This window comes from Balaenoptera acutorostrata, chromosome 1 (assembly GCF_949987535.1).
Source record: "Balaenoptera acutorostrata chromosome 1, mBalAcu1.1, whole genome shotgun sequence".
NCBI lineage: Eukaryota > Metazoa > Chordata > Mammalia > Artiodactyla > Balaenopteridae > Balaenoptera > Balaenoptera acutorostrata.
The window spans coordinates 155,454,802-155,526,890 of record NC_080064.1 but is presented as its reverse complement, the minus strand read 5'-3'; positions in this window follow the sequence as shown (position 1 = coordinate 155,526,890).

Below are 72,089 nucleotides of genomic sequence, written 5' to 3'. Positions count from 1 at the left end.
TTTTTCTTTTTTTTTAATTCAAAGTATTTTCTTTCTCATGCTGAGTCCTCTGGGTTGTGCTTTATTTCTTCTAGGAGCAAAGTTTCCCAGAAAGATTATCCTTCCATATTCTTTAAAATTTCCAGGTAGAGCTCCATCTACGTAGATGTATTAATACAAAGAGCAATGAGTGGGCTTGTATGGGATTTACAAATGCATCCAGAACACTTAGAAACTTTATTCAGGAAAACAAGTGGAGCCTACTGACCAGAGTAGCAAAAGGAGGGATGCATGGGTCCTGGGGTTCAGAAGCCACCAGAGTTAAGAAGCCTCTGCCTAATAATGTTTAATTTTCTTCCATGGCTAAGCTTTGGTGTGTGAAGGGACTTAAGTAAGGATTAAATAACAGGACACGTAGAGTAGTCCTCAGGAAAATTAATGAAAAATGTGGGATATTCTGTTACCATAGTCAGTGAAATGTGGGGGACATTTAAAAGTCTCCTGAATCACCTACAGCAGCGATTCTCAAATCTCTTGCTCTCAGGACCTCTTTGTTAATCTCAAACAACAAAAACAAAAAATTGAGTGGGAAAAATCACATTATTTTACATCTTTGCAAATCTCTTTAATCTCTGACTTAATAAAAGATAGCTATATTTTCACATATTCTTCTGCAGTCAGTCTTGTTGTGATATGTTATTCTGGTTGAAGTATATGAAAAAAATTGGCCTCATTCATATATGTAGTTGGAAGAGGGAGCAGTATTTTAATAACTTTTTCATATAATTGTGGATATTTATCTTTGACATTACACTGAAACTCAACAAGTGATTCTTACAGATTTGTTGCAGTATGGAATATGAAGCCATATCAATGAACTGCTACATCAAAATACATTGGTCTCTTTTGCACTTTGAATAGATTTTTTTTACCGATGCATGATTTTGTAACAACATGCATTAGTCATTTAGAAAATATTGGTTCCTTGAATAATGCAGATCTTCCAAATGTTGACATATTTCATTATCTAATATCAAAAATAACTCATTCATTAATATCACTACAAATCTCATCAAAAAAGTCTTTAAATATTGGGAAGCCATCAAGTATACAGTGACAGATACAAGTTTTCCAGAATTCTAATTTTTTGTTTGAAAGCACAAATATTATTGGCAAAAATTACTGTCAGTTTTCTCAGAAGTGACAGGCTTACTTCTTTCATTTTCACAGAAATGTCTGTCGGATATCCAAGTCTCAATGACCATTGATTGTTGGTCAGTAGTTCATTCTAGTATAAATGATGCTTCATGAAAAGAGTGATAAATTCAGTTTAAAACTCAAATTGCTTTGCCTTGAGACACCATCGTATTTTGGTATGCATTTACATGCTTTATATATGTACTTTCCATTTGTCACACTTACCATTAAAAAATGTGCACTCCAGGGTTGAGATTTAGTACTTTTAGTAATTTTAAATAACTAGTATTTTTACTGTGTCATCAAGAACATTCTTAAGTTAAACTGGTTTCCTCCTTTCCTCCCTTCCTCCTTTTTCTCTTCTGGTTTTTCTTCCTTCGTTATTTCCTTCCTCCCTCCCTCTTCCCTATCCTCCCTCCATCCCTTTCTCTCTTTCTCTGTAAGTGTGAAGTGGGGAAGAATACAATAATTGCTAGTCCAGTTTGGTGACATTGCCTTGATTTAGACTAAAGCACCAATAGCTGGCCCACCATAGCTTCTGTACCATCACTGGAAATGTCAAGACAGTGAAAAATAATGCTTTATTATTATTATGAAAATAGTTTCAACCTTACAGACCCTCTAAAAGAGTCCAGAGACTCCAGAGATTTCCTCAGACCACATTTTTTTTTTTCGTTTTTTAAAACATAAAATTTAACATTTTAACAATTTTTAAGTATACAGTTCAGTGGTATTAAATATATTCATAATGTTGTGCAACAGTCACCACCATCCATCTCCATAACTCTTTACATCTTGTAAAACTGAAACTCAGTACCCACTAAGTAATAACTCTCCATTCCTCCCTATGCTAAGCGCCTGGCACTCACCATTCCACTTTCTTTCTCTATGATTTTGACCATGCTAAATACCTAATATAAGTGGATTCATACAATATTTGGCTTTTTGTGACTGATTTCACTTAGCATAATATCCTCAAGGTTTATCCATGTTGTAGCATGTATTAGAAGTTTCTTCCTTTTTAAGGCAAAATAATATTCCATTATATGTATATACCACATTTACTTATCCAATCTGAAGTCAAATCCGGCCCTCTGTATCCCAACACTGAATTAAATCTCAGAGACAGAGTTTTAGGTGAAGTAGGAAAGAATAGTTTTATTGCTTTGCCTGGCAAAGGGGGCCACAGAGGGCTAACGCCCACAACATTGTGTGTCCCAACTCGGAGAGGGTAGTGAGAAATTTTATAGTAATGGTTCAAAGAGGGCATGATCAGCTCGTGGACATTCTTCTGATTAGTTGGTGGTGAGGTACGTGGGAGTCAGCATCTGGTTCCAACCCATCTGGGGTCTACGTGCTTGTGAGCAGCACACCATCATTAACGGTTAACTTCTCCCATCTGGAGGGTGTTTCAGTATCTGCAAAACAGCTCAAAGATATTGTTGTGTGTATCCCTTGATGGGGAACAGGACCTTGCCCCAAGGCTGCACTATTGTTTCTCTTGACTGTTTGTTTCTCCCTTGTCTCACAACCCCTTCCTTCCCTAATTAACAACTGCTTGCATCTGCCTGTTAGAGCTCAGGGAAGGTCATAGAGGCTGAATGAAGCCTATTTCCTGTAATCAAAGAAATGGGGGACACAGAAAGGCTTTGTGCCCAGGAGCCCCACAGGGGCCTGCTCGGTATCAAATCCATTTATCCATTGATTGATACTTGGGTTGTTTCCACATTTTAGCTATTGTGAATAATGCTGCTATAAACATAGGTGTGCAAATATCTCTTCAAGACCCTGCTTTCAATTCTTCTGGGTATATACCCAGAAATGAAATTGCTGGGTCATATGGTAATTCTATTTCTTTTTTCAAGCCTTGTATTTTCTTTTCTTTTTTTATAATTAATTAATTAATTAATTAGGTTTTGGCCACGTTATAATCACTTATTAACATTTTTATTTTAATTAACTATCCCTAACATGGATAGTGTATCATAATAGTGCTTTCACTCTGGTATGAATTAGCTCATTAGAGATCACTACCCTATCACTTGTAATAGTAAGTCCACTTGAGTTCTCCTTCCCATCCTGCCATTATTCAGCTATGAGAAAATGGGTGGCCATTTTCCTTCTCTGAACCTCAGTTTTGCAAAATGAAAACTCGGACAAGAATAATGACTTTCAAACATTTTTAAAGCGACAGAACACCTTAAAAATGAGTCCTCCTTATATTAAACTGATAAAAGTGCAGGAGCTGTGATTGACATAGGACTGTAGCACCCAGCCCTTCCTATCAGGCAGTTGTTGAGAGATGTTTGCGAAATCTGAAGGGTCTTAAGAGTACAGTTTAAAAAACTAAAGGAGAGACACAAGCCCAATTCCCTTCTGGACCAAAGATTTCATAGGTCTGTAATGTCGAGCACACTCCACAAAAGCACTGAAAGATCTAGAATAAGGGTAGAATTTTTGGTATATCAAGATATTGGGATGTAGAAACAGATAGATGGAATGGTTGGATGGAAGGAAATGGGAAGTTTTGAGAAACCAAAGGGGAAAAGGCAATCTATTATAAGCATAAGGGAGCAAGAAGAAGCAACTGAAGGGGAGAAGACTGAAACAGGAGGGAAGCGAGCAGGTCACAACACTTAAAGAATGACTGAGCCATTTGGATAGGCATAAACTGGTTAGAACCAACTAGGTCCAAGATGGCAGAAGATTTGACTTCCAGTAGACCTTGAGCCTCATTATATGCTCATTGTAATACATTAGCTAAATGACACACCCACAGGCGCCATGACAATTCCAAGGCTAACAATAAAAGGCCAAAAAATGGCTGGTGGCCCAATTCCTAGAAATCTCCACCCCTTCTCCAAAATATTTGGAATAATCCTCCCACTCATTAGCCAATAAAATTACCCAGCCCATAAAAACTAACCACCTCATATTTTGAGGCCTCTTGCCTTCTGAGATGGTCCACACTCTGTGGAGTATCTTTCTCCCATGGCTGCTGCCCTCACTCTCTGAGACAACCCCGTGCCCTGGGGCTGCTCTAGCCTTTTGAGACTGACCACATTCTGTCCATGGAATGTGTATCTCTCTAAACAAATCCACTTCTTACCTATCCCTTTGTCTCTCACTGAATTCTTTCTGTGATGTGACATAAAGAACCTGAACTTCAGCAAGTCCTGAGGCCAGGTGTGCGATCTCAATTAAAAGACGGTGGGTTCAAGTCCCAATCTGAGTTGTGCGGTTTCAAGATGCCCAAAGGAAGAAGAGAGGCAGCTTGTGGAAGAGAATGTCTACTTCATGGTTTTGCCTGGGGCTGTGTGACCTGGGAGAGATACCCTTGATAAGGCAGTTAGAGGATGTATGGAGTCACTGTGCTTTTCACGTAGGGAGAAATTCTTTTTCAGTACAAAGATAAATTCCTGGGAACCCCAAACCTAACTAACACTAATTGAACTTTAACCCTTAGCCAAGAAGTCTGATATTGGATTAATCATACTTCTAATCACCACCTGATCAAACCCTGCCTCCCTTCAATCATTTAATTCTTGTCCCCAGACAGCCTGCTCTATCCTTAGCTTCTTTTTTGTTATTTTGTTTGTTTGTTTTGCTTTTGTTTTTTGGAACTTTTATTTTATTTACCTTTATTTTTTATTAAATCTTATCTTAAGCAATTTCTGAATTAGCAAATTTTATTTTATTTTATTTATTATTATTTTTTAATAGATCTTTATTGGAGTATAATTGCTTCACAATACCATGTTAGTTTCTGTTGCACAACAAAGCAAATCAGCCATATGCATACACATGTACCCATATCTCCTCCCTCTTGAGCCTCCCTCCCATCCTCCCTATCCCACCCCTCTAGGTCATCGCAAAGCACCGAGCTGATCTCCCTGTGCTATGCTGCTACTTCCCACCAGCCAACTATTTTACATTCCGCAGTGTCGATGCTACTCTCACTTCAGCCCAGCTTCGCCCTCCCACCCCATTTCATCAAGTCCATTCTCTATGTTTACCCCTTTATTCCTGCCCTACAGCTAGGTTCATCAGTACCATTCTTTTCTTTTAGATTCCATATATATGCGTTAGCATACGGTATTTGTTTTTCTCTTTCTGACTTGGCTTTTGTTCTTAACCCCACTTTCCTATGCCCTCAGCACATAGTCCGAGTGCAAACACAAATTTCTGGGGTTTTTTCTTCTTTCTACATCATGTAATCTACAAAGGAGAGGGGTGTATACGGATTTTTTTTTTTTTTTTAAAGAAGCTTTGCTCAGCTTTGAAGGCACTAGCAAGAACTGTTGTAACATGTATGGAATAATTAAAGCTGCTGTGATCTTTTACGTTTCAAAAGCCTTTTAAATTCATGTCATCTTTGGTCAACTGCTTTACAGTTCTAACAAGCAACTTTCACAAAGCACTATTAAGGGCCGTAAACTTCATTTTCGTCTATTTCTCCTTCAAAAATTGTTTTTTGTTGCACTGTGGTGAGGAGGGATGAAGACAATGTATCTTTAAATAATAAAGAAACCATTTTAATATTATCATAAAATCAGCCCCTCTGCTCAACGCTACAAACTTTAACAGCCCAGCAGCCAGAGAAGCAAGTAGCGCAAACAATACAAGAAGAGTCATTATTGTAACTAAATTAGACCGTTTGTTTTCTTTCCCTCAAATCAAATTGTGTAGGAGCTGCTTTATTGCAAAACAGACATTAAAATTCCAGCAAGACCTCAGAGAGAAAGCAATTTCTATTTTATCAGTGCTGTAAAGCTGTCTTTATGTTCTGAAGCAGGAAATATTGCAAGGATATTTATAGCTTCGGCTCCAAAGCCAGTTTGAATAGAAATGTTACCGCGGTCGCTGGAGCTGTCATACTGCTCGCTGGAGCAGGGAATTTTAGTGAATTTGTGAATTACTATTTCAGTCTTGACAAGTCTCTCAGTGAGGCTGGTGTGTGTCTGGAGCTGTTTGGCGGTTTGGGAGATAATGATTAAAGACTTGGATTTGCTTTGAGAGGAGATTTAAATGATATTCTACAGCTAATCAGTTTCGCTCGTCAAGTCCTTCCAGAACAAAGACAAGGTTTTCAAACTTTGCCATTCTTAGCATTGGGTGGCCCAGCAGTGAGTGTCCCCAGCCCCCTCCCCCCACTTCCTCCCTTTTCTACCTCCTCTCCATTTGTCCTTGACCTGCCCATCAAGGCATCACTGCTCCTCATCTGTCTGAACTGTTTACCAAGATTTGACAGTTATTTACCATCCTGCTTCTTCCCTAGGGTCCGTTGAAATGATTCATCATGGTATCTTGCATTTATCTTAAACCTTCCTGTGAAATGTACCAGGATTCCATGAACATGATCCTCACCATCAAAGTGGAAAGAGCTTTAATTGTTTTACATGGGGACGCACTGAAGTCTAGACATGGGGAGGCATCTGACTAAGGTCACACAGTGCCTCAGGAGAACAGATGGGCCGAGCCTTCAGTTCTCTCATTTTAGCTCAAGTATTTCACCACAGCCATTTCTGCATCACACCAGTAAAAACAGAAGTTTCATGTCTGAGGACTAAATAGACCACCCTTTAAGCAAATGCATCTGAAAGTGGGGCAATGAATAGAGACTTTTAATAGCTCCAGGGCCACCTCAGGCTAGGAGGCAAGACAAAGTTCTGCCGTGCTGGAGCATATTATTGCTCTGAAAGCCAACGGCAATGGGACGGGGACTTATGACTTACATGGGTCTTGGGAATGAAACATACCGTGGAAGTGTGCAGTGTTCTTTTTAATAAAGCTGTGCAAAAAGTAATCATATGGGCTATGCTTTCGGTCTGTGGGTCAAGGGTTTGATTTACACCACATTGCTCATCACCTGACCACTGAGATCAATAGCAAAGTTAATTTCTGATTAAGCAGTCCCTTCAGTGAATTTCTTCTGGAACCACTTCCCAGAGAATCCCTTTGCTGTAGGGAACAAAGACTGTACTTTCTGCTCAGAGCCTGCTGTTCTGGTGAGAGATGAAGATGCTTTTCTAACCTCCCTAAATTGAGATGGAAATAGCAGACTTGCCTTGGGGACTGTCCCAGCTTCGAAGGCTTGGCCGTTATTGTTTCTCGATGCACCCACATCCTTGACTTGCCATTGACTCAGAGAACATAAGGGCTGAAAAATGACTCTAGAGACCCTCTAAAACAATCCATCATTTAAGACCAATTAGAACACAAGTCTTTTTACTCAGACCTTGTGATCTTTCGTCTACACTTGCAGTGTCCAAAGTTGTAGACAGTAGCCAGATGTGCTTATTCAGCAAGTGACTGTGGCTAGTCCAAATTGAGATGTGTTGTGAGTGTGTAGAATATATACCAGATTTCAAGGACCTGGTAGGAAAAAAGAATGTAAAATATTTTATTGCATTGATTCTTAAATTTTTATATTTAGTACATGTTGAAATGATAATATATATTGGATAAAACACGTTAACATTCATTTCACCTACTTCTTTTTTGAATGTGGCTACTAGAAAAATTTAAAGTACATATGTGGATCACATTATATTTCTATTGGATGGTGCTGTACATCTTTCCATCTTGAGTATGGGTTAAAACTATATGAGTGCCTAGAATTTCAAAACCTCCCATGAGGATTCAACTTAGTTCTGGTTAGGCTTCTCTTTTCCTATCAGCTGCTTGTTCCCATGTGCTTAAAAATCCAAGGAATAATGTCCTGCCCTGTAGCCTAGTGCTATGTAGAGTGTTTCTCTTTCTGTTAAATTTCAGAGGGTTGGGGGTGGTTTGAAATGTATCCCCTTTGATCACCACTTCAAATTCCCAGTAGGATATCCCAAACTAGAAAGAGTTTAGATCGTAGAATCGTTACTTTTCTCATATCCAAGTCTAGATTTTTCTAATTTCTCCACTCCTGATTGTTGGCATAAGCTTAATAAAGGATATATTCAAACATAGATTCTATAGGCACTCAGTTTTACGAGATCTCTACCATCAGCTGAAGCCTGCTTTCTATTTCCTTTTATTTCCCTTCAGATAGCACTCTTGTAATGGTTAAGCTGCTATCCAGAGATAGCCTGCATATAATTTAGATTTCCCTCTTTCTTTTATAACTAAAAAATTATTTTCCCGTTTATAATTTAGATACACTTGTTATTGGAGTAATACTAGATGGAGATATAATCCTTCCCCTTTCAAAATTAGCTATTTTGGCCTTAATGACACCAGACATTGGCAAGGATATTGACCTGAGCAGTATCTCTGGCTCTATGAAATTAGAAATACTTTTATTCAGACAGACTCCCATGTCATGGGCCCTTGGAAGTGATTCACAAACTTGTCTACACATTAGAATCACCTGATGATCTTTCAAAACGTCCAGAGTCCAGACTGAACCCAGACAAATCACATCAGCCTCTAGTGGGCAGAACACAGGCATCAGAAGCTTCTCAGATGATCCCAATGTGCAGACAAGTTTGGAAAGCACAGGTTCATCAGACAGCTGGGTGAGAACTCAAACACCAAACACCTGTCAGAATACAAACCCATTTAAATTGGATTAAGGTTATCTCCCCAGAGGGTCACTATGCCTACTTTCTTAATAAACCCACACCACTTATTTTTTTGTTGTAACAATGGATAGAGTCTGAACTGGGAAGAAAATAAAGCAGATTATGAATATGAATTAAGAGCACAACTTCTACTCACTGCTTGCTAAGAGATGTTCAGTCTTAGGGTATTGGGAGAGATATACATTGAGAAGAAGTCTAAAAAGAAGATGAGATATGAAAGTCATTATTTTTATATTCAAGTTTCAAATTTCATTCCTTTGAGTTGGGCTTACCGCCATGGCACTTATGAACATCACGAGTTGAGTTAAATTTCTTAAGATTCTGTTGGCCACACTTGTCTTTGTTCTTACTGAAGTGCTTTGAGGCCTCAGCTGGGATCCCAGAGACAGTAATAATGCTGGAGTCAGGAGCAGCTGAGGAGAACAATTTCCTATAGATTTCCTCCAGAAAGGACTTCTGTGCACAGGGTTGTAAGGGATAATTGGACAACGAGCTCAAGAATATCATAGCAGGGCAGGTACCAGAACCACTTGTCAAGGTCAATAAACCTGGTGGGGCTCTTGATTCCAACTTGTTTTAGCTGCCATTGAAATTGTCTGGATCCTGTAAAATGCAAAACAGAAACTGGATGACAATTAGAAATTATCTATAATACATATTTTAGATAGATGTGTTAGACCTCCCAGCATACTCTAAGACAGTTCCTATTGGTATATATGTATTTTCTTAGGACATGGACCCCAGTTAGTTAAATACATAAGGGAAGAGATTAATCCAGAAGAGGAAGCTCTTACTTTCTAATGTGACACTAAACTATCAGTCTCTGCTTTACTGTAAAAACCTGTCCTTATACAGAGAGCTTGAATCTTTTAAGGAGAATGCATTAAGTGCCAATCAAATATATGTATATTTAATATAAATTACATAATATATTTGTATTATATGTTATATACAATATTATTTATAATGTATACCATATTATATAATATGTACTATTGTATTATATAATACATATGTATTATATATTTATGTTATATATTATATACAATATAATACAACATATTATATATTATATACAATGTAATCATATATATATATGATTGACACTAGTGTAGAAAACCTACACTCTACTCTTCCTGTGTTTCTCCTTTACTCTCACACAGTTACCATACTCACAACACCTCTGACACCAGTTGTGTGGGGTTTTTTCCCGCACCAAGCAATTCTGCAACATCAGTGTGGTCCACAATTTAACTCAATTCTGATACCATCTACCTGTAGATAGCATCAGATCTCACAGGTTAGGGGCTCAGTCCCACAAAACTGCCCCCCACTTCAGATGCCATTAGCAAATCCAGGTTGTTATCTGTGCTTCAGACCTATCAGTGATAAATCAGAGGTTCCCATGGCACTGCCTCCTCAGGTTCAATTAATGTGCTAAAGTAGCTCACAGAATTTGGGAAGAGTTTACTTACTGTTTACCAGTTTATTATAAAAGAATATGATTAAAGATTCAGGTGAACATCCAGATGGAAGAAATGCATAGGGGAAGGTGTGTTGGAAGGGGTGCAAAGTTTCCATGCTTTCCTGGGCAGCACCACTCTCCTAGTATGTACACCAACCTAGATGCTCTCCAAAACCCATACTTTGGGGATTTTATGGAGACATAATCACGTAGGCATGATAGATCATTAACTCCTTTTTCATCCCCTCTACTCTCTCTGAAGAATGTAGGGTGGAGCTGAAAATTCCAAGTTTCTAATTATGGTGTGGTTTTTTTGGTGACCAGCCCCCATGCAGGAACCTACCAAGAGTTCCCTTATCAGAACAAAAGACACTACTATCACTCAGGAAACTCCAAGGAATTTTGAAACTCTGTGTCAGGAACTGGGGTCAAAGACCAAATATTAGAATAAAAGATGCTTCTAGTGCTATCAGATATCACGTAGGGAATTATAAAGGTTTTAGGAGTTCTGTACCAGGAACTAGGGGCAGAGACCAATATATATATATTTTCCATTATCTCATAGCAGTTAATGCCAATCAAATTTTAAGGAGGATGCATTAAGTGCCAATCAAATATATATATTTGATATGATATATAGAATGTATATAATATTAGGTGCCAATCAAATATACAGTATATCATTATATATTATAAATAATTTATATATAACTTGTACATAATATTATATATAATTTGATCTTCATAATTACCTAATAAAGTATATTTTATCTTTCCTGTTTTACAAATAAGCATTGAGGCTCCAAAGGGTCAAGAAAATTGGTCAAGATTCTGTGATTAGCAAGTAGTGTGATCACAGCATGAAGCCAAGTCTCTCTGATTCCAGTACCCATGCTCTTTTTACTGGGTTGTGCTACCTACCAAAAATAGAGAGTGCCTTTATGGGGGAGGGTTGTATGGATGGAGACAAGACACAATAACAGGGCAGTAATGGAGCTTTCCATGAAAAGATACACAATGTTATTTTTTTTAATTTTCAATTTTTGGTTTGCAGTTGTGCATCATCACAAAAGAAATAGAATCAGGATTTCTGTTCTCTATTTACACAGCTTTTTACAAGTACTTTCATGGTTCATGATCTATCAGGTTTCTGAGAGTTAATGTATTTTCTCCTGAGGCATAGGAGCATCATATTGGGACAGTGGGGGAATATTTTTGAAAAATGAAAATGTTAGGTTGTAGGTTGGTGCACATACTCCTTAGCACTTCACTGAAACTGCTTAGGCTGCTGCCTATCTATCAGGGGTTGTATCATGCCCCATGCCCCTTCCAGATGGGCTAAATTCTTAAGGCTCCCTCCCTCCCATTCACTCAATCAATATATATGTTTTAATTTCTCCTATATGCCAGGCATTTCTCCTTTGTGCCATCCCCTTTGCTTGGGGGTGCAGTGACCAACAAAATAGCAAAAATCCTTGCTTTCTCTATTCTTGGTGCTCACATTTAATAAGGGGAGAGGATACAATTTAAAAGGCACGTAAGTTAAATATAGACTATGCCAGGTGGTGATAAGTGCTGTGGAGAAAAATAAAGAAGGGGTATAGAGAGTTGCAGGTGTGAAGACAGTGTGCAATTTAGATAGCTAAGGATGACCTAAAAAAGATGAAGGAGTGAATGGTCAGACATATGGGAAAGTATGTTCCAGGCAGAGGGAATAGCCCAAGTAAAGTCCTTAAGGTGGAAGTTTAGGCTTAGTGATGCCAGATCACGTAGAGCCTCGTATACCATTATAAGGACTCTATACCTTTTATTCTGAGTGAATAGGTTGTGATCTGAAGAGTGACATGATTTGATTTACTTTTTATGAGGTTACTTTGGCTGTTATATGAAGAATATGCTGCAGGTGGGCAAATTCAGACTAGGAAAATCTCTTGCAATAATCCAAAAGAGTTGACAGTGAATTGGGCTAAGAAGATAGCTGTGGGAGTGGCAAGATGTAGTCAGCCATTTTCTGAAGACATAGCCAACAGGATTTGCTGACAGATTGGACATGGACTATGTGAGAGAGAGCATTAAAAATGATTCTGTGGTTTGAGACCTGAGCAATGGGAAGGGTAGTGTTGCTATTAACTAAGATGGAAGACACAGCAAGTGCAACCAAGTTTGGGAAATATCAGGAGTGCAGTATTGAAAAGTTGAAATTTGAGATGCATTTTTTTTTTTTTTTATGTTGGAGAGCTATAGAGAGTTCAGGAAAGAGTCTGGCTAGAGATTTAAAATTTGGAGTTGTCATGATGGCACTGATAGCCATGATACTAGATAAGTATATCAAGAAAATGAATGTAAATAGGAAAGAGAAAAGGTACAAAGACTGAACTATGAACACTCCAATGTTCAGAAGTCAGTGGAATGAGAAGGAACTGACAGAGGAAACTAAGAAAGAGTTGTTGATGCAAGTCAAAGTAAAACAAGAGGGAGTACTGTCTGGAAGCCAAGTGATACTAGATGTTGCTGACAAGTCAAGTAAGATACCTACTGAAAATGGACTATGCTTGTTATGTTAATAACACTGAAGTGAGTCAGGAGACCTGGATTCAAACACTGTCTTCACCATATATTAGTTTGTGACCTTGGGAAAGTCACACCTTCAGGAAACTCAATTTCCCCAACTATGAAACACGATTATTATAAAGGTGAAGTAAGAATGTGGAAACTACGTAGAAGAATTAGAAACTAGCACATAGCAGTTACACAATAAATATCAGTTGACTCTGAATTGAATCTTACATATTTATAGTTCAATTTGATTATTTCATTAACTGACTGATTTCTCATGCTTCTAACCTGGTCTACACAATCGTATAATCACTATCTGACTACTGCTCCCCACCTAGTTTGAACTCCTAAGCACTTCTAGATTTAGCCCTGACACCACATTGTTCGCTCATTCTGTTATAACTAAGTTGATTGCTCTGGATTTCCAAGTCATTCATCCAGTAGTATTTTCGACCACCTACTAATGAGACCCTGTGCTAAACACTGGTCATGACCCCTTGCAGCTCCAACTTTACCAAGTCATCTATGAGTCCTCTCTGATAAATTCAGACTCCCATTCCTGGTTTCTAGAGGTTCAAATAAATCCCTGGTTATCACTTACTAACACTGAAATATTAAAGAAATTACTTAATTTCTTGAGGTTCAGTTACCTTGTCTATAAAGTGTGAATAAAAATTGCTATGCTGAGATAGATATTATTATTCACATTGTGAAAAAAATGATACCAAATATGTGAAGGGTCTTGGTCTTTGTCAGTTAGATAGTCAGTTACATAGTAGTAATATGAATATTAATTTCCTCCCTCCACTCCACCCCATGCTGATGCTTCCCACGACATGGTGCTAAGCTTCTGCAATTATCCAAATGAATCTCGGAGAGTGAAAAATGGTGCACAACAAATTCCAACATACTCTGTTAGGTTGAGATTTACACTGTTGGATTAGCTATATCCATTGAGAACAAATGTTCTCCTCAATCAGTAGTTCTCTTAGTCATGAAGATAGACAGCCTGTATGTGCATGCACATACACACACACACACACACACACACACACAGGCAGACACTGATTGTCGTTGATATAGCTGCAAAAAGTTTAGAAGAAAAATCAGCTAATAATTCAAATAAGTTTTCACTGGGACTCAAGTAAAAAATCCTGAGGAGAAAGCCATACTCCATATCTGGTTTAGCTCTGTGTTTTCCTATCTCTCTTTCTATTTGCTTTCTTTACCCTTGACCTTGGCCAAAGGAAGCTACAAACTAAAATCCGGATCTATGCCTAGTCCTTGTCTACTATGTATACATGTTTGGGGAGGACTAAAGATAGCTCCAGAGTAAAATGATGGGGCTTTCACAAAGACATAGAGGGGAGAAAATACTTTTATTATGTTTTTTTCTTCAGTGATGGAAAGTCATACTATTGCCAAGAAAAGACCCCAAATTTTATTGCAGTGTACTTATGTAAAGATATTCTAAGGAACTAAGGATAGAAAATTGGTAAATAACAAGATATTTATATTTTAAAATGTAAATCTTGATTTTTTAAAAAAAATTAATGATACTTCTGAATTAATTCCTAGTCAGGTTGACTACTTTTGATTGATTTGGTCTAAAAATGAACTTATGGAGACAATTGCACTGTGAGATCAGTGTATGCTTATTGATTGTGCCTTTGACTTGATTAGCTACATTTGATTATGATGGCCTCATCTCCCAAAGATCAAAACTAGGATTGGACTTTCTCTAAGGGCCATTAGTCATATGTTCATGGCACGTGCTCAATTTTTTTCATTATGTAATAGGTAAGGGAGACTATTAAAAGAGCATTAGCTTTATGCCATTCAGAAATCTATCTTAGAAATGTGCCTGATGGAAACAGACCATATCTCTCCTCCTAACCCAACAGAGGTTTAATTGACATGAATGGAATTGAGAAGGGAGCATTTCTATGGAGTGCTTCACTTTTTACCATCCACTATCGTACCACAGTGGGACGGGAGCCCCTTCACAGGTAATCCTAAAACACACATCACCATCTTTGGTCTAAATGCTCTAGTGAGCCACTGAAGACAAGGGCAAATGCAGCTGTGGTACTTTTGAGTCCAGGCTCCAGCCATGTGGCAGATCAAATCTCTGTGCCCTGCGGCCAACTTGGGACTCCATCCATTTTAGTCAGCACAGCATTACTCATAACTAGAAAAACCACAGAATATATGAGAGCTGTGTCAGCTGTGACAAGAGGAATGAGATACAGAGCTATGCATGCTGGGAAGTCTTGGCCTTAATTAGAATGTGCATGCACAGTATTTATCTTTCACTCAAACCTATAAATAAGGCCAGCACTTTGGCGATTACTGATGTCTGCCATCATTTCACAAGGCCTCTGTTTTGATGGAGCACCAGTTGCTGCAAAATAATATTTCTTTCCTCTCTCATTTCCATTTGTTCCTGATGGAAACCTCTCAAAGACTTTGAGAACTGTGATCGCAGAGGAGGAAAGGGGTGGTGGACATCACCTTCAAGGAATCTAAGTCAGAATTGCTCTTTGGGGACCCTTCACTGCAATTAGAGATAATAAGATGTAGAAAGTAGCTTACAGGCAAATAATCAACACTCCTATCCCAAAAGAGGCCTTCATCCTCATCATCCCTGAAGGCATTTTTCCAACTCCTTCTTCAATACTCTTAGGGATAAACCATTCACTATCTCCAAAGGCAGTTGACTCCAATTTTGGACACACTAAAACCTTCTTCTTACTATTGAATAAATCTACTTCTAAGCCATTTACCCCTATTGATCTGAATATATGAACCCCCAAATGGAAACTTCCTAAATGTCCCCAGTGCTTACTGAGATCTCCTATGTGATCCATATAAATAATTATAAAAAGTATTTACTATATAATATTTCTACTAATTCGACTATCTTTTCCTTTCTTATAATAAGAGTATTGAAAATGAGTCTGATGTATGCCTTCAGTAGTCAACTAGAACAGTGTTGATCATTTTACATAAAGGAGAAAATAAAAAGATATACCCTCAAAGGACTCTCGTCTCTGAAGTAAAACTTCATAAGATTAAATTGTCCATAGGAGGGTGGTTTAAATTTTATCACACATGGTCATTCCCTGGACCAATTCAAAGGTTAAGTGAAACTATCATTGTTGTTTGCTGTTTGGGTTCTCTCTGACTAAAGTAAATAGTAAACTCCTTAAGGGTAGAAGCTGGTTTTTCTTTGGTTAAAAGTTCAGGATTTCCCAGTACATATATAGTAGGTCTTCAATAAATAATTAATCATAATTAAATCAATTTATTTAATTGGGGTAGAAAAGTAGTTGCCTTGAATCCTCACTTCCAAAGGCTCATGTCTTCTCAAAATAAATACTTCTGTCCTCTAGCTTGGTTTTCTATAGGTGAGATGTGAGGCTGAATTATACTCACCATCATTTTTAATGAATGCTTATTCAGAAAGTTGCAGCTCGGTGCCAAACACTAAACCTCCTCTCCACTTCCCATGCCTGAGGAGATATCATCAATTTCTCCTTGGAAGACACTACAGGTCCTCTCCTGTCCAGCTAGACTACTGGACAATCCATCTGCCATCCCCATTACCTATTCAAAAAGAAAATAAAACTAGATCCACCAGCAACAAGTCCTCAACCCCAACCTTATTCCCAGTGGATCTTTCATTACCTATCTCAGTGTTTCCCTTAGCAAATTGATATGTCTTGAATGGTAATCAGCCTGCTGTTAAGCCCCAGAGGGTGGGAACCCTATTCGGCTGAGGGCTTAGATTTTCCTTTTCCCCTTTACTGCTGCCATGATAAAATGGACCCCTTTGCTCAGAGAAATGGGAATATAGATATATTCCTCCAGAAGCTGGGAAAGAAGAATTATAAATTTCTCATGGAAAAACTACATATTTGACAATGAAAGACAACTATTTACCCAAAAAATAATCTACAGGAGAGAGGAAGATGACATTAAATGCTTCAAGCTTTCAGATAACATTACATGCTTCTGGATACTAAAATGCCAAACAAATATGCATAAACTTTAGAAAGCCTTTCAAGGAAATCTGATGCAGTACAAAGTGTCTGGAATAAAATCAGGAGAACTGGATTTAATTATTTATTAGTTATGTGGTCTTGAGCAAAAGTCTCAGACTCTTTGTCCCAGACTTAACTCCTCAGTTGTAAAATGGGGCATTTAATCCTGATTCACAGCAAATGAGTGGCAGCAAGGTATGTCCTTACTTCCAGAAGTGTTCAAGCTGAGGTGTTGATGCTGAGGAGATGAACAAATTCACAGATGTGGTTTTTCAGGAGGATGAACAAGTCATCAAATCACAGATGTCACACAGTATGAAGATGGGACTTGAAATTGAAGTACTGTGAGATGGTGCAGAAGTTCTGGTTGAATGTGAGGTTATGGCATGGGTGAGGAAGGTAAAGAGTGATACATCTTGCAAGGATGAGTCTCATAGAAAGAGGTACTTCTTACAGCACAGTGAAGGAGTAATGGCTTGGAGAAGGAACTGCATCATTGAAAAGATGTTGAAAATCTCCAAGAAAATTAATACTGAATTGTTTGGAATGTAGGCAGTCCTGGCTGGACTCACTAAATACTATTGTTTTTTATTCTTCCAAAGTGCTAGACACTGTTCTAAGTGCTTCGTAATGTACTAATTTTATCCTCATAATAATCCTAAGGGAGTTTTTTCTTCCATTTACTGATGTAGAAACTGAGGCTAAAAAAATTTTGTACCTTTCCTGCCCAAGGTGACATACTTGATGAGAGGCAGGAATGGGATTTGAACCCAGAACCTGAGCTCTTTACATCCACAGTAGCCTGCAGTGTTCCTGAGTGATTGCCAGGATTCACTCAAAGCCAGGGAGAGAGGAAATGGGCTGTGAAGGAATTGCTGTGAAAGAGGAGTTTATTTACTTTGAAATTGGGGTTCCAGATGGCACTTGGAAGAAAGGGCAGTGGAGGTAGGACAAATTGGTAAGAAGAAAAAAATGCACAACGTTTCATAATGAAAAGACTGGAATGAAACAGTAAATGACCAATGAAGTTTGAATTTTGGGGCAGTATCTCACAATAAGGATATGGAAAGATGGTGAATTTGATTAGAGTCAAAACTTGGACTATAGCTTCAGTATAAAGTTAGCCGTCTGTTGACTCTTGCTTATCTTTGGTCCTAGTTCCAAACTGAACTCCATGAACATTTGCCAAGATGTTACAAAAAGATCCTTCCTGGATGCTTTAGAAAGAGGAAACCTGGGGTCTTTGTAGCTGAGGAGAACTCAGGTCCTTTCTGATGGGCATGGTGGCCATCTGCAGAGGTCAGGCCACCACTGGTGCTCAAAATTTGTTTCCTTCTGTGATGTTAGACAGGGAGAAAAAAGACAGGATAGGAATTCAGAGAGATGGAAGAACCAGACAAACAAACTTGTGCGCTTTGTAGTCTGCCTGAGATCTTGAAACAGCAGTTTTTGCTACTGAAAATCAATGCCATGGCTTGCACGATGATATCAGATGTAGCGTGGAAGACTACAAACCTTGGCTTCCCCCCAAGCCAGCCTGATATTTTTAGGCCAGAACACTCTACCCTGTGTATTTCACTATGTTTCTTTGGGAGAATTGGGGGAGAAAGGAATGAAATGAAATGTACATTTCTGCCCTTTGTCTGCTCATCACCCACAACACACACAATATATATATATACCCAGTAACACACAAATCCTTTTACTCCCTCTATATCTGCAGTTGAGAACAAAGCAATAGTTGGAGATGTTCCCATTTGTTGGAACTTTGGAACATTTACTTTGGCATGGCTGTTTCACATAGTGGGTAGTAAATTGCAGAATTCTTATTTATTTACTCACTTAGATTATTGATTATTTGCTTTCTTCTTTGACTGATTGTAATCCATTACAGGCTGAACATAGTTAGAAATGCAAAAAGCTACAGAGAAATTCATGGATGAAACATCTATTATATATTACCAAGATGATGCAGGATATTTGAGTGAGGTCCTTTAAAGCTGATTGCAAACTGGATCTTCCACAACCTTACTGTGAAAGATATATCCAATCTTCTTATCTTGTTGGGCAGGGGGCTTGGAAGGGAATTGGGTCTGAAGGAGGGACTCGATAGTCCCATCCAGATTATCATTGGCCACAATAAGCCATTGAAAGCAGCAGTGTTTGCAATGAGACTTGAGGTCAAGATGCAAAGGTCAGCGGGGATCAGAACTCTGGGAAGTGCCAACATGAAGTACCAGGTCTGGGCAGGTAAACTGAAGAGGACCTGGGTGAGTTCCAGAGATGGGAGGTCTTGTCAGACATCATGATCATTTAAAGATGCCAAAAATAAGATGTTCATAAATACTTTCTCTAAGTAGATCATTAAATAAGACCCAAGTTGACAAATCCTATATTTTTAATGAACTGAACCAGGTACTAGACCAAGAAGGACAAGAACATTTCTGAAGGCATTAGCCTGGAGTACCACACCATCCAAAAAGGCCACTCCATGTAAAAATCGCTAAGGAAGTTAAAGAAAAATAAGATAAAACATTTTCTGTGATCACCTCAGGTGGTAGTTGGTAGGGATGGCCAAGAAAAAGGGGACACAGCACTCTGCTATGGAAGAGAAGACTGAAAGAGTGAACAGATTCAAGCAAGTGGAGGAAAGTCCTGAAAAGTCAGTTAGAGTGGGCTCAGCAGGGATACAGTGCTGGTGACAAGGACCTAACCTTTGTGGGAACTTCATAGTTTACAAAGCATTTTCACATACAGCTGCTACCATGTGTCAGCATGAGCCAACACGACTTACGGGCATGGTGGTGTAGGAAACGCAATGGGGAAAAGAGGCAGAAGGCCTAAGTTCTTTTCCCAAGCCTGCCACTATTTTGTGTTAAATCTATTTCATCCTCTTTTTTCTGTCTCAGTTTCTTTATTTAAACCAGGAGTTCTGAACCTCAGCACTATTGACAATTTGGACCAGGTAATTCTTTGTTGTACAATGTAGAATGTTTAGCAGTCTCCCTGCCCTCTACCCACCAGTTGCCAGGAGCACCCCTCCCCTCTCCCTAGCTGTGAAAACCCAAAGTGTCTCTCCACATGGCCAAATGTTCCCTGGGGGCAAAATTACCCTTGTTGAGAAGTATTGATCTAAACCAATGAAAACAAAAACAAAAACAAAATATCTTTCCTGGTTGCCCTTGATGATCTCTGTGTTTGCTTCCATCTTTCAGGAGAGCCCTCAGCAGTATTTTATAATTGCACAGACTTTAGTTAAGGTCACTTGTCACTTGCTAGACGCATAATCATAGGTAAGTCACTTAGTCTATCCGAGCCTCAGATTCCTTGCGTATGAAATGGGGAGAATAATAAGACCACCTCCAAGGTTGTAGTGAGAAAGTGATATGAGGTAATCTATGCAGAGTGCTCAGAGAGACAGGGATATGGGACCTGTTTATCAGTGTTAGGTATCCTTATTATTGCTAACATTGTGTGAGAAGGTAGTTGTCCTTGACCATTAGCTATGTCACCTTCTCTCCCTTGTGGGAATAAGAAGATGAAGATGATAATTGCCTTCCCCTCAGGAGTCTGCAGTCCATTAGGGAAGAGAGGCCTGCCCGTGAATCACTATCACGCAGGGCATCAAAGCAACGGCCAGCAATGAAGTAGAACTTGCTGCCGCTGGGTTGAAAGGCAGAGAAACAGATGCCAGGACTACATTGATATGTACAGCTGTGGTGCAGTGTAACCTGGAACATTCTCAGCAGTTCTGCATGCTGCATCTCAAGATCAAAGTGGTCTGGAGAGGGTCCAGGGAAGGGCACCAAAACTGATAGAAAGTTTTAGGACTCTGCTAAGGCAAAGGCAGAAAGAGTTCAGGATTAAAATCTACCGAAGTATGAAGAGTAGATATTTATTCACTCCCTTATTTCATTAACAAAAATGTGTAGAGTATCTACAAAAATATTGGCTCTGTGCTAGGGTTATAGAAATGAAGTAGTGTAACCCCTGCACTCAAGGAATTCAGATTTAGAGAGGGAGACAAGTCTGTAAGCAAGTACTTCCAAGACATCAATGGAATATCTAATGGCCTTATGACCAAACTGCAGTGGGAAGTCAGAGGGAAGGGGCAGGGCCAGAGAAGCAGACTTTACAGAGGACATGATACCTGGTTAGTGCCTTAAAGCAGCGGTCCCCAACCTTTCTGGCACCAGGGACTGGTTTTGTGGAAGACAGTTTTTCCACGGACTGGGGCAGGGGGAAGGTTTGGGGATGATTCAAGTGCCTTACATTTACTGTGCACTTTATTTCTTTTTTTTTTTTAATTTTTATTTATTCATTTTATTTATTTATTCATTCATTTATGGCTGTGTTGGGTTTTCGTTTCTGTGCGAGGGCTTTCTCTAGTTGCGGCAAGTGGGGGCCACTCTTCATCGCGGCGCGCGGGCCTCTCACTATCGCGGCCTCTCTTGTTGCGGAGCACAGGCTCCAGACGCGCAGGCTCAGCAATTGTGGCTCACGGGCCCAGTCGCTCCGCGGCATGTGGGATCTTCCCAGACCAGGGCTCGAACCCGTGTCCCCTGCATTGGCAGGCAGATTCTCAACCACTGTGCCACCAGGGAAGCCCTTTATTTCTATTATTGTGACATTTTAATATATAATGAAATAATTATACAACTCACCATAATGCTGACAGGAGGCGGAGCTCAGGTGGTAATGTGAGCGATGGGGAGCAGCTGTAAATACAGATGAAGCTTTGCTCTCCCGCCTTCCACTCACCTCCTGCCGTGCGGCCTGGTTCCTAACAGGCCACAGACCGGTACCAGTCTGTGGCCAGGGGGTTGGGGACCACTGCCTTAAAGGATGAGTGGAATTTCAATAGAGAAGAGAGGGAGGGCATTCAAGGGTGAGAGAGAGGAAATTCCAGTAGCATGAATGTTGTGGACATTGGAGCAGATGCCCTGGAGGCAGCCACTGGGACAGTCGCATAAGAGCACAGGATTATCATTCTCTGCCCTTTCCACTTCTGGGACGAGTTTGCTCACATCTTCTCCCTCCTGCTTCAGGATTTTCTCCCATGAGCACCCCGCTCAGCCTGTGTACAAGTGGATAGCAGAAGTTCAGAGAGCTACGGCCACCAGAGGCAACCCTTAGCCAATGGAAACATGCGAGTAACTGCTCAGGCCTCCCTCTGTAGGGTGGATGTTTGCATGAGGCATTCTGTATGCTCCTGGAGTGAACCACAGAACAGAGCCTCTGCCAACGGCAGCAACCTATACAAGCCTCCTTCCCTGCCTCACTCTCCCTCCCCCACCCCCCGCACATCCATTTCCTTTGCTATTATCCCCCAAATAAACAGCTTGCACCCAAGTTTTCATCTCTGGCTCTTTTATTGTAGAGCAACTCAGACTAAGATAAGGGCAAAGTGTGACTAAGGAGAAACCATAATTTTTCACCACTTATTGAATTTCTCAAATTATAACAACACTTTGTGGTCAGAGAGACTTTTCAACACTGTTTAGCCAATTACTAGTTTTGTGATCCTGGACAGGCTACTTAATCACTATGAGACTCAGGTTTGTTTTTTGTTTTTGTTTTTTTAATTAATTAATTAATTTATTTATTGGCTGTATTGGGTCTTTGTTTCTGTGCGAGGGCTTTCTCTAGTTGCGGCAAGCGGGGGCCACTCTCCATCATGGTGCACGGGCCTCTCACTATCGCGGCCTCTCTTGTTGCGGAGCACAGGCTCCAGACGCGCAGGCTCAGTAGTTGTGGCTCACGGGCCCAGTTGCTCCGCGGCATGTGGGATCTTCCCAGACCAGGGCTCGAACCCGTGTTCCCTGCATTGGCAGGCAGATTCTCAACCACTGCGCCACCAGGGAAGCCCCAAGAGACTCAGTTTTTTCATCTACTTCTTATCTTCTAGAGTTGGGAAAATATGTGAGATCATTATCTAATATAACTAATCTAGACTGAGCGGTCAATGCACATTAACTACTATTAATTACCAATAATAATAATAAATTGAACATGGACAGGAGCATCCTCTTCAAAACCTGTTTTACCTATTATAGTAAAGAGGTTTGATACTACTTTGCACAGCAACTGCTTTTTGACTTTAGTTATAAGAAATATTTCTGGCTTGTTACATTCAAACAGCAGTTTAAAAAGTCCTAAAAAGTTATGACACTATTTTGAATTTGGCCCAACCTATGACAACATGTTTGGCCAAAGGAAGGATATTTTCTCTTCAAAGCAGGCCTCTTAAGCTGTCAGTACTTGAATTCTTTTTGGAACTCATCTTTGGGCTAGGCTCTCAAAGTCGATTTACATGACACATTGAGAAAACCAATCTTATTAGTTTATGGTCACAGCTCATTTTTGACCTAAAAGGTTCATAACCAGCTTGATCAAGCACTTGAATCCCTAGGCTCAGCTCTTAATGATCTTTAGCTGTTTCAAATCAAATTTGCTTTCAATGGGAAAAAAAATGTTGCAACTACTGAGGAAATTCAGAAGAATATATCATAAGGGACGGAAGGTAAATTTCTAAAAGTTCCCCAAGACTTGGGACATAGAAGCATAGAATCATATAATTTTAGAGCTAGCAGGGATTTGAGAGATCGTCAATCCTCCCTCATTATAAATGAGAAAACAGAGTGGGACAGGGGAAGTGATTTGAAAAAGGATACAATTTATAATCAGTAGTGTACTCACATGTAGGAGCCTAATTGCCTTGCTCTTAATCCAGAATTCTAGCTACACACCATGAATTAGTAACATCATGAGAAGATGTGCAGTTTTTCAAAGAAACTACCCCGAAATGGATAATTCCCATTAGAATACATAAATTCATAAAATATTGTTATATACGGTTCTAAGTTGGAAATGGGTTGAAGAAGAAAAACACATTTGTCACTGATAAAAGCATATCGAGCTGTGAGCAAAACAGATGAATGCCTTTCCTTTAGGGCTGGAATCATGGGTGATAATACTGTATACTTTCTTAGCACATCCCTAAGGATACAGATGGATAATGGAATGCTGTGATAGTTGGTTAAGGATTTGTTGGAATACGGCAATTCCTTTTTCCTGTATCACTGTATTTGTAACACACACACACACACACACGCACACACTCAAAACCTTCTCCTCTCCCCAATAAGAAGCCTTGTCTTCATTTTGATAGAGAAGAAAGGAACAGTAACTTTAGATTTTAAGTTTTAGATGAAGTTGCATGAAAACACAACCTTTGATTATCACCCTCAGAAATAACTTCTTTAAAAGCCTAAACACATACACACGCAAATACATATTTTGTCCAATCTCATTTAAAGAAATCTCAGTCCCAGCTGCAAAGACACAGAAATAATCGATTAGTTTAATTGTGATAATTTAAGGTTGGTGATACACAAATCATAAAACAAATAGATGATTGTGTTATTTTTCATGGGGATTATCTAGAAAAATAAGTGCTCTGGTAAAAAGTGGAGGTGGGGAAGGTTAATTACCAGCTAATGATTTGGGGGTACAAATCTGGCCATCTCCGTTTTCCACTAATTGACCAGATTGTCAGTCATTATTTGATTTTCATATTTTCTTTGTTTCTACCACAAGCGGACATAATTTTCTCAGGCTATAATTACTAGTTACCCAGGCCTCATTCAATTTCATCTGAAATCATACCCTTAGCTTAATTAAAATCAGTACAGTTTTTAAAAAAATAATGATTATATAATAATATAAAACATTTCTAAAATAATATAAATATATATTATAAAATATATAATATTCATAACATGTTATAATGTTTATATCATTATATATAAAATGTTCTAATGTCAGACATCATATAAGGTGTCAGGAATATAAAAAAATGTCACCGTCTAAGCATCTGAGCTGGCACTGTTTAGCTATGGCCGATTGTGAAGGCTTCAGGTATCCCTGAGAACAAGCTGTCTTTGAGAAAGGATGCACTTGCCTCCTCCAAAACTCCTCCTCCTCTAACCACCCACTGTCTCTAAGCCATGAATTTCCGTGCCTAGTGGAGCCGTTTATGAAATAACTGTCTCTATTGATTTCTACATCCAATACAGGTATGCTGGCTCAGCCGCCCATCTGTTTTCTGCCTAAGGCAGGACCATTGAGAAAAATAAAGAGACGTGTGTGTGTGTGCGTGCATGTGTGTGCATGTCTGTATGTGTATGCACGTCTGTGTGTGGAGGTGTGTACACGGAGGTGTGTGTATATAGAAGTGATGTTAAAGGGAAGAATAGGGATTCAAATTATTCCTCTCTGGTAGGAGAGATGCTAAACTGAAGCATGGCATGTGGCATTTCCCCTCAAAAGTCAAGTGTGAGCTTTGCTTCCTGTTTAGGGGTTATCAGGGAACAAAGTCCACTGGCCTTATGGTCGGGAGACCCTGTTCTCCTCAGGTGCCACCACTTGCCAAAGCTGTGAACCTTGTGAAATTATCTGACTGCTCATCATTATTTCCCTCATCTGTTAAAGTTAATGGCTCACCACCTCTCCTACTTCATAAGAAGATGTCCAGAGTCATGTGGGAGAACTCCCAGGAGAGCTTCACAGAAATTATAGAGCAATACGTAATTAAAGGCTTAAGTGTATTAGAATATCTGAGATGGAGGCCATGGTCTAAGAAGGTGATCAAGGCAATCTTCATCTAAGGACCATCAAAATCATATGGTTCTTTGAGCTGTCTCCAACCTCTGGCCTGAGTTCTCTTAGGGTTATCTCTCTTCCTTTTCAGGTGACTACGACTCTTGCAGACTTTTTATTTTACATTAGACCCTAGTAGCTTTCTGCTTCTGGAGGATTCCACAGACACCATTTCTCCAAAAGACTTTGAAGAATGATCTATGAAGGATACTATAAAACATCTCAAGATCAATTGCTGTAATTATCCTCTGAATAATTTTCTGCCATTACTCTGGCTGAACATATTGTACATGAAAGGCTGTGTTCAGCCAAACCAGAAGCTTGCTGGGTCCAGGATTTACAGCTTACTGTGTAAGAAGATTTAGAAGGCAACCCCTAGGAAATCCATCTGGAGATTGTTGAGAGGATAAAGGAAAATATAAGTTCTTTTAATCTTAATATTATTATGCTCTGCTCATTATGATTAGATATATCTTCTAGTTAAGCCCTAAACAAAAATAGAACTGGCAATGAAAAGACTATTTTCTTTTCTATTGCTAAGAGAAATTAACATACATAAAAATAATAATAACAATATAAATGCTCCAATGATTAGCCGTTTAGAGAGACATCCAACGTATTTCATTTACTAAGTTTAGAGAAAAAAAGAATCTCTCTCTAGACTAGACCTGAGGAATGAAAAAAACACAAGTTGACTTATAGTCACTTCCAGTACTTTGTAGGCACTCAAATACTCCCTTTCTTTTCAATATATAAGAGAAAGAAAATCATTGTGTTTTCTGTTTTTGTCTCCCTTGAGCTCTCAGGGGAAGGGAAGGGAACTATCTGCAAGAGGCAGGAACATAGGGCCTCTGAGAAAGATCATAAAAGCTTCTTTTCCCATTAAGATTATTACTGAGGCAGATTAAAGGGGAGAATAAACCCCAGTGTATTTGCTGTTGCCTTGATCATTAATATAAACCAACTTTGGCTCAGATTAGACAGTAAACACAACTTTTCCAGAACTTCAGCGCCTGCCTGGGTGATAGGCCATCAGTGGCTAGACAACAACACATTTTAACAGCAAATTTCCTCTGAGTAATGGTTGATGGTTCTTTCCTTGAAAGGCCTATATACAATCATATCAAGGCAAGAGTTGGAACATAACTAAGGCACTCTCTGGTATTTTTGCAACCAGATCCAGGAAAAACAAAATAAAACTTCAGGTTGTTTAGGCAATACCAAAAAATGATGTTTCCATAATAGGACAATTCATTTCAAAGCTTCCATTAGTGTCCCTAGGGGTTATTTAGTTGACAACATTGGTCTAGGCAAGGTTGCTAAAACGCCCTGAAATAAAATGGCTTAGAAATAGCAGCTGAGGGTCATTACTCTGCAGCCAGGGATGTATGTTCCGGGTATAAATTCAGGTGGGTACCCTGCTGTCACTGGAGGAATGAATGATCTGGCTCCTAGACACAGGAAAACACTGAAGGTTTAAATGCATAAACTCAGCTTTTCCTAGTCCCTTTTCCAGGCTCACAATGGGTGAGATTAAGGTTGATAATGGGGAAGGGAGAAGAATATGGCAAAATAAAAGTCCATGACATTCCTACTCTTCTGAATAACCACTAACTTTATCTGGATTCAAACATTTGGTTCACCTGGCTTCCCAATATGCTCACTTTTCCTCCTTACATCCTGGGGGGTCTTGGGAAGGGAAAAAGGAAAAGGGAAAGAGTGGTTCATGGTAGAATCATATGGTTGCCTAGTTTGAAAGGATCTTAGAAAAATCATTTAACCCAACCTAGTGAGACAACAAGCTTGGTGGGCTGAGTCTTTCTTCCATAGTCCTGATGTCTCTTGGTTAGCACAGGCCCAGTTCACAGTAGGAGCTTAAAACATATTGACTGATTGAATGGGATTTCTCATTTTGTAAATACATAAGTTCAGTGCCAAAGAGGTTAAATGTCTTGCCCAAAGTCACAAGGCTAGATAGTGGCAGGATGGAGATGACAGCCCAGATCTCTTGGTTCTTTGCAGAAAGAGAACAGATCTTTAAAGGACCAAAGATTTTGTATTATTTCCACATGGCAGTCATAGTTGTCTGCTGTGAGGAATTTTCTTTCTAGTTTGGGGTATTTGGCTAAATTCTAGTTAGAGTTTTTATCATGAAACCTGGAGATTCATGACTTCAGCCAAAATGGAAAGTTCTGGAAGTACTTCCAGACTTCATCAGCTGGATTGTTTATGTGTATGTGTGTGTGTGTGTGTGTGTGTGTGTGTGTGTGTGTGCATGCTTGAGAAATTTCTGGCAGTAAGAAAGTTCTTAACAGATGAACATCAGATAATTCTATTGCCAGGTAGGCAGTCATGCTTTCTTGATGTGAAAAGACCTGGGAATTTTGCTCAATCATCTCTCAAAGGGCCAGGGCACTCCAAAGCATTAAACAGGTACCAATGCTCTCAGACTGGGGGAAAAAAGCCCTAAAATCTGAGTGCAATTGCACACATCAAGCTAATTACCCAGAAGAACTATTAGCTAATGAGATTAGCCAGGAAGCCTGTCCAGCATTGATTAATCAAAGAATAATGCCAGTGCACCTGAAGTAAAAAGGCACCTGATCTCTAACAAAAGAAAGGTTTGTCCATGTTTGGAAATACTACTGCACACTTATTTTTTGCCATCCTCTTGTTTTATAAGAAATCTCCTTGGGTTAATGCTCCACAGAGGGCTACGATTAACTGTAAATCCAATAGTTCTGTCACTCTAGACAAAAAAAGCTCAGCTGGTGACTCAATGTCTTCATTAAAAAAAGTGGAAACACTCATAATCTATGCCCTTCTAATTCACAAGATTGTGAAAAGGTATTTGTGGAGCTATACACAGCCTTAGCTCAAAGCAAAATCTTTGGTGCTTAAAATAGCAGAGTAGTCAAATGGCCCAATTATGAAATGTCTAGCTGGCATTTCACTTGTCTTTCATCAAGGAAAATGTTCACATCAAGGAGAACAGATATCAGTTTACAAAATATAAAAAACCTGCAAGAGAATGGCAAATAATTGAACAGGAAAAAATACAAATAACATACAATATATAAAAATATTTCACCTTACTCTTAATTAAGGAAATGTAAGTCAAAACAAGACAAATTATCTCACAATTAGAGAAAGAATGTCATTCATTCAACTATTTACTAGACACCAATATGCACTATAAATATGCAATGATCACTGTTTTTTTTTTTTTAAGAAAAATTACCCCCAAATCACTATGTAGTTTAAAAATTCCTATACTAAATTGAATTACATATTTTTTTTCTGGATGACTCTGCTTGTTCTAGGCCTCATGAAGGGATCTTTCTGACATGCATAAAAAAAATCATCAGTGTGACTCTATTATAAGGTTGTGGTATTATGCTAGTGAAAAAAATTTCAGTTGATAAAATGCTGGGAGACAGAGTTTGTTTTACCACTTATTGGAAGGCAAATTCAAATGCTTTTAAACTTCAAAGAATGTAGGGAGAATTAGCCAAGTTTCCTTCTCCTTGGATGAGGGATTTTATGTTGTATCATGAGGGGCATGGTGGGAAAAGCTGATATATGAATAGTCTGGTACAGTTCTAAGTTTGTTGAGACAGCATCAGAATCAGATATCTCTTAGAGACCAAGAAGATGCCATGATGGGGGCCTGTGTTTCTCTTTTCTTTGGGGCAGCAGAAGACAATTGGCATCTCAGGTTATTTTTTTCGAGGAGCCAATTATTATGGGTGTGTTCTCAGAGTCCATTATAAAATGAATTTTATCCTAGGCAAAGGAATCATGGAAAAATAATTTAAAGCACTTTCTGAAGGAGATCATTTTTGTTTACCTTTGTGATGGTCTTTATTACACTGTTGAATAAGATTCTGTTTATTTGTATCCTTGCTCAAGTGTATGTTCCTTGAGAGTAACAACCTGGTCCTATTTGCTGATGTGTTTCCAACATGTAGCACAGGGCCTGGAACAAAATGAGGCTCAATAAATACTGAACACATGAGTGACCGATATCTAGAAGCTACCACTGAAGGTTATTAAGTCCTGTTCCTTTAAGCTACACCTCTATTTATATATTCCTTAGCAATCTCTAATAAGTTATCTATTCATTCAACACATATTTACTGAGTGAGAACTGTGAATTTGCCTCTACTCTAAGTGCTGGGGATACAGTGATGAAAAAGGAAACTCGACATCACTGCGTTTATGGAATTTCTGTTCTAGTTGGAGAGACAGATTGGGATAAGTGCTACGGAGAAAAATAAAGCTGAGAGACAGGAGTATCACTGTGGGGGCATGTGCAGTGAGGGATCAAAATATCCTCCTTTCTGTCAGTCTTCCTTTAAGGAAAAAAAAAAGGAAAGCTTGGCCATCTAGGTGGATCAAAACAAATTTATACTTAAAGGACATGGTCGAATAGAAAGACAAGAGCAGCCAGCCAGTAACACCATGAAGAAATGTGTGAGCCATCAAACTTCTGTCTCTCCTTCTGTTGTCTTTATATCTGGTCACTATCCTTAAGTTATAGGGAATTTTATCCATTTGGACCTGCAAGTTGCTTCTTTCCCCTGGAATGCTCTTGATGTCTGGGCACATAGATTGCACAGCCCTTCTGTGCAGAATCTAAGTTTTGAGACAATCTGTGATGACAATTGCAAACATAAAACAAAGGTATTTTTTATTATTTATTTGACCCTATCCTTCAGGTCTCTTCAGATATTTTACAAGGAAGAAATTGGCATGTGCTTACTTTCGATCAGTCTCTAACCCCATTGCTTGTCTCCAACATCTGCATTTACTGTACTTGAAGAAGAGGCTAAGAGATCAGAAATGTGGAAATTAACCTGCCAAGAATGTAAGGTAAATACAATCAGTGCTGGTAAAAGAAAACAAAGAAAAAGTCAAACAATGGGAAAAGAAGAGACCTTATTGGGTTTTTTTTTGCTGCCTTCGAAAATTTGGAAATACTATTTGGAAATGTCTTCAACAAGGGCAATAAAAACATGTCAGAAATGTAAAACACCAGCCCTCTCCCCATACCTGCTTTTAAAAATTGCTCTTTGATTGAATACACAGGGAACAGCAGAACCAAAGCAAAAGGCCTTACACTATGAAATATTTAAATATAATTGAGGAAAGTCCAGCGTTCGAGGCTCTTCACAATGTAGAGAACAATGTATTCACAGTGTTTTAAAAGGTGGATAAGGAAGTGAGGTGGTAGGAGAGGGGGAAAGGAAGGAGAAGGAGGAAGTGGGTTGGAAAGGTGGGGTTGGGAGTATACAAGAGCAGAGAATTGAGAAAAACATTTTAAAAATAAAGTAAAATACCCTCAAGTCAGATTCCATTATATAAACCTTTGGGGACCCAATAAAAAGCTGTGACTAAATGAAAGTGTTACCAAAGCAGATGGAGAATAACATCAGAAAATCAAATGACACATGTAAAAGGGCAAAACATCAATATTTCCTAAAGAACTGATGAAATATGTCATTTAGAAATGCACACCAAAGCAACAAAATCATGAAATGCATTAAAACGGTGAACTGTGGAATGGAGAGTGGGCACTTGGTTGGCTCCTGCCATGCAGAAAATCAGACGTTGTGTGCTGGAATACATGAATATAAAGGGAGCCAGCTTGTTTCTATACACGTTTAGAAATTGTCAAAAAAATATCGAAATGACGTGCCATGTTAAGAGATGCATTTGTTCCAGCCGAGGGGACTTCAGTGGGTTTCCTGAGCAGACGTCCTGATGCTCTGCCTTGTCAAATATTCTCTGCCTCTGAGCTATGGTATCTCTTTGGAGGAGGCTTCACAGGTGGGAGGACCCCAAGCTAAACCTATGAGTTCAGGGCTAAGACTATGACGTGTTTTTTTTGGTTTTGTTTTTAAGAGTGGACACGCGTTGATGACCAGCTTATCTATGGATGCCACTCAGCCCTAGTGAACTGGTCTACAGTAAATGTCTAATCATATTTGCCAAAAGAACTGGTTTGGAGCAGCTAAAGGCAAGCTCTGTGTTGTCTGGATTAAGATAATGATTGTATGCTAAATCAGCAAGCCAGCCACTTATCATTAAGTATACATGGTCTCTGAGGAGTTTGAAAATGTTTGCAGAAATCTCCAATGGGAATCAGGAAAACTTAGAAAAGTCTTTGTTGGGTGCAGGCTGGAAGGAGTTGGGAATGGGTCTCCAGTATGCAGTTTTTATGACATGACATACCTTCCTCTGACCAGAGAATGTGGTAGATAAGGGCAAGAACTTTAGAATTAAATTGACATGGAGTTAATCCTGGCTTAGTCACTTAGAAGCTATGAGAATGTAAACAATTTACTAAATACCTCTGAGCCTCAGTTTCCTCATCTCTAAAATAGAGATAATGATGGTAACTATCTCATGGAAGTTGTTGGAAGGATTAAATAAAATAATGTATGGAAAGGATTTAATGTGTGTGGCATAAACACTCAATAAATGTAAGCTATTAAATTAGATCATAAACTGTGGAACTAAAAGGGACCTTCTCATTTATTATCAATCTCTTTATAAGGAATTAGTGAAAGCAGGTCCAGAAAGCTGAAATGAATTGCCAGGGCAACACTGCTGTAGTGGACCAGAGCCTTCAATGCCTTCTACTTCCAGTTTTTATATGTTGACCGTTCACATTTATTCTTTGCCTTCACACAATTGCTGGGAGACTGAAGATATTTTTCACACAGTTCATTAGCTCGACCTTGAATTTCCTTCTTTCTCAATTAAAAATGTACTCTTATTTAGCAAGAATCAACCAATACTCTTTAAGATGTTAATGACTGATACTGGTTTACAAAACCCATACGCATGCCCTCCCAGGGATATTTCTGTTTCAGAATATAATGCAGAATTCTGATGGAGAGGAGCTCAAGCACTGATTGGGTATGGAGGGAATGGAGACATCTAGTTGCATGTGGAAGGCGTTTTCACACCCTCTTTAAATGAGGCTATAGTGTCACTGCAGAGCCCAACTTCAAGGGACACCATTAACCTCTCTGTGAACAATGTTCTGATAGATGTGAAATGCAAAGCCCACGTGTAGCCCACACATAGGTCATGTAGGAGACAGTGAGATACTACCTCTCTGGTGACTAGCTTTCAAGTTATAGAAGAGTGAAGCAGCTGCCTTCAGAAATACTGAAATTAATTCAAGTCCCTAAGGAAGATCAATGGAATGGAGGGAAATAATTTCACTACCTCAATATAAACTAGAAATATTTTTTAGAGGATAGCTTACATGGAAAAAACGTCTCCGTAGGTGTGATTAAATTAGGAATTTTGAGTTGGGAAGATTATCCTGGATTAACAGAATGGACCTTAAATACAATCACATGTATAAAATGGAGGTAGAAGGAGAATTTGACACACGTAGAAGAGAGCAGGTGAAGACAGTGCAAAAAGAGATTTGAAGATGGTGACCTTGAAAGTCAGAATGATATGGCTACAAGCCAAGGAACGCCAGCAGCCACCAGAACCTGGAAGAGGTAAGGAAGGGGTTCTCCCCTAGGACCTGTGGTTAAAGGTAGTATGACCCTGCCAACACCTTGACTTTGGACTTCTGTCTTCCAGAGCTATGAGACAATAAATGTGTGCTGTTTTAAACCACCAATTTGTAATAATTTATTACAGCAACCATAGGAGACAATATACTCTTCTTCATTGGAATGTAATCCCCTAGAGGAAAAGGACTTTTTCTCTTTGTTCTCTATTCTATCTTCTGTGCGTAGAGCAGGGGCCTGGTACATACTAATTGCTTACTATCTACGTTTGATGAATGAATGAATGACAAAAGGCCTCTATATCTCATTGGGATCCTAAGTTTCAGTTTTCTCGTCCCTCTAAAATAAAACAATTTTCAGCAGTTGGCATTTAAGATCCCAGTATCCACCAACACAACTCAACAATTTACTCATGACATAACTAGGCCTACTTAAAAGAATCATTTCAGAAAGATTTTGCCCAATTAGTAAGTGGGACAGCTGGATCTAGAAACCAGGACGTTGGCCCTAAACATAATATTCTGTCCAACTTGGCTCAGATAGCCTCATTTAGACACAGGTTCTTCTGGAGAAATTCACAGGGTTGGGACCAAACCAAGACACTTTTCCACGGGTAACACACACTAACCAGTCTCACCTCTTGACAGCCATACTCCTTCTATCATATCTCCAACAGATTGCTATGGTAATAGTCAAAGCCAGCTGCTACCACCCAAGGCTGAGTCTGCCAATAATAGATTATTATAATATATGTAGCTCATAGGGCTTATGCTGTCATAACGTAGCAGGACTAGATGTATCTCTGTAATAAACACTAAGAATCTCTTGCATTTACATATTGCTTTTACTTTCTAAGTGCAGGCACATCTTTTATGTCATTTTCTCTTTCCAATACCCTTGGGAGAGATGGATCGGTTCAGGATAATGCTCCTTTTATTCAGATGGAAAAACTGGCAGGAGGATTAAAGCGTGCTCCCAATGATCCCTCCCTGGCAAGTGGGCATAGTCTTGCCCTCCTAAGTCATAGGACCATAGGACCTTGTCAGGATCAAATATGTAAGTTGGGGTCCTAGAAAACTATAAAGAGGCTTACACATATTAAGGGTTAGTCTTATGAACCAGCCCTTGGTTTAGAAAGAAAAATTAAATTCTGGGACTCTTGTCTGATAAATTATAATTACCTTTCCCACCTGTCCCCTCTATGTGCATCTCTCTTCTTTCCTCTCCTTGGCATGTAAAAATGTTCCCACCAGCGTCCAACTCGAATCAGGATGTTAGTTTATCAAGCAGATGTGAAAAAATGTCAGTGTACTGTAGCTGTCAAACCACCATTAAAATGAGAACAACAACAAAAATCTCACTTTTATTAGCTGAAGCAATCATAAAGATAAAAAATAATATACTTACAGCCATCAAGTGTTTTCTCCAGTTCTTCCATTATCTGCTCAGAGGAAGAAAAATACATGATGATGACCCAAGGCTGTTGATTATCCTGGCCCAAGATAATCAAACCCAGACTCAAGGGAGATGGTTCATCCCATTTCTAAATAGTTCCTGAGACACATTGATATTGTTTGGAGAAATGTGGGAACCATGCCAATGGGAGAATCTTGGTTACCAAACTTATTAAGTGCAATTATTCCAAAATCATATTCCTCGCTTCTTTTTTAGCACAAATTGAGCACCTTTAAAAAGGAATACAGAACATTTACACCTTGTTAGAACAAAATAAGATGTCACTCTTGTAAGCCATTTACTCCTAACTGCACAATTACTTTATCATGTAGCACTTGCTGAGAAAAGACTATAAGGCAAAGAATAGACTGATTTAAGGTATTTTATTTCTTTCCACTGAAAAAAAATTAACAGTCCAATTTCTTTTCCCTTTGGAATTCAAAAGTGTTAAAGCATATCAAGTGTTTCTTATTTCTGGATAATAAAATAATTATGTAATTAACATTTGGGTAGCACAGCATCATAAAAAATTATTAGCTCTACTTGTGAATAGAAGTAAAAGCCACACTATTTTAAGAAATTTTGGAACTGGAGTTAATTACTATCTAGCCTAAAAGTGGGAATTGATTTCTTCCAAAGTACATGCTACTCTTAGTGGGCTCTTTGGCACTTAAAAAAGCTGCTCTGACTCTGAGACTGCTAAGGCTGTGGATGGAGCCAGTTAAGTTCTGGGAACCCTGCTTCCAGCATCCAGGACTTCACTTTTACTCCCAGGGATGTGCTGCTCTTGCTGCCTTCCCGAGGACACTGCTGGCCATTCAGTTGGAAGAACTGAAGAGTTGCCAGTCTAACTGCAGGCCAGAAAGCACAGAGTGGGCTGGGGAGAAATGGGGTCCATGTCTTCTGCAGAGGTGTATGTGAAATCACATCTTTCCTTGGATGGGATTTGAACCCACAATCCTTGACTTAGGAGGAGACTTGAACCCAGGATCTTTTAATTGAAACCACTCCCCTGGTATCAGAACTTACTGAAGCTCAGGTTCTTTTGTCTCCTCTCAGAAAGAATTCAGTGTGAGGCAAAGCAATAGGCAAAGAATGAGTTTATTAGCATAGGACGCTTGTGAGAGATACAAGTGGGCCGGCAAGGGAGTGTAGCCCTGAGAACAAAGAGGGCTATGGTTTTATAATCAAAGAAAAAGTGGGTTGGGGAGATCACTTTTTTCCTCATTTTTGGGTAGACATCAAGGTTTACACCATTAGTTTGTCCTTTGACCCTATATGGTCTAACCGGAACTGTCATGGTGCTATTTAATCCTATTTATATTAGCAAAAGGGTGGTGACATATACTAAAATATGGTAATTTATTTCAGGTTTCAGAATAATGTCCCCTTTCACCTAGGTTTTTTTTTTTTTTTTTTTTTTTCCCTTTCACCTATATTTCTGTCTTGGCCACATGCAGAAAGTCTACTCTTCAAGGACCATTAATTCCCTGACTTCACATAGCAAGATTCAGACTCTACCTATTGTTTTGTTTTTAACTATCAGGATTTGTGGCTTGAGTGTGCCTAGCACTTGAATGCACCTGGTCTTCCTTCAAGGTAGTGTAGCTTGTTGTTAGGTTACTGAATTCATTAGCTCACAACAGTCTCCCAAACTCCCTTTAAATCCCCTCTCTGTCTTTAATCCCCTAATGGGATTTTTAAACTACCTATTTAATTATCCTACTTTATCCCTATCATCTGGAGCCGTCCCTCACTGTTGAACCAGCCCCTTGATGGTCTCTCTGTCTCCAGTGAAGCCTCCTTTGGACAGGTCCTTCCCACAGCACCTAAACAGGTCCTTCTAACATGCAAATCTGATTGCTTCTTGATAAAAATCCCTTAAAAGGTTCACCTTTCCTCTAGGATCACATCCAAATGCCACAGGATGGACGTTAAGAATCTTATCCATCATGGGCTTCCCTGGTGGTGTAGTGGTTGAGAATCTGCCTGCCAATGTAGGGGACAAGGGTTCGAGCCCTGGTCTGGGAATATCCCACATCCCACAGAACGGCTAAGCCAGTGAGCCACGACTACTGAGCCTGCGCGTCTGGAGCCTGTGCTCCGCAATGGGAGAGGCTGCGACAGTGAGAGGCCCGCGCACCGCGATGAAGAGTGGCCCCCGCTCGCCAGAACTGGAGAAAGCCCTCGCACAGAAGCGAAAACCCAACACACCCAAAAATAAATAAATAAATAAATTTATTAAAAAAAAAAAAAAAAAAGAATCTTATCCATTTTGCCCAAACCTGTCTTTCCAGATCCCCTCCTTTCATTCCTCACTAAGTATCTATTGCTCAAGCCACACGATGGCAAAAGTTTGCATGCCTCTCTACACTCTCTGCCTGGGAACAGCTTCTTCCATGATCTATGCCGGCAAAGCCCACTCATCCTTCAATTCAAATGTCACCTTGGATTCTAAGTCTCCAAAAGCGCAGGCGCTGCCTCTTCTATCTTTGTGAACCTCACAGCATGTAACTTACTTGGCTCACTAGATACATTTTAACTAATTGTGGGGAGAAAAGAGCTAGCGTTTCTTGTGAGAATACCCTTCCTCCTTTATTTACTCCTCCTGCTCTTTTACTCATTTTCCTGTTACTTTGTTCGTTTCTTTTCCTTTCCTTTTTCTGTGTCCTTTTAGCGAGGTTGTGGGGGGCGAGTATGGGGAGAGACTTGCAGTTGGGGAGCCTGTGGTGCAACCAGTTGCTGTATCGGCCGCTACTGGGATTTCTTCTTCACACCCTATTGAGTGCATCTGCATCAGGGGCTTGTGACAGCCGTTTAATAAACCACATCAGCAGCACACAAGGCTTAAGATGGGATGACAGTGAGAACCTCATACTCCATTTCAACTCTGGTGATAAACTCTGACTTCCATTATTCACCATTTTAATACAACCTTTATTATTGGTCCCCCCCCCATATCCCCCTAGTTTCCTTCTTCCCTTTGGTGTAGTCAAATGGCCTTTTGCTCTGGGGTTGGTGGTTTTGTATAGTCAGCCTCTATTCATACGCATAAGCTTACAGCTGCTCAGACACTTTAGAAATCTGATCAGTCTTCCCTTCTCTCCCCCCACCCCTTCTCCACGCTTTGTAAAATCTTTGCTTGGCAGAGAAAAGGCCACATCTCTTAGCTGCTTTTGCCCTGCCTGTCTCCGTTCAATTATGGGGATGCATTATAGTCAAGTGTGGCAGTGGTTATCCTTTCAAGGGCCTTACATAGTCCCACTCATTGCAAAGAGAGGTGGGGGGGGGGTAGAGGAAAGAAGAGGGGGTGGTGCCTGCCAGGACTAAACATTATGGGAAGCCGGCTTCTGATGCAGACCCTGCTTACAACAGCACTCTCTTCCAGCCAGTGAGAAACGCATCTTCACATTTACAATAGAAGGGATGGGTAGCTAATTTCCCGACATAGCATTTCCCCCAAGGGTTACATTTTATCCTGGCATATAAAGGCAACTTTGCTGCCTCTCCTGGGGTGGGGCTGACAAAGCTGAATCCTCCCAGCAAAGACTGTGTGCAGGAAGTGCAGCTTGAAGAAACACCTGTTTCAGCGGCTCCACAGGAACTCTCAGTTATCCATCGTTTTTTGCAGCTCGCAGCTGAACTGGCCAGGACAGAGTGCCAGATTGCTGGTCGAGGCCCGGCTCCAGTCAAGTGCTGGCATCTCATCCAAACAGGTTGAAATTAGGTTTCAAAACTACTTGTGAGAAAAAACGATGAGGTGGAGAGTCGCTGCTGCAAGCAAAAATGCCACAGTGACCACTGATCGGGGAAGGGAGTTGGGGCAGACTGAGCTGTTTAAAACATTTAAAAGGTGCTACTCTTGAAGCCTGTGGCTCCCTTGTCTCCTTCAACTCTCGCTTTTATTAACTTCGCCTCTTTTATGAGTAGTTTAATAAACTATTTTTTACCCTGTGCGGGGAAGATCATAAACACTCCTGCTTCAGAAAAACAATAACTTAAGATTCCTAGGATATCCAGAAGAGAGTGAATAGTGGGCGGGGGGGGGGGGTGCGGAGGAGAGCAATACATGGTACCGCCTAAGGGCTCCTGTTATATGAAGGCATATGTAAGCTGGCCACGAGGGTCCCTTCTGAAAATCCTACTGACACCATGTGAAAGAAAGCATACTTTTTTAGGCCTAGGAAGGAAGATAATCCTTTATGACTCCTAATTTAATGTCTTTATATCCAGTGATTTATCATCTAATCCCTGGGCTTTGCCTGGGGTCACAAGAGTCCTGTCTTACTCCATGTGTAGAATGAGGTTGAGCAGGGAGAGGGAGGCTGGTCTGCAAGCCCATGATCTATTCTGAACTGCCCGGCCACCCAGAGACCTTAAGACCCCTTGGGAGAGTTAACGAAGGAGCTGTTCTCTCTCCCTGCTACCCCATATCCAGTTCATCAGCAAGTCTTATTGGCTCACTTTCAAAATATATTCAAAATCAATCCACTTTTTATCATCTCTTTTGCTATCACACCAGGTATGGTCTAAACCACCCTCATCTTTCATCCATATTGTAATAGGGAAGAACAAATTTGACTCCATGTTGGATCTGTTTCTTTTACTTTGATCTTTGTATTCCATTGCTTTTGCTTCCAGTTAAGAATGTTGCCTATAGCCTGAAATATACAGGATAGCCCATTCTCAAGGCTTTGACCTTTAAGGGTGTAACACTTTTCCATTCATCTAGAGATAAAATGTTGCAGAAGAGAGAATAACATTTGTCTTGTTGGAAGTTAACAGGAACATAGTGTCCTGACCTATGTGAACAGCTGCAAGAACAAAGGATTCAGACACCAAGATGTTTGCAACAACCAACCACACCCCCTCCCCTTTTTAGTATAAAAGAAGCTTGAATTCTGACTTGGGTAAGATGGTTCTTTGGGACAGTAGTCCACCAGCTTCTCTGTCAGCTGGCTTTCTAAGTAAAGTCACTATTCCTTGTCCCAACAATTCATCTCTCAATTTGTCAGCCTGCTGTGTGGTGAGCAGTACAAGCTTGGACTCAGTAACAATATCACTACAGTAGCCCCTACCTGGTCTTTCTGCTTCCACTTTTGCTCCCAGCCCCGACTCTACCCTTCTGTTTATGCTCCACAACAGAGCCCAAGATGTCTCATGAGGTCTCCCACTGCCACCACTGGCTGCCCAGATCTCTCCCTGCACTTCCTGCATGTTCTACATATGCCCCCTCATTTACTGTGATTTAGCTGCCCTGGCCTCTTGGAGCAGTCTCTGGGGAATGGCAGGACTACCCTACCTCAGGGCTTTAGCCATCACCCATCCCTAGGCCTAGAACACTCCACAGATATCCTCATCACTCACTTCTTTCAAGTCTACTCAAATCTCACCTCCTTGGCAATACTTTTTTTGATTGCCCTGCTTAAATTTGCAATGACCATGCCAGCATTCTCTGTCCACCTTACCTACTTTATTTTCTCTGTAGCACTTATCACGGTCTAACATACTATGTATTTAACCCATTCCCTGACCTGTACATGGCATGAAGGCAGGATTTTTTATCTGTTTTGTTCATTGCTGTATCCTCAATGTCTAGAACAGTGCCTAGCACATACTATGTGATCAATATGTATGTTGGGGAAGAATGAATATCATGTCCATTCTTCGGTCAAAATTCTAAAAAATTTGGAGTCAAGTTTACTTCAGCATGCATTGGTTGGGTGGGGGGGTCAGATTTCCAGTGGGCCCCAGCACCTGGCTCTCCCTGGGACATGGGTGTGCGGTGATAGGGTCAGAGAGCTTTTCAGACCTCTCAGGAGTACAGGTCAACCTCTGACCCAGACCTTGGGAAGCTGGTTTCCAAGTTTGAAAGAAGAACATAAAAAAGAATTGTACCCACTGAAGTCCAATCATTCATGCTTAATGAGAGGGCACCTCTCAATAGTTGGGGAGAAACTTACCCTTAACTCTGTGGTACCATTCTGGATCAAAAAGCAGCCAACCATCAAGAAACTAAGTATCACCACTCTGGCTTCTCCACGCTCATCTTTACCACTGTGTTCTTGTCACCCCCGGGGTCCTCAAGGTGACCTTGCAGAGAGCAATGAGGGCAGAATCAGATGATAAAGGATATATGTGAAGCTGTTCAGAAGGAGATTTTACAGCTTGGATTTCCATGGCTTTAGTGGGAAGGCTCAGGAGTCAAAGACTATTAACTATCATGTCTTGGTTGTTTTCCTTATTACTCACATGGCCTGGATAAAAAGTCTCACCTCTATATTCTGCCTTCTGGACCCAGTGATGAACACCACAGCTCAAACAAAATCTAGACCCTAGAGCTGCCCTTGACTCAAGATATACATTGGAGCTTCTCCACTTGCTACTCTTAAAAATTGGAGTTGAAGAGTGGAATTGTCCAAACTCTCTTTCCATGCCAATACAAGATCTCACTGATTCTGCCTGGAGTTCCAGAAGTCTACAGTGGACACAGGAGTGGTATGGTACTGACCCTTAAGGGAAGTGATTAAAACTAAGAGTTACCCCAACTGACAGCCTCTGTGGGTAGGTATGGTAACCAAGGAGAAGGTCCAAATGTAAATGGTCTAGAGGTGACAACTGAGTAAAAGAAAAAAGCAATAAAAAGCAAGTATGTCTTGAAGGGTGAGTAAAGAAAACAGAAAGCTAGAGCCTGGAACTCCTGCATCCTCTCTCTTGGAAGGTAAGGGACCTGTTAAAGGAACTAAGAATATTCAGACAGGAATAGACAACACTTACTAAGTTTGGAACAAATTCAATGAGAGATATAGGGTCTTCATTACTTTAAGAATAGGCTAAAGTAAGTGTCCATAAAATAATTCACCCAGAACTTATCTCAAAACACTCTCTTTTCATTTTTCTAAAGGTAAATAGACAAACGTGTTGTATGCTTGGAGCATAACGAACTTGTTTCTTGTTCTTGGTCAGCTCTGCCTCTCTGCCAGGCCGGATACATTCATGGACACCAAAGTCATGGCTAGCAGTCATGTGGTGGACAAGATTTGGAATTAATGCAGTTGGTGACTTGAGCTAACAGAATTTTAAAACTACCAAATCATGACTTGTCATCCATACTTTAAAAATTGACTATTCTGCTACTCTCAGCATATTTCACCTTGTGTTCTGAGTGCTTTAGTGTTTATAAAACACTTTCATGTACATCATTTCATCTTGTCCCTGTCCCTCTGGTAAGCAATGGGGTAAAAGAAAGGAATTATTTCAGGTGAATCCCAAAACATGACCTACTGGTCCCCATTCCATCTGTTTATGGATTGACCTAAACATTTTTAGCGCAAATAAACAGATTCACTGATTTGCAAAACACTCATTCCTAACTTCTGGCCTTAGGATAGAACGCTTCTGTCAAACAGCAAATTCCTGGGGGCAGGGGGTTGAAGAGTGTGACAAGGACATCCTGTTCATCACAGTAACTCAATCTCTGCCTTTTCCTCCCCTCCCTGTGAGCTCCCAGCTGATACTCAGGGAGCACATCCCGGTATGTTCTTATCTTTCCTCTTCATGCACCAGATAGAATCTAATGGAGGCTCCCCTGGTTGAATTTTGTGCATATGGTTCCCCGGGTGAGATTATAAGGAAGGAAAACATGAGTAGGTTGAAAAGATACAGTCTCAGGTGCATGTGCCGTGATTTGACGGGATCTTAGAGACCTTTCAGGCTCTTTGTCTACAGTCACGTGATGGTACATGTACTTCCTGCACTCCTCCTCCCATTCTCACCCCACACCAAGGCTTCCTGAAACCCTCCCCACTCACCATTGTAACCCACAGGAGGGTGTGACTCAAATCTCCACGGGCCTCCCAGCCTTGTAGACACACACGGGGCATCTGCTTTCCTGCAATGCCCTCCATGTTTGTCTGGCAAGAGCAGGCTTCCTGATCACTGCAACCACCACACAGTGGTCTCAGGGCTCTTCCTCTCTTGCTCACCCAGTGCCCCTTGTCAAGGTCCTCAGCTTTGCAGGCTGCTTCACTGCTATTTCAGATGTAGACACCCACTGTGGAACGCCAGCATCTATGCCAGAGGCTGCTTCCCCAAGCAAGGCTGAGCTCTGCAGGAGTCAGGACAATGCCTGTCTCCTCTGTTGACTGTGATCCTTTCTCATCTGGGGATGCTGAGAGAATCAGAGCCCATATCAAATAGTCTCTCTGAACTCAAACACAGCCCAAGGCATTGGGTGGAAGGAAGACACCAGCTATCACTACCACATTGCCCATGTCCCTCATGTCTGACCCTGGAAACAGCTTTCTCCTTAACAAGTAAAGGGGAGCAGAATTTGCCTCCCCAAAATATGTCCCTTTGGTATAAGAATTATCTTGAGCTGATTATTTTCAAGAAACTACAGACACAGGAAAAGCTCTGAAAACTGGGTAGAAATTACTCTTTTGTAAGACATTTATATTTATAAAGAAAGTCACCATCTGTAAGGGTGTCTCCCTTTCTGTACTAGAAGAGGAGAATGACGCTAACCCTCTAGAAACTCTTATCCAGGGAGAAGGCAATGACTAAAATCTGAATGACAACCTTACCCCATTCACTGTGCTTTTCCTGGTAGCCTCCCATAAACTAAATACCACCCCCCGCAACATCTCTTTGGGGTCTTTAGCTGGCAATGTTATTTAAGGTGCTGACATGGGCCCTTTCGGGGAGTTACTCAGTTTTCCTGGGGATCTCCCATGTATACAGGAGGTATACATGTCCTTTAACTTCTGTTTGTTTTTCTGTTTGTCTTTTATTACAGGGAGTTCTCAGACAAGGACCTAGAAGGAAGGAGGGAAAATTATTTTCCTTCCCTACACAGGCCTCCCCTTCTTCTCATCAAATCACTCATTGGAACTGCTGTCTGAGGATTAACCAACCCCATATACCCAGCCAGGGAACCAGTGGGCTGCCCCACCATCTCAGGCTTCTGGTAGTGACTCATACACTTCAAACAGCAAAGCGTTCATCCTCCCCACTCCTGTCCCCTATCCCGATATGACCTACAAGAGTACTGAGGACCTGGCTTCAGGCAGGTGATGGATAAACGGTACCCTAAGTCAGCAGAACCTCCTCACCTCTAACCCCCACCCATGATTCATAAGTCAGTGGACTTTCAGATGTAGGCACCAGCTCTCCCAAATATCCATTGCTTTTCTTAGGCATCCTCAGAGTTTTGTCAGTAACCTAACCACTCTGGTCTCCAGGCTTGTCCCTTTCTGAAAGGATCAATCCAGGGTCTGAGTTTGGGCTTGCTCAGAATAGCAAGTTCCATCTCCTGGAAGTTGTTACCCTGAACAAAAAGATAAACTTATGTATTTTCAGTTCTCCTTGTGTATGAACTCCTGTCTTGCTTAAGGCTCTCTTGAGAACCCTCCATAAGTCCTGGCCCATTTCATCTTCAGAAGTTTCCAAGACTTTGAGAATTAATCACTTTTGGTGTGCAAAGGAACACAGGAAAAACTGGGGACATGCTAGGCAAGTAAAAAGTTCTGATATTCCCAAAATGGAAATTGTAGAAAAATCTCCCCAAAGCACATGCTTCCTCTGCCACAGAAAAGTCCTCCCATCCACAAGGTGCCTTGAGTGTGGGATAATTCGCAATAATGATATTGTTCATTTGAGGCCAAGAGGAAACAAATGGGCCAACAGTGAGGTGAATGACTAAGGAAGACTCCTTCCTCATGGTCCTATTACGAAGTTGGTCCACCAGACCCGTGCTGGGGTCCTAGTCCGGGCTGAGACCCCCTTGTCTCAGCCAGGGAGGTTGTTTTTCCTATCAAATTCCCTCAGCCAATAACAAAACCGATTCTGAGACTGGAACAGCACAAGCTGTATTCAACGGCCAAAGAATGGAGAAGTGGGAACCTAGTGTGCAAATCAACTTCTCAACCCAATTTAGGTGAAGACACCAAATATATAGGAGAGTCGAGGTAAAAGGGAGGGAATTGGAAAGAGTGGGAGGAATACTCATGAGTTATCCGAGAACAGGGTTGTGGTTTGGATCCGGAACTGATGAAACTCTCCTTTTCAGTCTTTGTAAGGGCTTTTCTGGTTGTTGTCATGGCAATTGGCAACTGTCATGGCTCTGATGGGTGTATCATTTAGCATGCTAATGTATCACAATGAGCATATAATGAGGCTCAAGGTCTACTGAAAGTCAAACCTTCCACCATCTTGGGCCTAGGTGATTCTAACCAGTCCTTGTTTTTTTTTTTCTCTCTGCAGCTTCCTCCTGAAACTTGGATAAGAGTAATTGGTTTCTATTTGAGGTAGAGGCAGGGGTATGATTCTGGGGCAATAACCTCAATAACAGTCCTTCAGAAAGATGTATTTCTGCTCAGCTGTGGCTTATCCACATAGAGTCAATGTTACCTGGAAAGCAGATGAGAGAATGAATAGCATCGTTTCTATGAAGAGGAAAAAAGAAATCAACAGATCAGTTGTTGTACAATTGCATTTCTGCCTTCTGCTTCCCTAAAAAAAAACAGCAGAAAAATGGCATTGCTTATTCCTCCATGTAAGTCCTAGAACAGGAAGCCCTCACTTCCCAAATAGAGCTCCTGTACTTAAGTCCAATGTAGAAGTCACTTAAGAACTCTCTGCCCTTGATTCTGATCTTTTCTCCTGTCAAAGTGATGGTGACATTAACAAGTGTGCACAGAAGGGGGCTTTGTGCCAATTAACAATTTCTCATTAGCTTAATCAGGGGACACATGTTTTTAATCACAGCTAAGAAAGTGGAATGATTGAAGAATTGATTCTGAGCTTTTGAAAGCATCCCTGTCAGTGCATAGAATTTAATTCTGCAGATGTGCTTGAAAAGAGACAGAGGTAGAAAGAAACAGCCTTAAATGGCATGGCCTCACTGAACATAATAGGAGAATACCAGATAAACAGAGTAAGTGTTTCCATTTTGAATCTGAGACAATGTTTTTCCGGCTCTCTGAAGAATGAAGGGTCTTGCCCTCTCTGTAATGTTATATGAGATATCTGAGTGGGACAATTTTCTTTTCTTTTCCACTAACTCTTTATCCCTAGGTTGTGAGTAAACAGATCTGATGGTTGTGGAGATGTTCAGATAATGTGGGTGGTTTAGATGCAGCTTGGGGGAGCTGATAGCAGTTCTAGTTGAATTGAGTGTAAAATTTGGACTTCATGGATTACTTGGGAAGACTGAATTTGCAGAGCCTGTTTACATCAGAAAATAGTTTGACTTATGGTTTTGCATGCTTGTAAACTGAAGATGGGTAACTGTCATGGTCCATATATAACCCAAAAGGCCACTCATTCAGACCATGCAATCCATGGGTGCTGTTGAAAGAATTTGTACTATACATGACATTGATTTAAGTGTCTATCTTGGTTTTTGCTCTACACAATGCAGTGAAGTCATGATCCTATCATTTAAAAATGTAGTAGACTAATGCTTCACTAATTATGATATTTTAATAAAGTATGCATACAGTTTCCTTCTTTGTAAAATGCAATCTTTATTAGTATAGTCCTTTTGAAGTTTATTTTTTTTCTGGTTTCAAAAAGCAATATATTTTAATTGCAGAAAAATTGGAAAATACAGTAAAACACAAAGAAGAAAAAAAGTCACATAACTCCACCTACCCAGATATACGTGCTATTTACATTTTAGTATATAGCCTTTTTACTCTACATATTTTCTAATAGAATGGGATTATGTTGCACTTACGGCTTTAAAACATGCTTTTTCACTTACTATATCATCATTATCTCCCCACATCTTTAAATATTCTTGTACAACATGATTTTTAATGACTGCATAGTATTCCAGCTCATGAATTTGTTGTATTTACAATCGGACTTTATGGATATTTCCATTTTGGTTATTATAAGCAATGATAAAATGGCTGTGCTTGAATATAAATCTTTTCAAGCAGCCATGATCATCTCTTTTGAATAAATTTCTAGAGGTGGAATTGCTGAGTTAAAAATTATGTACATTTTAAAGACTTTGGAACATATTGTCAAGTTGTTCCTCAGAAAAGATTCCCAGAACCAATAATTTACATACCCAGAACCAACAATACGGGAAAGATAAGTAAAGTTTTTAACAAATAAATTACAAAAAATCATATCTCACCATTATTTTTATTTGTAATTCTGACTACCAGTGAGATCAGATATTTTTTCCTATAGTTATTGAATGGATTTCCTTTTGTGAACTGTTAAATCATACCCTTCTCTCAGTTTACTCCTGGGATACTGATGTTTTGAATGTTTACTTGTAAGAGTTATTACATATTGAACCACTTCCACATATCCTTAACATATCTTTTTCCCAACTTGTCACTTGCTTTTCCCCCTCTACTTATGATATGCTTTGTTGTTGTTATTTACATAAACTTTTAATGTTGTCTAAGTTAAATTTATTATTCTGTGATGGTTCTTTCTTTGCTCTAGTATTTGGAAAATGTTTCCTGTTCTGAGATTTTATAATCACTAATAGTTTATATTTTCATTTATACTTTTAAAAATGCATCTGTGATTTAGTTTTGTATGCTGCACAGGTAGTAATTTCTTTCTATTTTATTTTTTCTTTACAAACTGCCAATTGGCCCAACATTATTTATGAAATTATTCAGGATTTCCCTAAATATGTTCCAGGGAACACTAATACTTCATGATTTTGAAATAGACAAAAAATTTCTTTCAGATACATATATATTTGAGACATGCTGAATAATCCAGTTCTTCATTAAGATTCACATAGCATATTTCCATTTAAAGGCTTCAAAAAGTCCTGCAGGAAAAAAAAATACCTATTTTATCTTGCATTACCTAGAATTATGCATTTAGCCATGTAATCCTTGTACAAACACCATCTGTTAGCATCAAAGGAACTAATACTCCATAGAAGACATGGTGAGTATATAACTTGGAAGGTCAAGAAGCCACCTTTATCAAATGCTTGGAGAGTTTGAAGAGGCCCAGCATGTATGTAGTACCCTTGGGGTCTCAATAAATTGAGAATAAGGATCAATAGGGCAGATGGGGGTCAACATATTACCTTTATTATTGGCAATAGGTGTGTAAGATGTAGCTCTGGAGAGCCAAATGGGCCCTGCTAACTCAACCCTAAAATTCAAGGTTAGTTGCTTAGTCATAGGCAATTCCTCTCTCCAAGGACTGCCTTCCCAGCTCAGACTTACAGACTGGAGGCTGTAGCCAGTACCCAAGAGGAAAAACGGACAGTGCTGAGTCTAGCAAGCTTGTTTCATCCTTTCAAATTCTACTAATTATTAAGTTACTCCCTTTTCCCTTGGTGTAATGAGGGAGATGCTAGAGAAAATCCTTTCACAAGGGATCCTGGGAGTGGAAAAAATACATTCCTGTCTCACATTGCTCTAAATCCATTGGGTTTCACCATAAAGAGTAATGGGTGTGGCTACCTCCCCAGGGAGGAGATATATCAGGAGAACTCTTGTGTCTACCTTCTTTAGGCTATTATCTCCAACACTGATCACTACTCTTTTTGAGTAACTTTTCTGAAGATAGTTTAGATTTTGTTTCCAGAAAGCTCTGAAATGGATCAAAACAGCACATGAATCAACAATTTCAAGCCACCACCCCCACTCACCAAGTTGAAAACTCCCTATTTTATTTCCCATCCTAAATTATATCTAGCTACATTGTCCCATGTACATTATCAGAGATTCTGCCAGGAGACTAAATAAAACATAAAGACACAAATAAAAGGATTTACAAATAAAAGGCTCTGATAATAAAATACCAACAGCATTTAGATGGCCCAAATTTGATTGTAAACCTTCTCCTATTTTCAAATTTCCAAGGAGTTAAATCCCCTTGCAGATGAAAATCCAAAAATGTTAAAACCTAAAGTCAGAAGTAATGTAATCTTCCATTGTTCTTTCTCTTCTTATGCCATTTTTTTGTACTGTTTACTTATTAAATTTTATGGTATGTTTAGGTAACAGCTAGCATAAACCTACCTTATTCTTCTTCAAAAATTATTTTAGCTGCAATTCTGTTGGCTCTTCTTGAAAAATGTTAGGATCATTTTATCTAGTCAAAAGCACAAGTTTGATTGGAATTGTATTCATTTCATAAGTTAATTTGAGAAGGATTGACTGTATTGGATTTTTCTATACAGAAACGTGGACTAGCTCTCAGTTGAAAAATGTTTAACTACCATTAGATGATCTGATATATTAATTCAAACAAATGTGTTAATAACAAAATAGCATTCCCAGGGCTAGTTTCTTTCCTTTATTTTTAAAGATAATGTCAGCAAACATAAAAGGAAGCTAGTAGGTAGGGATTCTCAGCTAGTAAAAGTTACATTTGAAGCAATGTAGAACCAGAATAGTGATAACTTAGGAAGGAGGCCTTAGCAGCATAAGACAAAAATCAAATCACAGAGGTACCTGAATAGTCTGTCCCAACTGGATGATTTTTTTAAAATTTTAATTAAACTTAATTCCCTTTATATATGAGAAATGAGCTAATTGGTTGAAATGAAAGCAGTGACATAGATGGTATATAATCTAGTCCCTGACTAAAGAAACATGTTATGGGTTCCTTGATCTGCTTATCTGCCGAGTTGCATGTGGCCAGGCCTTTATAACAATCTGTTTGACAGATTTGTCAGTCATGTACCTTTGTAGGTATCTGCAATATGAAGAGTTGGACTAGATGACATCAAATTGCTTTCACTATCTTTTGATGACACCATACTAGTTGTATGCATGGGGGTGTAGTAAGAGCATGGGTTCTAAACTGTGATATTCTTATTTTAATCTCAGCATTGGCACATATTAGTTCTAAGACCTGGTGAAATTCACTTAGCCTCTCTGTGCCTCAGTTTCCAAATCTATATAATTGGATAGGAAGGTGAAATAACACCTACTTCAAAGGATTGTTGTGATGATTAAATGGAGCAATGGATGCAACGTGCTTACTTAGAATACCGTCAGGCATAGAATATTTCCTCAAGAAATGTTAGCTGTTATTTCATTTTCATAATTATTCTAACTCCTAAAGAAGGGAAAACTTTTCCTGCATTTCAGTAGCTGCTGAATCTCAATATTTTTTTCATGTCTTATTAACTCCTATGGTATCTTTCCATACTCCCTCCAAACAAAGGTGACTACCCTTTTTAGGTACCAGCTGCCTGTGCAGGATGATAGATGTGTGCTAAGTATTGGACAGCATCTAGAATAGTTGCTCAACTTCTTCCAATTTATCATGCAATGGGGGAGTTGAAAAAAACTTTTATACTAAGTGCCAGGTTCTGATACACATATTTTGCATTAATTTGGGGTGTGATGTTTGCTGTCAGACAAGTATAGACAGTGAAAAAGTCTGTGATGGGTCCATAACTCTTTGGTGGCTTGGTATTAGCATTCCTCAGAAGAATTTATGTCATTATCTTTGTCAGGAAGTCTGACGTAAATCTCAGGATTTTGAGAATTGCTGGAAATTATAAGGAGTTGGGAGATAATCATGTAGGATGTTGTTAAATACTTTAGCTAGATCAAAGATCTCAACCCCGGCTGCAAGCTAGAATTACCTGAGGAGATTTTTTTAAAATACCCATGCCTGGGCCTAACCCAGACCAATTAAACCAACTCCCTGTGGGGCAAGGTAGATGCATGACTTTTGAATAATCTTTTACTCCATGGGATATGGCCTTGCTAATATCTTTGATAGTTCTTTTCAGGGTATTTCCCCCCAAATCCTGAATCCTTTCACCCTCCCATCTTACCCTGAGAATTCTCTTAGACTCTTAGTGTTAGAAAACTCTAAAAGTTCAACATTTCTCACCCTCTACCCAATGGAAGAACCTGATCTACATAATCCTTGGCAGCTGGACACAACTAGATGGTTGAATGCCTTGGGTGACGGAGAACTCACTACCTCTCAAGCTAGACCATTCTATTATGGATGGTACCAATTGTTCAAATGTATTTTCTTATGTTGGTACAAAAGATGTTCCCTGGGACTAACATCCAGCTGGTCCTAGATTGCTCTCTAAAAATTAATGAAATAAACCTAATCTATTCCACTGGCAGCTCTATAAACACTTAAAGGAATCTATCATGTCCTTCCTTACTCAATTCTTTGCACTTGGCAAATCCAGATTCTACCACTGCTCCTAGAATGACACAGTTTATAGACCTCTCCTAATCCAGGTTAACTTCCTTTGAACATACTGTAGTTGGCCAAAGTCTTTAAATGCAATACCATAAACTGAAGAAAGCATCGTAAGCGTTATCTGAGAAACATCATATATATCTAATATTCACCCCAAACTTAATGGAGCGTCCTCTAGATGAAAGTCTTAAGATAGGCCTTAAAGACTAACCAAAGCATATGCCGAGAGTCTTACATCTGGGAAAATAGTATGTTCATCCATGAAGGCAGGAAAAGAAATATGAATTGTTTAGAGAAGTCAGAAGGGACCAATTTAAATATAGATTTATTTAAAATATACATGATTATTTTAACTTGCCCAGGCTGCCATAACAAAATATCACAGGCTGGGTGGCTCACAGCCCAGATCTCATAGTTCTGGATGCTGTAAATCCAAGATCAAGGTATTGGCTGGTTTGGTTTCTCCTGAGGCTTCTGTCCTTGGCTTGCAGGCCGCCTCCTTCTGGCTGTGTCCTCACATGGTCTTTCTTCTGTGCACCTGTCCAAATTTCCTCTTATAAGGACACCAGCCAGATTGGATTAGGGCCCACCCTAACAGCTTCATTCTAACTGAATCACCTGCTTAAAGGCTCTAACCCCGAATATAGTCACGTTCTGAGGTACTGGGGGCTAGAGCTTGAACATATGAATTTGGAGGTACACAGTTCAACCCATAGCAATGACTATTGGTATACATTATATATCTCAGATGTTATTGTTTCAGGTTATAATTCAGATCTATATTATAGTATTATATTAGAATATATATTATATTAATATAATAGTATAGTATAATATAGATCTAATATAGTATAATATAGATATATATTATATGTGTATATATATATATATATATATATATATATATATATATATATACACATGTATATTTAATGTGTGTTATTGTTTTAGATTTTCATGCGCTACAGTTGAGTAAAGCTCAGGGCCATTTCCCAGACACAGAACAATGCTTGGGGCTGTCATTATTCTTCTTATGTCCCCAGGATCTTGATCTGTTTTCCCATTCCCTTTAAGGCTTTCCTCCTAAGACTGATAGAAGATTGAGACTCATTTTTTGTAGCTTTCTCAAAAAACAAACACAAAAGAGCTTTAAGTTCCTGTTTATTTTTTTTTTTTAATTTTGAAATAACAATTTTAGGCTTACACAAAAGTTGCAAAAATAGTATAAAAAGTGACCCTATATCCTTCGCTCATCTTTCCCTAATGCTAACATCTTACATAACCATAGTACAGGAATTAAAACCAGGAAATTAGCATTGATACAATAGTAACTAAACTACAGGTTGTAGAATTTTGCTATTTTCTTCACTAATGCCCCTTTTCTGTTACTGGATCCAATCTATTGTCCCACATTGCTTTGAGTTGTCTCTTTCAATCTGAGACAGTCACTCAGGCTTTCCTTGTGGTACATAACCTTGATATTTTTGAAGAGTATAAGTATTTTGTAGAATGTCCCTCAATTAAAGTTTGTTTGATGTTTTCTCATGAAAAGCTCCAATAGAATGAAGTTATACATTTTTGGCCAGAATACCGCAGAAGTGACATTGTGTGTTTCTCAGTGCATCGTATCAGAGGGTGGATGATATTGATAAGGCTGACTGATGGTGATGTTAACCCAGATCACTTGGTTAAAATGATGTTTACCAGGGACTTAAATTGTAATTTTCTTTTTCTAATCACCAGAATACCTAGCTGGGGAGAAATTCAGACAAACTTGGAGCAGTTAGAAAGGTTAGGAAACCTTATAAACTATTGATAGTCTCTGCTTTTGGTCTAATGTTCCAGACTATCTATAGAGATGATAAGGGAAATTTCCAGTAAACTATGCTTTTTGTGTTTGTTCGTTTATCGAGATGAAATCTTCCACCCTGAAATCATGGCATTTAATCTCTGTAGAATAATAGCTATTGAATGATAGGACTCCACTCAGATAGACAATTTATCTTCCAAGCTGGTAATTTTTGGGTGGGCTTTAGCTTCCACCATAATCTCTATCAATGACGACCATCCCCCTCCTAATAAGCATGTAGTCTGATTAAAAGTGGTGTGCCTGCTATACTAACACAACTTCAAGACACATTCCTTGGGGCAACTGCCCACTTCTCTCTAAGCAGGTGGCTCTTAGCCCCTTGCTATATCTACATACAAGAGACTACCACTTCCCCAGTCAAACTGATTTCTATTACTAGACTTCTCTCCAGATGGAACAGACTCTTGAGGATTTTACACACACACACACACACACACACACACACACACACACACACACACAACTTCTATTGCATTTTCTTTCAGTCTTTTTTGTTTGTTTTTCCCCTTCTGAAGTAGGGGGAAGATTATATCTGGGAAACTGGCAAATTTCCTCAGGCAACCTAAAAGAAAGATTTTAAAGCCACTCCCCAAATCTTGTTGTTCAGAGCCAGAAATTCCTTTGAGAAACCAGTTACCACTTATCATTCCCTCCCTCATTTCTGAATCTCAACTTAAGAGCATTAGACAACAATAGAACTTAAGTTTCATATCTCTAGATAGGAAGGATGAATCCCAAGTGGGCTCTGCCTAATGTCTGACAGAATACATTATTTTAAGATGCAGCCCTTCCTTCAGACAAAGGAATGGAAAGTCATCTCTTTGTTGTAAACCAGTGCTTTGCAAACTCTATAATGTATTAGAATCTCTTGGTATCTTGTTAAAATGCAGAACTGGATTCAGTAGGTCTGGATGGGGCTTGCAATTCTGTATTTTTAACATCCCAGGTGACACTGATCCTGCTGGTCTGTGGACCACATTTTGAGTAATAAGGCTGTGGAGGCTATGGGAGATTTCTGGCCAGGCAAGGGGAGAGGCATGAGGACTGCCATTAGAAATGACACCTTCCTGGTTATGATGGTAATGGTTATGATGGGAATGCAATATTGGATCATCTGCCATACCTTTGGACAAAACTTTCTATTACAAAAAACAAAAACAAAACAAAAGCAACTTCTCTGGTTCTTTTTCTCAAGAGAAATTTAGTGAAATGGAACCACTTTAGACTAAGCCACTACCTCTGAAATTGGATATTTAATGTGATATAAGAAAAATTCCCATTTATAAGTTGTGTGATAAATTTGGAGAGAAGGTTGAAGTTATAGCACATCATTCAGTGTATTTTGGATACTGTATAGTTCCATTGAACTAGAGTAGGAACGGGGGTAGAGGTGGAGATGGGGAATGTTGAGAACAGAAGAACTAGTCAGGAATGACATAGACAGAATGTAGATTATAAATGACTGTTTACAATGGGCTTGAGTATATGGAACACTTTATACATATAAACTCCCTGATTATGAAGGAGAAGTGATTCTTATTGTCCTGTTACAGATGAGTAGTTGAGAGAGGTTAACATAACAAGGGACAGACATAGGTGTATAAGTGATGGAGCCAAGATTCAAACCAAGGCATTCTGATTCCAGAACTTGCTAGCTTAACCTCTGCACCATGGCACTGCCTCTGTGCTGGACTCACAAAGGACTGAAACATTAGAACAAAGACACCTTAGCCAGGCTTCAGCAACCCACCTCTCTAACCAGGAATCTTCCTTTCATGTGGACCTATCCCACCTGTGAAAACATCAGTTCCAACATCTTCCTCTCTGATCATCATTCCTGTATTTTCATTTTTCTCATTTTCTTATTTATATTTGTGCTATTAGACCAAGACCACCAGTTCTTCAAACCCACATTTCTGCCCACTCATAAACACCTTCCTGACTTTAATCCTTTTACCGCCTGAATAAGCTCCATCACCCTAACCACTTCCTCACTCTAACCTTTGCTCTCAGAGGTTCCTGTTCTTCTGCCTCACTCACTCTCTAAAATCCTAGCCTCAGATGAAATGTGCTCAGAAATGAGATATGCCACTTTTAAGCCTGGCACTTAAAAATATCTAGTAAAACCCTTTTTATTCACACCCTCTATATTTGCAAGCTGGATGTCAATGACCGTGGCACTGTTGGAAGCAAGATGGTAGAGATCCTCAATGACTGTGGGCTGGAACCCCCCATGTACCACCACTTGGAATTTATGACAAAAGAAAATAAACATCCATTAGGTCTCATTGAGATTTCAGGTTTGCCTGTTATAGAAGCTAGAGTTACTTAACAAATAGAAAAATTATTATCAGAATTGGGGTATGATTGGATGAAAAACCTAAAATAGGTGGTACTGACTTGGCAGCTGGGGAGATGGAACCAAGAAACTGATATTGAAGGCTGCACGAGTGAACCTGCTGTTTAGAAGAAAAATTTTTATCAAAATATTTGATAAAACATGGAAATAAGATTACAAGCCTGCTGAGCCAGTGATTCTAAGAAAAATGGCTGAAAGAATCAGAAAGAAATAGTTATGATTATCCATCATTGAAAAGCTATTGTAAGAAAGAGATCATCTCAGGAAACAATTGGCTGATTTTCAATTAGAATGAAAAGAAATAAAGGAGACCAAATATTCGGGAGCTTCAAAAGGTTGGAAAAGTCCTGTGCATGTAAACTCAAACCTTAAGAAGACGTAATCTGAAAAATATGCTTAGTAGCAAAGGCTTTATAAAACATCGGTTGAGCAAAATGACTCTTCCCTGTGGCAAAGATGAGATTAAGGATGTCACCTTTCCACGTATTTTCCAGACGTCTAAAGGTAAACCAATACTAAGTTAAGAAAGAGAGACATCAGGTAAGAAGGTAAAGAAATAAAACAGATTGAGAACTTTGTCTAGAAAATAAATTTGGCTTGGGTTTCTGGCACAAGGAGCTGATTGGAAGCAAAAAGGATCAGAAGCCTCCTAAGATTTGGGGGTAATTGTATTGGACCAAAGGTACCATGAGTCCAGACTAAAAATTCTTCAACTGTGTGAAACTAAAAACAGCTATTAAGCCCCTAAACATCACCAGCAAAAAAAAAAAAAAAAGCAGGCTGTACAATCTAGGCAGCTCTCAAGAACCTTTGGATTTAGAGAATAGGCAAAGAAGGGCCCCTCAGAGGGTATCACCAGGGGCTGCAGAGACTATGGGCAAGGTAACTCCTCAGAAAGAGAACAGTTAGAAACTAATCAAGGAAATTTGCACAACTTCAGGCTAGGAGTCTCCATAAGGCCTGCCCCCCAGGAGTCCATAACTGCAGGGAACCAGTGATTGCTATATGTTTTCTGTTCTTTTCTTTCCTAAATGGGAGAACTTTTGCAGTTTTCTGTCCTTACGTCACCATTATTTGTGAAGGCAGTTTACTTATCTTTGTAGTTCAAATTTCTGGAAATAAAGTGGCACCTAATGGAGGGGACTGAATATCACCTGAAGATCTTGGACTTTGAGTTGGATGAGGGATCACACAGGGCTTTGGGTTGCCTCCCTTGGATGGATGGATGGTGGAGTTGGGGTGAGTGAATGTGTTTTATTCTTGGGAAAAAGAGTGGAATGGTTACTTGGTGACTGGAAGGATTGACTGCAGTATAGTCTGCTATATGTTTACAAAATTTTTCCTTTTCTTCCTAGGCCCCCAGCTACATTATTTCTCAGGCTCCCTTACTGGCAAGTAGAACCACATGACTACCTCCTAGCCAGTGGAATGAGAGCAAAACGATATAAGCCACTGCCAAGCTTGGTCCATAAAGACCAGCTCAATTCCCTACACTTGATTTTCCTCTGTCTGCTGGCTTTGTGCCAGTGCCCAGGGCAACCTTGGAAACCACGTGTTGCATATAGTAGAATCCATCAACCTGAGTTCCTGAATAACTGTGTGAAGCTAAGCTCCCAAGCTCCACTGATTAGACTTTATATAAGTTACAAATAAACATTTTTGTGTGTCAGCCCACTGAGGTGTGGGCCTTTCTTTCATAGAAACAAAAGTCATTTAATAGTACACTGTGGGAGGAGCTCTTCAGACAGTGCAAACAGCATATAAGTACCTATTTCCCCTGCTTCTCTGCTAGTCTGTGTTTCAGAATAAGAGCATCATTTCTGTTCTTTGTTTGACCCTGCTGCCCAAAGTAGATACTGCTGCCAATCTCTATAACCAGAAAAAACAAAAAACAAAAACAAAACGCAAGTATGGTTTTCCCTCCTGCTCTGCAGAAGAGCTGGGTTTTTCTTTATATTGGTATATTTTCAGCAAGATCTGGGTTCATATACCAGTTTGTCCCATACCGGCAATGTGATCTGAAGCAATTTAAAATAATTCTCTGAGCTTCAGTTTCCTCATTTATAAAGCTTGGCATATTAATAAGGATAGATCTTATAATGCTCTGTAACTAGCCGAGATCTATGTAGTTTAACACAACAAAGGTTCATTCGTATCCACAAATATCCATGTGAGTCTAGATGACTTTTTAGGGCGATTTTCCTCTGTGTGATGACTTTAAAGTCCAGGCTGGTAAAGAATTCATCCTGTAGCTTCATCATGTAGAATATGTAGCCTCATTGATCAATGAATTTGGGAAAAGAGGCTAGAAAATGACCCATGGTCATCTCATCACCTCCTCCAGAATGAATCCATGTCACTTTCTCTAGCAGCCAATAGGTCAGAACTCATTTCCTAGACTGGCCCAACAGCAGGGAGCTCTTTCATGGATTAGAAGGGCACTAGTATTATCTACCTCATTTGGAAAACAAAACCTTTCCCATAGGAATGTTGTGAAAAATTACATAAGAGAAACAAAACAGAGTTTCTTTTTAAATTCTGAAAAGCTACATCCATTCTATAAAACTCTGATTTTCATTCCTCATCGGGAATATAGATCTGTGAAATCTTAGAATATATTTATTTTAGAGAAATGTTTCTAAATGACATTCTCTCTTATTTACCTATTTTGCTTTAGAAACATATGTACACTAACCTTAATTCAATTCAGTGAACACATATTAAATACCTACTATGTTCAAGACACTTTTGCCAGTGCAGTAGAGCCAGACTTGACTTTTGAGGCTAATTAATGCTAACAATATATGGGTAACGTTAAATAAGCCCTTCGAAGGGTGCCTGTTGAGATCTGATTTTTATTGGGTTCTAACAAAGCTCAGATGCCATATTTCTGCAGAGTCCATCAAATGCCATTCCCTAGTGTCCCTAACTTGCAGGGATTTGTTGATTTTAATCCAGAACCTTTGTTATTTATGTAACTAAGAATTTAAATAGTCTAGGGGAAAATAGTAGAACTTTATCACATCTCTTCTATTTTTTTCCTTTGCTTTACACTGTACAAAACATGTTATCTCTTCAATTTGCCTCACACATTCCCCCCAAGGATTGGTGATTATTTAATATCTTAGGGATTTCTAGTAGCTCAACTCACCATGGGCTGAAATTTTCTCTGCGAAGTTCAATGTTATCTTTGTGCATATCTGTCTTTCTCTTTGTATGGCTCAAACTTTTCTAAAAGGAAGTCAAATTGTCCTTTCTCTGCCTTATCCCCTTTACCCTAATCCATCTGCTATTATTCCCCTGGTTTCTCTGAGCACTAAATGTCCCTAACTTAATTTTGTTGAAGCTAATGATACGGCGATAAGAAAAAAGACAGAGGGAGAAAATGGTAGGGTGTAGATTGCCATTAGTCTATACATTTATAATTGAAGATTTCAAGTGGGGGGAAGTTTGCTGCAGCCTTGTTAGAACTGCTCTTCAGGGTGCCATTGGCAACCAGATTTCAAAATTGCAGAGTGGGGAGAGCAGCCTGACATCAGGGAGGTGGGTAACAGGCTGCTGAGCCTCTTGCCAAGATTTAATAATTATGATGAAAATGCAGTAATCTCACTGGAAGAGGCAGAGGCTATTTAGAATACCCTCCCCCAACCTCTGCTCTGTCTTTGCTGATCAGGGCTCATTGTTCTCTCACTTAATGTAACCATAGCTTTCAGTTTTCCAAGGGCTTCTTAACTCATCCCTCTTTGTCATTCTGCTTGCATCTTGTCTTTGGTAAATGGAACACAACTCAGAGTCATAACATGCACCCATTGTGAAGGAGGATGACACCTCAGACACTTGAACACAGGCTAATAAGTTCTTTCGGGGCTGGATGTAGATGGTGGGTTTATGAAAGTTCTCTAACCCCCAAGAGTTTGGATCAAGAGAGACACAGGTCAGAAGTCTACCACTGGAAGTTGTTTATTTTCCTGGAGAAGTAAATGTATTTTTAAAATATTTTACCATAAGCTGCCTCTGTTTCTTTGCCCTCAGAAACCACCTTCACCCCAAATATTGCTCTTATCCTTCCAGAGCATTTGGCCACTTACAAAGGTCTGTCCCTGACAGCATCTTGCTCTCCAGTCTCCATACTGAAGGAAGGAAATGGCTATGTACCAAATGGATTCTGGGGACCAGGGCCTGTGCTGGGTACTTTATGATATAGTTCCAAACATCTTTAAGGTATTTTATAAGAATACATAAAATGTATGATTACCCAAAACAAAACTGAGACAAAACAGAGAGGAAAAACAGAGGCAAAAGATTCAAATATAGCCAGGAATAACGCTAGAAACATTATTATACATTCTTGCCACGGAAGCTACCAGTTTGGTTTCCAAGTTTGATAGCAGTCAATACAAAAAAGGGGAAAAATTAATAACAACCAATGCAGAAAGGGAACCAAATGATTGTACAATTCATAATATGCATCAGATAAAAGCAAACCAGTGGCTTAGGAAAAAACATGTCTATTCTTTGTACAAAAAATAAGCAAGAATTCTCCTGGCGTTTCTCATAAATAGACCACTCTGCATTGGATACAGAGCAATATCCTCAACAACATCCTTGAAGAAGAGCCAATTACAAGTAGAATTGGGTTTATCCTTGTTAAAATATACGCTAATACCACATGCTACACGGTCAGAACAAGGGAGAGGCGTGCGAGGCTCTTAGGGCACAGATTTAAGGAGGCACTCACTCTCAGGATTGTGCAAGTGTCTTCTGAAATTTTGTGTCCTAGGAAACCACCCTTCTCCCTCTAGTCCTGTCCCTGTGATCACAGCATTCAAAGCCATATTCAGTAGAAAGAATTCTCTAGGGCAATGGTTCTCAATAGAGGGTGAATTTTCTTCCCAGGAGACATCTGGCAAAGTTTGGAGATATTGTCACTACTGGACAGGTGGCACTGGCATCTAGTGGGTAGAGGCCAGGGTTGTTGTTGAACATCCTTCAGTGCACAGGGCAGCCACTGTGATGGTTAATTTTATGTCAACTTGACTGGCCATAGCTGCCCAGATTAACCATTCCTTCTGGGTGTGTTTGGGAGGGTGTTTCTGAATGAGATTAGCATTTGAATTGGTGAACTCAGTGAAGCAGATGCCCGTCTCCAGTGTGGTCATCATCATCCAATCCCTTGAGGGCCTGGGTAGAACAAAAGGTGGGAGAAGGGAGGATCTGTCCCTTCCTCTCCTGCCTCACTGGTTGAGCTGGGATAGCTCATTTTACCTTCTCCTGTCCTTGGACTGGGATTTATACCTTTTGCTCCCCTGGTTCTCAGGCCTTCAGACTCAGGCTAGAACTACACTTTGGCTCTCTTGGATCTCCAGCTGGCAGACAGCAGATTATGGTGATCTCAGGTGACTGTGGGGTGGCCCCGATGTACAGCAGCTTGAAGTGGGATCTCAGTTCCCCAACTGGGAATTGAACCCAGTCCATGGTGGTGAAAGTGCTGAATCCTAGCCACCAGACCACCAGAGACTAGTGGTTAGGAGCAGGGCCCTGGCTCTTGCCTGCTTTGAAGAAAGAATTCAGCAAAGAGACAAAAAGTACTGAGGCAAGTAAAGTGTTTATTAGGAGAAAAGATACACACAGAGAAAGGATGGGCAATCTCAGAGAGAGAGAGAGAGAGAGAGAGAATGAGTGTGACACACGCATTTAGGGTGGTTTAAGTCACTTATATGGGGGCAGTTTTCTGGTTTTCCTCTGGCCAATCATCTTGCTTTGTTAGGCTCCCAGTCCATATTTGGTCTGGCTCAGGGCCCTCCCGTGTGCATGCATGTTTTAGCCAAGATGGATTCCAGCATGAGGGTCTCTGGGAGCTTAGCAGAACATATTATGGTATAGAACCCTCTCCCCTGAGGATCCTTTCTGTGCACACATAACTTGGGGGGGAGGGCTCTCCTTGACCTTAAGAATGAAAAATGTATGACATCCTTATCTTTTACCTAAGCAGGGCTTAGTCCCTCTCTTTTCCTGCCATTCCTGTTATCTTGAAGTGTTCACAGGAGACAAAGCCCAGATGCTTATCTTGTTCCTGTTATTATCTTTGTCTCAAAGCATAAACAGGAGTCTAGCTGTAAATGTCTAATTTGGGGCCCATTTGTCTCCTGCCTCAACGGGACTTCTCAGCCTCCTTCACATGAGCTAATTCCTCATATATAGGTTCTGTTTCTCTGGAGAATTGAATACAACCACCCACAAAAATAATTATCCAGCCCCAAATGTCACTAGTGTCTAGGCTGAGAAATCCTGCTCTCAGAAGAGCCGTGTTCCTTACCTACATAACCCCCTGCTCATATGGCTACTTGTTCTATAAGAAGATACCACTTTCTTAACCTCCTGGTAAATTAATCAATGAACCCTGTTGTTGTAACTTCCTAAATGTCACCCAAAGCCTGCTATTTTCCATCTTCTGCTTGGACTATTGCTGCAGTCTCTGTGGCAGACACTTTTAATTGCCTACCCAACAGAATTCTTGCAGCAACAGCTTCTCTGCTTAGAAAACTCATATTTGACCTTGGAATAAAAGAAAGAGCTCTTTTGATTTAGACTAGTCATGTTGGTCCCATTCCTCATTGTCAAGGATTGACCTAAGTGTGAGCATTTGCTCAATGAAATATAAGAGAAGTCTGCTGTGGAGCTTCTGGGAAAGTCTTTAATTTCTGATAAAAGAGACAGACAAAGCTAGTGTTTCCCCCTTTTCCTTTTTTCTGACTCCAATGTGGACTCAATGTCCGGAGCTTTGGTAGCCATCTTACTACCATGAGGTGATAAGGAAGAGGAAGAAAAAACAGGAAGCAAAGAAAAGGGTGGGGAGGGGAAAATTCACTCTTGCCTCACAGCCTTTTTGCTTGCTATTCCTTCTGTCTGGAATGTTTTCCCTCCCTCCTTCACAGGGTTAATTCCTAGTCATAGTTGACATCTCAGCTTAAGGGTCTCTCCTCAGGAGAGCCTTCCCTGACCTTTCTGACTCTGTCCAATCTTGTTATAGGTTTGCAATGTCTTACTAAAAAAGCCTCCTTCACAGCATTTGCCACAGTTGCAATTTTACATTTGTTTGTGGTATGATTTGATTGTTTTTTCTCCTGACGAGACTCCAAGCTATAGGATGACTCAAATCATCACAATATCTCTGGTCCTTGACATTTAGATGTTTGATAGTAATTTCCTTTTCTTTTTTTCTAAAAAAAAGAGAAGCATAAAAAATCTGGAATTTAGCATGTTTTCAGTCTTTTATGCAATCTTCCTGGAAAAGTATTCTGCTCAACAGAATGTTTGATATATAGTGAGCAGATATGAGCTCAAGATCGTACTTCCTGGAAAATGCCTAGAACCCAGATATTCTGTGTGTCCAATTAAATTTAAACCCAATGACATAAGAGATCTTGAAGTGGGGCAGGCAGGAATACATTCCTTTCTGAAAGCTGAACTGGATACAAGGAGAATGCTACAAAGAAGATCCTTCTACCTGCCTTTAGAGGTGAGCTGAGGGAGGACTGTATGTAGAATGAAAATTCTCAACAGAACGTCATTTCAGATGCTTCAATAAGCAAGCTAATGAGGGACTTCCCTGGTGGTCCAGTGGTTAAGACTCTGCATTTCCACTGCAGGGGACGTGGGTTCGATCCCTGTTCGGGGAACTAAGATCCAGCATGCTGTGTGGTGCAGCCAAAATAAATAAATGAAGTTCATTTAAAAAAATAAATAAATAAAATAAACAAGCTAATGTATGAATGAAGCTCTAAAGATGTTTAGCATATGGCTAAAAATACAAGTGCTTTACATATAGAATTTTATTTAAGCTTCACAATAATAATGTAATAATATGAAGTAGCTATGATTATCTCCATTTATAGAAGAGTAAGCGTTTCTGATATGATAAAGAGGCAACATTGGAACCCAGGTTTGTCTAACTCCTCAGTTAATATTCTTTTCTCTGTACCATGGATTTTCAAATTTGGCTGATATTGTGATCATCTGGTGAACTTTGAGTTCCATTCTCAAAAATTCTAATTTAATTCGCAGTGATTTTATAAGCTCTATAGGTGATTTTAGTGTCCAGCCAGGGTTGAGACCCACTACACTCTCCCATCTTAAAGCAGGTTACTATGCTTGTCGTGGGTTAAACCATAGCCTTTAAAATGATATGTCCAATGATATGTCCCAGAACTTATGAATGTGACCTTACTTGGAAAATAGGTCTTTGCTGATGTAATTAAGTTAAGGATATTGCAATGAGATCATCCTGGATTTAGGGTGGGCTCTTAGTCCAATGACAGGTGTCTTTATAAGAAAAAGGCAGAGGAAGATTTGAGACAAAGAGACACAAGGGAGAAGACCATGTGAAGATAGCAGCAGATATTGGATTTATACCCCTGCAAGCCAAGAACATTTGGACCCACCAGAAGCTGGAAGAGACAAGCAAGAATTCTCCCCTAGAGCCTTCAGAAGCAGCATGGCCCTGCCAACACCGTGATTTCAGACTTCTGGCCTCCAGAATTATGAGACAATAAATTTATTTTGTTTTAAGCTCCTAAGTTTGTGGTAATTTGTTACAGAAAACCTAGGAGAATAATACAAGGCCCCACCTCCAGAGTTTTGCAGTCAGTAGTTTTTGGATGGGACCTAAAGATTTGCATTTCTGATGAGTCAGTAGGCAATGCCGATGCTGCTGGCCCAGGGTCCACACTTTGAGAACTACCGCTCTGTGTCACGCAGTCTCAGCCCGGCTGCTCAGGTTTCACAGCCTCTCTTTGGAATCTTTCCAGAGAGGGAGGTGAAGAATAATTAAAGAAAAGGAGAAATTTGTAAACCCTCTAGATTTCAATTATCATTACTACTAACTTCTAAAAGTGGACCAGGACTTAGATATCAGATATCAGATCTCCCAGAAATAAACTGGATAGATATTTAGAGACTAATCGATAGAGAGCTGAGGGTGTTGGTGTAAGAAGTATTGATTTGAAGTGATAAGTAAGAACATATCTCTGAGCTTTATCATTTAAGTAACCAAAGGAAAGTAGAATGTAAGATAAATATTTTTGGAAGCTTCATGTAGGACAGATTTGTTAGAGCCAAGGAGTGGCAAAAAGACGTGCTCAGAGATGGTTGTAGGAATTGAGATGTGAGGTACAGAGATCCTGGCCTGGGGTGGTGTCATTGGGAACAGAGAAGAAAGTTTGAATCTGTGAGATTTTTCAAGAAGGAGAAAGAAAGGCAATAGTGGAGATGGGAGAAGGGGGAGGAAGGGCAGGGGAGGGAACCCAGCCCCTGGGAATGAAAGTGAGTCTCCCTTAAATGCTAATGGCTCCTCTATAGCCAATCAGCCATCCCAAGATCACCTTGGCTGCTTTTATTTTATCTGCACAGAGTCGGTGAAGGGTCCCTCCCTCCACACAAATGTCTCTCTTCTCTTTCTTTCTCTTCATCCTATTACTGCCATCCCAGCTAAAACAAAAGATATCTGTAGGACATTCTGCTAAGTCTGCAGTGACCTTGTAATGGCAGATTTGCCTGAGTCGGTTTGGGACAGATTTTCCAAAATGAAGCACAGTTCTCTGTATAATAAATGCGCACACAGAAATCTTTATTACTCTGTGAATTGTTTCTTTTTCTAATCCAATAAATATTATGTAAAGGTCAGGGTCGGAGGGAGCTGGAGTCTCCTTGCCAGCAAAATGTAAACACCCACACAATGAAGCCAGGAAAGGCAAAGGAGCACTAATGGTCTTCATCCTTCAAATCTGCATTCCTTCACTAATGCTTGCATTTGGTAAAACTGAAGTTCAAGACAACTTTTTCAATTTATGAGCAATAAGGAGCAAATGGAGAAGATCATTCATGAAAATGAGAAAGTTTTCCAATTATCAGTGACATTCATCTTTAAACCCCCAAAGCACAGTTTTCCAGAAATGTTGCAGTCAATGTGAAAATGTAACTATTGATTTTACTTTTATGGCAACATCGTAGGACAAAACCTTAGAAACTTAGCATCAGAAAGGTTTTAGAGATTCATTTTCCCACTCCATTCATTTTTAAAAATGATTCCCAGATGGCTTTGGTGACTTGCCCAAGGTCACCCAGGTAAGGCCACATATAAAAGTAATAACGTTAACATTAATAGCAAAGAATTATTTTGTGTTTACTATGTGCCAACCATTGTTCTAGAAATTTACAAGTATTAACTTGTTTCATCCTAACACTATAACATAGTTACTGTAACATCCCCATTTCACAGATGAGAGAACTGAGACACAAGGAGGTAAAGTCACCTGTCCAAGGTTACATTACTAGTAAGAGGTAGAGCCAGGACTCAACACAGTTACTCTGACCTCAGAGCACTCATTACAGGCTTAAACATTCTGGGTGAGAGGACAGGAAGAGAAAGTCTTTTCCAGGCCCCTGTTTAAGATAAAGATAACTGTGGCCACACAGAAGAAACGAAGTAAAATGCAGATACACAGGTATTTCCAGTGGCATCTAAGAGAGAAAGATATTTCTAGTTCATTCTCTTGAGATGTTTATTCCTAACAGTGAGCATACATGTGACTCTACTTTCCAGAATTGCTCCTTATACCAGAAAGAAAACCAAGAAGAACTTGTTTAAATTATAGTGGTTATGTCTAAAAGGCTCTCTTTCTCGTCTCCAGCCATTTGAGAAAAAGAGAAAATCTAAATCAAGATACAGACCAGCAGAGAACTGCAGCTGTCTTTTTTCTTTTCTTTTTCAATTTTTTGTAAACCAAGTAACACCTCGGGATCTCAGATCCCTCCTCTGTAAAAGGAAGAAGCAGGAATACATGGGGTCTAACGTCCCACCCATCTCAGACCCTATAAGTTCATCCTCTCCTTCGTTTCACTAGGAAGATGAGCTGCTTTGCATGAAGCAACTAATTTTTGGCCAATGTAGGTGGCCTGTGGTGTGGCAGGAGCCAGGGTGCCTGGTGATAGGCCTGGTCCGTGGAGATGGGCAGTTTTCTTTTCTCCGTTTTGTAGATCATGTGGTTTAGCCTGCATTTCAGTAATTCCCAGGTCATGCAAGAAAGCTCATGCTGATTCACTGCCCCTTGAGTTCTCTTCATAGGCTTTCTCTCCCCACAGCTCACCAAGGGGGGCACTGGGGACAAACTCAGCCACACCCCAGCCTTGGGGCGATGTGAGGGGTTTGCGGAGCTTGACCTCAGCATCCCATACTCTGAATTTGGCTAACCTTTTCCCCACATTATAATAATTGGGGAGCTGATTTGTTTCCAAACCCTGAACCCATATTATGCTCAAGTATTTTTTTAACTAACTATCCTATCCCCCTGTGTAAAAATCCAAAATCCTTGTCTGATAATAAGCAGGATATATATCACCCTCAGGACCATGCCTTATTCTTGCTTATCACTCGTCCCTACCATCCCCATGGAATGGAGTCTTTCCCCTGAATCCCAACACTATGTCTGGGCTCTGCTACAGTGAAAACACTTTCCAGATGTCCTGCCTGTTTTTCTGGATCTTCCAGCACTTCTAGAATTCCCTCCGGCATGCTTTGTTCACCTGTAACCCGCCCCATTTCAACTTTCAACTTTCATCTTCCTGACAGCCCTCTTGCCAGCTGCCATACTGAGCTGCTTAATACCTGGGCCTCACCATATGTTCTCCGGGTCCCATGTTCCTCCTGCCTCATGTTTTCTCCAATCCCAGAGCAGAATGAATGAATCTCCTTCTTCTGTGTTGTTTCTTTTTTGTTCACACACACTGGGAATTGCTTATAGATGGGGCCAGATCTTGTTAACTTTTTAGTATCTGGTGTTTAACCCAAGGATTGCCATGCAGGTCATGCTCAATAAACACAGGTAGAATGAATGAAGTAATGTCCCAGCACTCATTGTTCTGCCCAATCCACTGTAATTAACACTGCCATGCTATTTCATGTCCTAAGATTGGCATCTCCTCCTTTCCTTCAGCTCTTCTGTTCCTATCACTCACTCACCAATAACCCGGGTATCTCCAGCAACTGAAGCTACTTCCAAGACTGTCCTTTTATCTTGCCTGGTGAAACTTTTGTTTACCTCTCCAGAACTGGTCAACTAGCTCTGTGAGAGCTTATCTTTCTCCAGACAAGCCAATGAAATGCATAGGCAAAGCAGAATCAAAACTAAATGAAGAGAGACATCTAAATAAATCATCCTCTAGTGTGTGAGACCTGAATAAATGGCATTTGGGTCATGCAGAGAGAGAAGCTTTCTGTCACTGTAAACTTCGAAGGATGGCAATCAGTGTGAGTGTAAGTTCTCAACAGCACACAGAGCAGGAACAGCTGCATAAATAATGAATATTAAAACACTGCCTTCCCACCCCTCAACTAGAATTTATCAGAAGTGAAGTGGGCTAGAGGAGTAAAAATAATCATTTCCAGTCAGGCGGCACTTCACATACATAATTTGATAATGTGAGTCAGATAACAGCCCCCCTCAATTCAAAGCCCTCTGATGGCTTTTTCTATATTGAAGAGTAAAGGCACAGACCTGAGGGTGGCCTGGTCTGCACCCCCGGCCTCTGTCTCTTCATCTTTTACTCCTTGTTCCCCTGACTTGTACCTCTCCTGGCACACTGCCTTCTTTGCTGTTCCTCCAATGTTCTGGCACACTCCTAGCCCCAGGGCCTTTACACCTGCTGTTCTCTCAGCCCAGATGTTCTTTGTATTAGTTTCCCAGGGCTGCTGTAACAAAGTGCCCATGACTGGATGGCTTCAAACAACAGAAATGTATCACCTCACAGTTGCAGAGGCGGGAAGTCTGAAATCAAGGCGTCAGTGGGGCCACGCTCTGAGGGCTCTAGGGGAGCATCCTGTCTGGTCTCTTCTGGCTTCTGGTGTTTGCTAGCACTCCTTGGCTCTCTTTGACTTGTAGATGCATCATTCCAGTCACAGGACCATTTTCTCCCTGTGGTTCTTCACATCATCTTCTCTCTGTGAACATCTGTCTCTGTACCCAAACTTCCTCTCTATGTAAGGACCCCATCATATTAGATTAGGACCCATCCTAAGACCTCCTTTTAACTTGATTACCTCTACAAAGATCTTATTTCCAAATAAGGTCACAGTCTATCTTTAGGGGGAGGCATGCAATTCAGCGCATAATACTCTTCTCCCAAATATCCCCATGTCTTGCGCTTTCACCTCTTTATTTATCACTTCGTGTTACTGAAACCTTCTCTGACACCTCATCACAAATTCCACCTCACTTTCCCACTGTCATTTCCTGTCCTTCTTCTGTGTTTTATGTTTCTCCCAGAGTTCTCACCACCATCTCACCTGGTATTTATTTTCCTTATTAATCTTGTTTTTGTCTGTCTCACTCAGTACTTTAACAGCTCCACAAAGGTAGTGATTTCATCTCTGTTAGTCACTGCTGTTTTCCCGGTGCCTAAAACAGTACCTGATACATGGTAGGCACTCAGTAAATGTTTATTGAATAAATCATCTTTAATCCTCATAGCAGTCTTGAAGTTATCAGAATGATGGTCACCCCCCCCCCCATTTTATAAATACAGCAACTGATGTTTGAAAAGATTAGGTATCTTGCTCAAGAGAATATACCTAAAGAGTTTTAGAACTGGTATTTGAACCAGGTCAAATTGACTTGAAAACCTACAATCTAGACATTACTCTGCACTGCCCAGGACAGAAGGAAAGACTTCCTGCAGGTGTGCAAGGAACTCTGCAGCTCCTGAAATTATTTCTTTTTTCCTCCAGGTAAAAACAGCACTTGAAAAACGTCATCAAAATGTAAGTCTTCAACTCTAGGTAAGTGGTCTGGCTCAGCTCACAATGTCACTCAGACAACTGCAACATTAGAATAGACTTTGTGTATCTCTTAAATGAAAAAAAGAATCCAGTTAAGCAAACTACTCTTTGGCTCAGGTGATGGTTTCATTTCTCTGGGCAGATTAGAAAACCAAGAAGCGTATGCAGTCTGAGTTCCCAGACATCTGGAAGATAGGTATGTATTGCTGCTTTAAAATTTTAGGCACAAGGGCTTCCAAACCAGAGTGAAACTTGAATGTTAAATTAACAGATGCTGTGATTATAACCCCCAAACCCTCACTTAACCAGCAAACACATGTACTGCCTTTCCACAGGCAAAGAAAGTTAAACAATGATCTCACTAAATCAAGTCCCAAACCTGCCAGTGAGGCAAAAGAAGTTGTTTCTATTTGAATTATCCAGATTGGCTGTCAACATGGATCACATCCACGGCATAATTGCTCATCTTTCCTCCTCGCTCTGCTTGCAAAGCCACCGTCTAGGAGTCACTGTTCAGTGGAAATCACCCACTGCTGACATGCTCCTGTCGTGGCAGAGATCCTGCAATCAGGGACATTAACCAGAGCTGATAGTCATGTGAAGCTGTGTCCACTATCATCAAAGATGGGGCTAATCATTGGTTCAGGGACAGAAAGAGATGGTCAGTCTGGACACAGGACAAGTTCACTATATAGAGCCTTATAGTATTTGGATAATAAAAAGAAAAAAATCTTAAAAGAGGAACCCAAGTACCAGAATCCAACATAATCATCCAACTAAGTCAGAAAAGAAATAGAATACCATTTCTAGCCTTTGGTTAAGGAGGTTTGGGGGAACTGTGGGCATAAGTGCTTTAGGTTGGCTGGATGTGTTGATCAGATCCTTTGGATAGCTATGCGTGTTTGATTAATTTTTTTTTTTTTTTCCTCTCTAAGCCTGTTGCATGGGGACATCCTTAGTGCCAGTAAATTGCACATTGCAAACATCTCATCATGGGAAAGAGTTGACTCTCATACCCTAAACTATACCCCATGGAAAGGAAGATCCTTGGTCTCTGCCATGGAGACCTTTTAACCTACAGAGGTCCCAAATCCCCAAGGATGGCTGCAAATGTTGTTTTGCACAGCAGATGGAATTTAAGAAAAGGGAAGACAAGCTGCTGCTGGGGAGACTGTGAGCCATTCTTATATCAGCACTGACCTCTCACTGGTTCCACTAACAATAGACCATCACTTTTCTTCCTGACATGCTCCTTCTTAAGCCCCTCCAAGGAATCTGGCCTTGATATTAGTCATATTTCCCAATTCTGTGTGAAACTGGTCAGAGGCCAAAAATGACTTTTAGTGTGGCGGGTGTTAAATTTGGCTTTATAGCTCTCACTTTGCACCTCTCTAGCTTGGGTAGGCCTTAGAGATTACTGTACATTTTAGTTCAGTTTCATCATTCCCATATACTGCAGTTCCAGGAAATATTGCTTTCTTAAGCTTACAAACTTTTATTACTCTATCCAAAGATAAGGATAAAGTTTCAAAATGTATTGCCCAACCTGCTTCTGTGAAATACACCCACATCAGCAAGCACGCGGCTGAACACACCAAATTGCCCCGACAGGTACGAATCAGCCAATCACCACCTGTGAATATGCAAGCAATTGACATATCCTGAAGATGCAGATGGTTGTGCCTGGATGCATATTGCAACCTCATTTTAACCATTTTCGAGACAAGTACTGTGTTACAGACAAAACATTTGGACTTGCATGTCTGTTCACAAAGGAATTCCCTCCTGTTGCCCTTAATGGATAGAAATGTTTTAAATCTCTTTTAGACCCCTCTTATGATGCTGAAAGCACTGGTAAGACAGAATCAAATAAAAAGTTACAGTTACAAAGCCTGTAGCAATTTCTTCTATGTTCAAGTCACATGAAATGATATAGAAAGGAAATGATATTCACTAAACTGTTTTGTTTGGAAAACACATGTGTTGTATCTAGACCAGCCAACTCCCAGTCAACAAACAGAGCCTCCAGTGACTCACTTTGTAGGTGCAAACACTATCTCAAATGTAGAAATATTTTAAAGAAACGTGAATTCCATACAGAATGTTAAGGAGAAGACTTATGATATGAAAAGCACCATTAAATATTAGCTAAAATAGTATCTGATGTGCCAGAACACATCAGTTATGGGACTTCATAGGATTTTAATATTGTTTTAAAATACATACGAGGTGAAAGCAACAGTTCTGTATCAATGCTCTGTTTGGAATACACTTGACCCTTTAAGGATTGCAAGGAGTGAGGCAAGGGGCTGAGAGTTACTCAGTGAAACAGGTGCACTTGGGTGGCTGCCGTGGCTTTTCTGCTTCGTTTCTTACCCCTGGAGTTGTGAGGAATTTGGCCATATCTAAATAGAGGTCTGGCCTTTGTCCTTGGCTCCTAACAAGAGTGTTTGTTATTTATGGTGTCCCCCAAACACACACCTGATAGTTTATCTCACAAAATAACTCAAGGTGGGGCTGGACACCCCTAATAGTCTTAAGGTGGGACTGGCTATGCCAGAAAGACCAACAGTATCATTAGAGGGTGGAGGCTTTTGGTCTTGAGGTATTAGTTAAACTAGAGACTGAGTTCAACCACATGGGCAATCAATCAATCATGACTGTGTAAGGAAGCCTCAATAAAAACTCTGCACACCAAACTTGAGGGGGCTTCATGGGTAATGCATCCTCAGGATGATGGAAAATTGGGTTTAGAACCTTCCTAGGCCCCATCCTATGAGTCTTTTCCTTTGACTGATCCTTTACCTATAATAAACATGGATGCATGAGTACAATAGTTTTCAGTGAATTCCCTGAGTCTTTCTAGTGAGTTACTGAAATTAAGAGTATGTAAAATAATTATATTTATATATGTTTATCTGCCCCTAGTTCTTGCTAATACTTGATCTTTGATCCCAGTTTATGACACAGAGTTCCTAAATCCCTTGGAATTTCCTGGGTGACAGGACCATTTTTTGTTCTAATGAGCCAACTCTTGGTGGGCTCCTGGATGAGGGCTTTTCACTAGAAAGGCCAAACTATGCTTAGAAGCTTGGGACTTCCAGCCCTACTTTCCATCCTCTAGAGAAGGGAATGGGGCTGGAACATAAGTTAATAATCAATCATGGCTACATGATGATGCCCCCATAAAAATCCCTGAACTACAGACTTCAGAGAGTTTCTGGGTTGACGAGTACTTCTCTGTGCCAGGAGAGTAGCTTACCCAAACTCCACAGAGACAGAAGCTCCTGTACTCAGGACCTTCCCAGACCTTTCTAGCCCTTTCTCAATGTATCTGTTTATCTGACATTTCACTTGTATCCTTCAA